The sequence below is a fragment of the Meles meles genome, chromosome 17, assembly GCF_922984935.1.
Source record: "Meles meles chromosome 17, mMelMel3.1 paternal haplotype, whole genome shotgun sequence".
In the NCBI taxonomy this organism is placed as follows: Eukaryota; Metazoa; Chordata; class Mammalia; order Carnivora; family Mustelidae; genus Meles; species Meles meles.
Genome location: NC_060082.1, coordinates 22,008,521 through 22,080,609, shown reverse-complemented (window position 1 = coordinate 22,080,609; position 72,089 = coordinate 22,008,521).

Here is a 72,089-nt window from a genome sequence, read left to right as displayed (position 1 = left end):
ATTATACATGTTAAATTGTGATGGTAGGGTCTGCCCCTTCTTAACTATATTTGGAAATGTGGCCACAGGGTAATGAATTATATAGTTTCTCCAATAACTTAAGCCTTACAGAATATTCTTTAATAAAGCCTTTTACAACTTCTTAAGTGAACCAATTTAAACAAATGAAGAATTTTCAATAGGTTAATTTACTTGGCTATGTTAAATCTTGAAGAGAGGTCTAGGCTAGGACCTTGCTTTCAGTTTATTACCAAGCTTATAAATGTAATTTCCGTAAAAACAAATTGCTACATGTTTTAGCTTGTGTGAGTGATCCAATTTTCCAAAATGTTTTTGTTGTGGCAGTTGGGAACTGTACAGCCTACTTCATTTCAATTATTAGAATCATTTTGATTATTATTCTACACACAAGGAGCATGGCAAATGCTTTCTGTGTATACACAAAGTTTGATTTCAGCTAGCAGCTGTTCATTATAAAGGAAATGCTTTCAATGCCCTTTATTCCATAACACTTAAAACTATTTGGCAACGAAGAAGGCTGCTTTCCCTAGTCTTCAGCAAATTTTTTTTTCATTTTGAGTGGTTTCTCAGCTATTTTATATATCTATTTAATTGCCTCAATATGTTCCTTTAGTAGAAAATAGCAAAATTCAGTCACCTATAATAAAATTGCTTTCCTTGACCCAACCTCTGGGTAATAATAAAATAGACAGAAGCTCCTAAAATAGATTCAATTATCCCAAGCAGACCTCTTCTTATGAACACTTCACCCACCAGTGATCCTGCTCCTTTCTAAAGGAAGGTTTGGACTACTGCTCCTGGAACAAACATTTTTTATTTGAAATCTTTAACTCATACCCTTTGGGATATATTAACATTTTTATAATCATAGTTTTTGACAGGAACATTTCTAAAAATACCCATTAGGTCTAAAAATATGAGTATCAGTGGGAAATCCTTTGTTTTCAACTTCTCCTCCACTTACCCATGGATGCTCAGTCTCTGATCTCATTAATTCTTGTGCTAACAGGAGTTTTTTCCCTGCCTAAAATTATGAGAATAGAAGAGAGATGGGCTACCAAACCTATTCTTGAGGTAAAAGACATGTCCCCAAATATTGCAACTAGAATATGCAAAAATATTTCCTACCTAAACAGTTATCTAAAAGATCACTGGGTTTTATGGTTCTATGACTGTGTTTGCCCAGCTACATTATCAGCTCTTGTGGACTGACCAGAAATCTTACTTAGGAGTTGTAATATTTTTCCCCTGGGAAGGTTTGTTCCAAGTTTCTAATAACTCCCACAAAAGTATGTTTGGAATTTCAGGGCTTGTTAGTTGAAAACATGTTGTCTTTAGGTCTATAAAATTACTTATTTGGTGAAATATAAATAAATACTTTAAATAAAGACATCTAAAAAATCCTTTATACATACTTTACACTAGAGTAGAAAACTAAGAAACAGTATTACTCTGTACGTATACAGGATCTCACAAAAATTGAAGGGGAACAGGCCTTAAAAGAATCCCTGCTTAATCACTTACAGTCTTTATGTTCTAATGAAGGATCTTTCAGTCTCAATTTTCTGTTCATTAAGAAAAATATTATATAATTGTTGTGAAAATTAAATGATATAGTATATGAAAAATACTTTGCATAATTTTAGTTGCAAAGTGACTCTCATTAGATACTGAATTTCCTCCTTTCATTGTTCTTACAACAGGTACTACAGAGGGCAGAAATACAGAGCATCATCAAATATCCCTAATCTAAGTTAACAGCCATTTTATTTTAAGCAACAGTAGGTACAACTATAGTCCAAGGGAAAAAAGTATGAATGATTTTTTGTGGAAAACTGTCTGGTTTTTAAAATAATTTTTGACTCATGCAAATCAAAATACAATTTTTGCTTTATATTTATTATGAAGTGCTTAAGATGTACTTTGGGTCTTGGAATCAAATTCCTGATATGACTCCCCCAGTGGCCCTTATGATAGTCTCCCTGCTTTCTGGTATATATACATACATACTATATAGTATATACATGTGGTATATACATATATATACATACCATCTCTTCTTTGTCTATTTACCCATGACTCTTGGACTTCTTCCACATCTTGACTATTGTAGATAATGCTACTATAAACACAGGTGTGCATATGTCCCTTCAAATTAGTGTTTTTTAATTATTTGGTAAATACCCAGTAATGCAATTGCTGGATCATAGGGTAGTTCTATTTTTAACGTTTTTGATGAACCTCTAAATTGTTTTCCATAGTGGCTACAACCAGTTTGCATTCCCACCAACTGTGCACAAGTGTTCCTTTTTCTCTACATTTTTTTTGTATGCCTGTTGTTTCTTGTGTTGTTAATTTCAGCCATTTTGACAGGTGTGAGGTAGCGTCTCATTGTAATTTTGATTTGCATTTCCCTGATGGCAATTGATGATGAACATGTTTTCATTTAACTGTCAGCCATCTGGATGTCTTCTATTCATGTCTTCTGCCCGTTTTTTAGTTGCTTTTTTTATTTGTTTTTTTGGGTGTTGAGTTGTGTCAGTTCTTTATATATTTTGGATACTAATCCTTTATTAGATATGTCATTTGCAAATACCTTCTTCCATTCTGAAAGTTGTCTTTTAGTTCTGTTTATTGCTTCTTTCACTGTACGGAAGCTTTCTTTTTTTTTTTTTTAAGATTTTATTCATTTATTTGACAGAGAGAGAGATCACAAGTAGGCAGAGAGGCAGGCAGAGAGAGAGGAGGAAGCAGGCTCCCTGCGGAGCAGAGAGCCCGATGCAGGGCTCGAACCCAGGACCCTGAGATCATGACCTGAGCCGAAGGCAGCGGCTTAATCCACTGAGCCACCCAGGTGCCCCGGAAGCTTTCTATTTTGATGTAATCCCAATAGTTTATTCTTATTTTTGTTTCCTTTGCCTCAGAAGACATATCTAGAAAAAAGTTCCTACACTCAAAGAGGTTACTGTCTATGTTCTCTTCTAGGATATTTATGGTTGCAGGTCTTTAATCCATTTTGAATTTATTTTTGTGTATGGTATAAGAAGGTGGTCCAGTTTCTTTCTTTTACATGTTGATAGCCAGTTTTCAACCAAGACTGCTTGTTGAAGTCACTCTTCTTCTCATTAGATATTTTTCCCTCCTTTGTCAAAGATTAATTGACCATAGAGTTATGGATTTATTTCTGAGTTTTCTATTCTGTTCCATTGATCTATGTTTCTATTGTTTTCCTTTTCATTTGTTTCCATGTATTTATTATTTCCTCCTTATTTCCCAGTTGACTCATTCATTGTTCCATAGCATGTTATTAAAATTCCATATATTTGTGGTCTTCTCAGATATTCATTAGTGGTTTTGATATATGGTTACCACTATTTTTGTATATAATCTCTTCTGTATTTGTATTTCTATATAACCTCTTGTGCATATAGCAGTCTAAATTAAGTTGATGATCATTTAAGTTTGAAACCATACTTTTCGTCTCTCCTCCCCATGTTTTGGATATATGCTATTATATTTTCTATCCTTCTTAAGTGAGTTCCTTGACCAATTTTATAGCAATATTCACTTTTAGTGCTTTTGTCTTTTCTACCTTCATATTGTCACTTTTGGTCTCTCCAGTCCACTCAGAGCCCCCTCTAATATTTTTTGCAGGCTGATTTTATGGTCATAAAGAACTCCTTCAGTTTCTATTTCTTTTGGAAAACTCTTTATCTCTCCTTCTTCTGAATGATTTGTCTTGCTGGGTAGAATATTCTGGGCTGTAGACGTTTCTAAGTCAGAAAATTTGGATATATCATGCCATTCTCTTCTGGCTTGCAAGGTTTCTGCCTTATAGGTGTTTCCCTGTAAGTTACTGACTTCTTTTGCCTTGCTTTTTTTTTTTTATCACTATATTTTGCCAATTTAATTATAATATATCTTGGTGCGGGTCTCCTTTAGTTTACTTGGATGGAGGTTCTCTCTGCCTCCTAGATCTGGATATCAGTTTCCCTCTCCAGATTACAAAGTTTTCAGCTATTACTTCTTCAAATAAATTTTTTGCCCCTTTTTCTCTTCTTCTTAGACTCCTATAATACAAATGTTACTGTGTTTGATGGAGTCATTGAGTTCCTTAATTCTAGTCTCATGTTGCATAATTCTTTTTTTTTTATCTCTTTTGTTCCACTTGATTACTTTCCATTACTTTTCCAGGTCACTAATTCATTCCTCTGCTTCTTTCATCTTGCTGTTCATTCCATCAAGTATGGTTCTCATGCTTTTATTGGGCCCTTTATCTCTGCTATGTTATTCCTTACCTCTGTGTTAAGGGTCTCTTTCATGCTTTCCACTCTTTTCTCAAGTCTGGTGAGTATCCTTATGATCACTGCTTTAAATTCTCTATCAGAAATATCACTTATATCTGTTTTGCTTAGATCTCTGGCTATGGCCTTGTCCTATTCTTTCATATGGGATGCATTTCTCAGTCTTCTCATTTTGTCTGCCTGCGTATTAAGAGAGTCAGCTATATCTTTTGCTCTTGAAAGTAGTGACTTTATAAAAAAAAGAGGTCCTGGGTGCCCTGCAGTCCAGTGTCCCCTGTTCACCAGAACCTGGCACTTCAGAAGAATGTGTTGCTTACACCCACGCTGTTGTATCTTAGTCCTTCTCCTTTCAGTACAGTTGTCTGCACTGACTCTGCTTGCTGGGGGCAGTGTTTGCTCTCTGTGGTGTTAGTGGGACCCATACAGGCCAGCTCTAAGAGGGGGTGTGCCCTCAGGGAAACTTGGGAATGGGGCAGCAATGTTAGCAAAATTTGCATTGGGCCATTAGTCCTATGCTGGATCTCCTGAAATGCCACAGGAGCTGGGGACATGTGGCTGGGCAAAGAGTATGGCAGGAGCTGTGCTCCTTAGCAGCTGGGCAAGGCTTGCAGCAGTGGTGGCTCAACATGGCATGGCTGCTGGGTGCTGGGTGGCCTCAGCACTTATACCTATAGGCTGGGGGAAGCTAGCAGGCTTGGACTGTGTGAGTCTTCAGGATTACTTGTGGATGTAGTGCACTGTTGGCAGGTTAGGTAGCAAGTATCTATACAATGCCACCTTCTGTAGGGGGCTCTGGGTATGCAGGGAGGCAGGGGAGGAAAATGGCACCTGCCAGCTCCCTCATTTTTGAAGAAGCCTCCCAGTATTCTCCAAAACCTATATGAACAGATCTGTCTTCTGTTTGCCCTGGTGTTGTGTAAACTGCTATTTTTATGTTGCTTCTCTGTGCAGGCTGCTGTCTCTCTAAGAGTGATGGCCCAGCTATTGCTTGCCCTCCCAGCTTTCCTAGAGCTGAGTGACCTGTCTTAAAACTCCAGGATCCACATCCCAGTAGTTTTAAAAACTGGGAATTTAGGCCCTCTGGTTTCCAGAGCCAAATATTATGGGGATTAGTCTTACCCATGTGAGGGCCCCTATCTCTTCCCTCTCCATGCACCGCTCCTTCCCTTCTGCAGGCAGCCTCCCTCTGCCTTTATGAACTTCCTAGCCTTTCAGATGCAGCTTCTTCTCTATATTTACTTGTGGAGTTCATTGTGTCAGTCTTTGGATCGCTCTCCAGTTTATCGACTTGGATGTGGATGATACCTAGTTGTAAATGTGGGACAGGGTGAGCTTAGGGTCCACCTATTCTGACTCTTTCCAAGCTCTCCAGAATCAAAATTCTGAAACAACTGTTCTTTATTACTGAGTATTTTTTGGTCATTTCCAAGATGTTACTTACTCAACTGCTGTTTTGAATAAATTAGTATATATTTCTTCATAGACCTACAAGCATGGCTTTAATACAAATTCCTGTTAGATTTAAAATATAATTACTCAGTCCAAGAATATATGTATTTCTAAGTTTGTTTATTTGCTTTTAGAAAGTGTCAAACTGCCCTGCATGGAGATCTGCTAATTTTACATCCCACCAACACTCTCTGAAGGTTCCTCTCTCCTCACAACCCACCAACAGAGGTATCATCTAATACCCTTTGGTTGCATGTTAACCTGATAGGTGAGATATGACTGTTGGTTATTTTTTTGTGTTGCTAATCCTGCTAATAAATAGAAGAAAGACTTCCATGATTTCCACTAGAAACAGTGACTTTATATTCTAAATCACGGGCTCTCCTATATATAATCGAGAGGAATATTTTTAATAGCGTTGAGGAGAAAAAGACAGAAATCAACCTTTTTGACTACTCTCTATCAGGCAACAGGCTAATTGCCTTACAGATATCACCAAATTTGATACTTATAACAACCCTATATAGAAGATTTCAGACCACACAGATCATGAATGGTGCAGCTGGATTTGAACTTGAACTGATCCAACTGCAAAGTGTATTTTTTACATTAGAATGTAATTGTAAGAAGTGATAGAAGGGCAATTATTATATACTATATATTTTATTACCAACATTTGGAAATGCATATTTTATTTGATAGTGTTTATAAATTATGTGTTTCCCTCCCAGAATAACTTCTAGTGCAGAAATGCTTCCATATGCTAGAAGTTTGTGGGGTTCTTTGATGAAGGAGAGCGTGTCATTCTGTAGCTGGCTTGCTTATAATCACTCAGCAACAGCATGTATACATTTAGAAATGGTATTCCCACAGAATTAACTCAGTACGACTTTCTATTCCTGCAGCCCTCACATGACTGATAAAATAATGTTTGCAATGCAGTACTGTCCCAAAATAACAAATTTTTAGAACTTCTTCATTATTTATATAGGTAATAGAAATTTGGAAATTAAATAAGTAATATTTACATTTCTAAATTCAAATACACTTAAATTTTAAACTTTTAATAAATAAGTTATTTGCCTTTTTGGTGACTGTAACTCTTTCACCTGATACCTCTGTGACCTTGGAAAGTTTTAACTAAAATTTCTTATAATGAACATTTTTCATCTATATAATGGCATATCAGTATATAAATGAAAGGTTGTTTTGAAAATCCAACATCATAATCTATGTAAACTACCGAACAGAATATGGTTTCAACAAGTGTAATTCTGATTAGCCGTGGAAGTAAAATCTCTATTCCTTGGACTTCATTTAACACAAAGTGCTTTGAATTGGTAGCCGAAGAACTGAAGTTTACATCAATCATAACAGCCTGTCCCATATCAATATTAAACTTTGATAAGCCACTTTAATCAGAATTCAAATTTCCCATGTGTAAAATGAAACATAATAGTTTGCCAAGATCTCAAAGGTCATAAGGCCAGTTAAAGGCAGTTTATAGATTCCTTCTAACTCTTAAGAATTTAGACAAGTTTTATATTCTTTTCTACCTTGAGTCTTTTGTATAAGGAACAGCAATATGTTCCATGTCTCTCATTTCTTTAGTGTTAAATGGTTTCTATTTCTGATATCCATCCACTCCCAAATTATCTGGAGGTCAGATATACAGCGCAAAATTTCTAGAGCAAAAGACAAGATGAAACCACCCTGATTCCTTTATCTTTTCTTCTGGATGTATAAATGCCTGCTAGACAAATAAATCTATCCTCTTCTTACAAGATTTCTTTTATTTTTCAGATCCTAAGTACTTAATACAGTGGACAGTTTTACATACAATTTTGCCCTGGTTGTTTATAAATGATTTAGAAAAAAATTATATTTACGAACATTTTAAGTATTTGGTGCAAAATTCAAAAAACCATAATCTATTCATATTTTCAAGTCACATTTTTAAATAAAATCATTTGATAAAACAGCCCCCCAAATCATTTCTACCCTTTCTACCCTTTTCATGATTCTGTTTCTGCAAAACTTTGCAGAACCATTTAGAGTCACAGAAAATTAACTTACCAACATATTTTCTAGCAAGTTGTCACTGCTGATGATAATGGCAATAATGTGACTCTTAAATTTTGCAAGATAAACAAACAATATTCTCCATTTTCACATATTGAATGCTTATTATGTATGAGGCGATAAGCTAGTTTCTGAGGGCATTGTTTATAGTTCTGAATACTTTACACTCTAGTGATGGTACATATACATTTATAAATAACTACAAGACATATGTGACAACTGCCAAGATAGACATAAAAGTCAGAATCAACAGGCATATAATATATAAGAAATAAATGTCTTATGATTATCAGATAGGACTTTTTGGTAAGGACAGATTGATCCTGGAAGTACATATTAATCTGATCAAGGAGAAGTTTTTATATCATATGATAACTATTTCCTCACATTTAGTTCAAGCTTTGTATTTTCTATGTCATCTGTATTCCTCTATAAATGTATTACTACATAATTTCATTTCTGTATTGTTTAAAGCATTTCCATTAAAGTCATGAACAAAATAAAGATGTTAAGTGCCACTACTGTTGGAAATACTGCTTTATGCAATAATGGAATTCTAAGAAATACAAGATATCTGTAATTATTTGTCTTTTTTTAAAAAAAGATTTTATTTATTTGACAGACAGAGATCACAATTAGGCAGAGAGACAGGCAGAGAGAGAGGAGAAAGCAGGCTCCCTGCTGAGCAGAGAGCACAACTTGTGACTTGATCCCAGGACCCTGGAATCATGACCTGAGCCAAAGGCAGAGGCTTTAACCCATTGAGCCACCCACATGCCCCTAATCATTTGCCTTTATTGGCTTTTCTCACCTCAAAATCGAGAGAAATAGGGAAAAAATCAGTTAACAGATGAAAATTCCCTGAATTATAAATCTGAATATATCAAAAAATTTTCAAACGTTAATTGAAAAAATGTGATGGAAAATCCCATCCATAAATTTTTTTTAAAGATTTTATTTATTTATTTATTTGATAGACAGAGATCACAAGTAGGCAGAGAGGCAAGCAGAGAGAGAAGGGGGAAGCAGGGTCCCTGCTGAGCAGAGAGCCCAATGTGGGGCTCGATCCCAGGACACTGGGATCATGACCTGAGCCGAAGGCAGAGGCTTAACCCACTGAGCCACCGAGGCGCCCCCCCATCCATAAAATTTAAAACTTTAATTATATATTTTTAATTTTCATAAGAAACACACACACAGCTACACATGACTCTACCACATTACACCTGTGTTTTTGCAGCCATGCTGAAGATACTAAGTGTAACTGACACAAGTGGCTCAATTGATTTGAGGGGGAGAGTGGGAAATCACAGGGGAACTAGATGTCACCAGAGGCTATGCCATCCTTGTGAAAAGATCACAATAACACTGTGGGAATTGAAGGACAAATTGCTTCCATGGCCTAAATCCACTTCTCCCTTAACCCCAAGTTGTTTACTATCTTGAAATGAAAATAAATAACAATCCTAAATGGCCAGAGTTTAAAATGTTCAGACTGCTTTTGTGAATTATAGCATTAGCAGCTTTCCAGGCAGTTCTGGAACAAGGAAACAGAAGATAAATCTGGATTTAAAGGAGATGAGGCCTAAAGTTACAGGGTGGAAATAGTAACCAGAAATAGTAACATGTGCCACGGTAGTATGCGTTCAACAACAGCCAGACTCGCAGTTGGAAACTTTCTAGATAAATGGTATTTCTAGATAAATAAATGTAACTGGCTGCCAAAATTGCAGGTGTGCCAGGAGGGTATGACTGAAGCTGAGAACTTAGGTAAGTCAACTTACCTAGCTCCTCCCAGAAAGAAAAAGTAAATGTGTTTGTGTGTGTGTAGAAATTAGAGAAAGGAAGTAAATCTTATAGAAAATTATTATAGGAAAGAAAAATTTAATCAGATTTTGATTTAGTTCCAGTGTTTTTTTAATGTGTGCCAGTGCCTACCACTATTATTCATTTGTTTGTTTCTTAATGGACCTTATTTCTGTTATGAGGAGTAGCAGATGTTGTCTAATAGAAACCTGAGTAAGTGGTTTAAGAAAAGTAGGGGTTTATTTTAATTTTTATGTCTAGGAAGTTGAGAGATAAGCAATTCAGAGTTGCCATACCAGCTACAGGGTCTTTTCTGTTCCATCATCTCTGACATTGGATTCCACACTTAACTCATGGTCAGAGATGGCTATGAACTTCTATGCAATGCATCAATATTCCAAGCAAAAAAGATAATATAAGGGAATAAAAGAAAAAGAATATAATACTGAGGTGAACAAACTCATTTAAGGATGCTCTAAGGAAAACATCCACTTTGCTACTGATCATTCCTCACTGCAAAGGAGGCTGTGAAATTCTGGTTTTTACTAAGGATCATTAACTACCTAGAGTGAAGTCTATTTTAAAGAAAATGAAAAATGACACTGGGTAGCCATGTAGCAGTCTATACAAAACCTCTCTATGAAAAGGAACCGAGACTTGAACTCCTACAATTTGTGCAAATAAATCTGATTTTTAAAAACTGCATTCAGGGATTTGGTATTAGAAGTAAGTTTTCTTCTTGAATCAGACTCTCCCCAAATGAAATTTTGAAAATATGTTTAATCAATGAAACTTCCATATTTAAAAATCTACACAAAGTAATTATTTTGAAAAAAAAATTGCAAAATAAATGAATATTAAAATGCTAATGCATTCATTTACAATGTTGCTTGTGGTTTTAAAGGTGATCCACAATTAGGTTAGTTTTAATATTTTCAGGCAATGTAAATAATAGTTAAGATAACCATTACTGATTTTACTTATGTGAAGAATGACTTTCTGAATTATTGAAATAGAGAAATGATCTACTATCTGAAAGTTTCACAGAAATCATTCATACCAAAAAAAAAAAAAAAAGGGGAGGGAAGAAAACCATATGTGACTCCTACCTATAGAAGACAAGCTGAGGGCTGCTGGAGGGGAGAAATGTGTGGGATGAGTTAAACAGGTGATGGCCATTAAGAAGGATGCTCTTTGTGATGAGCACTGGGTGTGATATGTAAGTGATGAATTACTAGATTCTACTCCTGAAACCAATATGACATTATATGTTAACTAACTAGAATTTAAATAAAAGTTTGAAAAAAAATGAAACTAAATAAAGGAAAAAAAGAGAGAGAAAGTGAGAGAGACAAACCAAAAAAACAGACTCTTAACTATAAAAAACAAACACATGGTTACCAGAGGGGAGATGGGCAGAGAGAGAGGTAAAATAGGTGAACAGAATTAAGAGTACACGTAAGAGCACAGAGTGATATATGGAACTGCTGAGTCACTATACTGTATTCCTGAAAATACTACTGTATATTGACTCTACTGTAATTATAATTTAAAAAAAATAGTCAGGTATAATTTACATACAACAAAGTATAAAAAAGAAGTGTACAAAAATATCATCTATGGAACTAGAGAATGGGCACCTGTTTTAGGGATAGCGCAAGGCTTTTCTTTTTCTCCTCAAAAATATGTTTATGGGGCGCCTGGGTGGTTCAGTGGGTTAAGCCGCTGCCTTCGCCTCAGGTCATGATCTCAGAGTCCTGGGATCAAGCCCCGCATTGGGCTCTCTGCTCAGCAGGGAGCCTGCTTCCCTCTCTCTCTCTGCCTGCCTCTCTATCTGCTTGTGATCTCTCTCTGTCAAATAAATAAAATAAAATCTAAATATATATATATGTTTATTAGTAAACTACATAGCTATAGTTCTATTGTTAGCAAAGATCTTTAAACAATTGTAGTTCCTCCAAGAAAATAAGGAATTAAAAGCAATATGTCCACAGTATCTCAAAATCTTATTTTTCCTCCTTCCACTGCCATTATCCATTAATTGTATGGGAACACATCTATAACAGTGGAAACTTTATCTGTGAGTTTTACTGGTGTTCCCATGGAGGCAGAATGTATTTTTTTTTTTTACATTTGCTTTTTGATAGTCACTAGGAAGTTCATTTGGATCTAAATATTATGGAATTAGAGTTAATTGGAGGATTCTTCAGAGTACTCCTTAAAAGAAGAAGTAAATTAAATTAATTTTTGGCTATAATCAAAACTAAACACACTGGTTTGTATGACTGAAGATGATATGTTGCCGAACTAGACAGGGAAAATTAAAATAATACATTAAAGCAAGAAATTAATAATACAATTTAATTAATGTATTAAAATAATACATTAAAGCAATGAGCTCAGAAAAGATTAGAAGATCCACCTGAACTCAAAGCATAAATATTTTCCCAGTTTGTGGTTAGTGCTTTGACTTTTCTCATTATGTTTTGCCATATGGAAGCTTTCATTTACTGTTAAAGAATTATCAATTAGTCACTCTAATGGATAAACTTTCAAAGACTGACAAAACCAAGTATTGGCAAAGATATGCAACAACTAGTCATCTGAGAATTCCTGGGGTGGGGGGAATATAAAGTGATACAACCATTTTTTGAGATCATTTGGCAGTTTATTCTAAAGTTAAAAATATATATGTACCTATACTCAGCAATTACTCCTATGTATTTTCCCCAAAGAAATTAAAATATATACCCATAAAAGACTTTTATTAGCATGCTCAGAACAGCTTTATCCCTAATAGTCCAAAACTGGTAAGAACTTATCTTCTGATAGCAGGAGAATGAACAAACTTTGGTATATTCATAATTTATATATGATATATATTATATATATTTATATATACCCCATAAATGGGATGCTACTTATCAGAATGAATTTCAAATACTACATTGAGCAAATTAAGTCAGATGCAAAAGAGCACACACCATAAGCTATCCTTTAACACCATAAGCTATCCTTTAGATGACTTTCTAGAAAAACCACAACTAATGTATTATGGTAGAAAACAGGGAAAGGGTCGTTAATTAAAAAGATCATGATAAAACTTTACACTGGTGAACATGTTCTATTCCTGATTGGGCTGTGGACTGTATATATATTATGTATGTATATAATACCCTTCTGTATGTTTGACAAATATAAAACCATACATTTGGGGGACAACTGGGTGGCTCAGTCGGTTAAGGATCTGCCTACCTTCATCTCAGGTCATGATCCCAAAGACCCAGAATGCCTCCCACCCACATCAGTCTCCCTGATCAGCAGGGAGTCTGCTTTCCCCTCTACTCCTCACCCGACTCACGCTCTCTCTCTCTCAAATAAATGAAACCTTAAAAAATATACATTTTTTAAAAATTTTTTTAATATTTTATTTATTTGACAGAGAGAAATCACAACTAGGCAGAGAGGCAGGCAGAGAGAGAGGAGGGAAGCAGGCTCCCTGTGGAGCAGAGAGCTCAATGTGGGGCTCGATCCCAGGACCCTGGGATCATGACCTGAGCCAAAGGCAGAGGCTTTAACCCACTGAGCCACCCAGGTGTCCCCCCCAAAAAAAATACTTTTAAATGTAAATTATAACAAAAATATGGGTGATACAGCAAAAATAACACCAAATGAAATCAAAATGTACAAAATAATTATGTGGATAAATTAGATGATATATGGTATTTTGTCTAGAGAAGATGTATTTAGAGTTCAAAGTGTTTTAAATATATGGTCTCCTATCACCTATTATAATACAATTTAGTTCTCTCTGGAATTGGATCCTCCACACCAGAGTTCAAGTTCTTATTTTTTTTTTAATATGATTTCTGTGTTACATGAACTGTTCAAACAGATAAGATTGAATTCTTCACCATATTTGGGTAATAGTAGGGTCTACTCAGTAAAGATAAATGACTAAGATCACAAGCTTAAATTTGAATACTTCAAAGAACACAGAGAATATTAAAAGTTTGTTCACTGTACAATGTGACCATGTCCTTCTCTACCCTTCTCTTTATGCTACCATCATATACCTATTTCATGGTAGAAAAATATCTATACTAGACATGAAATGGAATTAGAATGTACTCAAAGTTGACTAGTCAAAGTGACTACTTATTAACAGAAAGCAAAATTATCTGACAAGAACAGATTTGAGCTATTACAAATCTCTAACCCTACTGGAGATACATACTCTGATCTCACATTTTCTTTCTTAACTATTTCTTTCCACTTCCCCAACACCTGCTTCATTTATAGTTCCCTTCACTTTCCACAAACACTCCCAGCTTTATTCCATCTTAATAAATTTGATCACATGCTACCTTTTTTTTTTTTTCTAGTCAACAATGTTTTATTTTTTTTATAAACATATAATGTATTTTTATCCCCAGGGGTACAAGTCTGTGAATCACCAGGTTTACACACTTCACAGCACTCATGATAGCACATACCCTCCCCAATGTCCATAACCCCCTCCCCCTCTCCCAACCCCACCTCCCCCCAGCAATCCTCAGTTTGTTTTATGAGATTAAGAGTCACTTATGGTTTGTCTCCCTCCCAATCCCATCTTGTTTCATTTATTCTTCTCCTATCCCCCTAACCCCCCATGTTGCATCTCCACGTCCTCATATCAGGGAGACATATGATAGTTGTCTTTCTCCGATTGACTTATTTCACTAAGCATGATACCCTCTAGTTCCATCCACGTCGTTGCAAATGGCAAGATTTCATTTCTTTTGATGGCTGCATAGTATTCCATTGTGTATATATACCACCTCTTCTTTATCCATTCATCTGTTGATGGACATCTAGGTTCTTTCCATAGTTTGGCTATTGTAGACACTGATGCTATAAACATTCGGGTGCACCTGCCCCTTTGGATCACTACGTTTGTATCTTTAGGGTAAATACCCAGTAGTGCGATTGCTGGGTCATAGGGTAGTTCTATTTTCAACATTTTGAGGAACTTCCATGCTGTTTTCTGAACCTCTTTTTATCCCCTTTCTCCCCCCCGTCACGATTTGGGGTCTCTTCTGATTTGGTTAACAGCACACTTTTCTGGGGTCTTTGCCACCCTTTTAGTATTTTATTTGATCCTTCATATCCTCTTATCTGGTCAAAATGACAAGGCGGAAAAAAATCACCACAAACAAAAGAACAAGAGGCAGTACCGAAGGCTAAGGACCTAATCAACACAGACATTGGTAATATGTCAGATCTAGAGTTCAGAATGACAATTCTGAAGGTTCTAGCCGGGCTCGAAAAAGGCATGGAAGATATTAGAGAAACCCTCTCTGGAGATATAAAAGCCCTTTCTGGAGAAATTAAAGAACTAAAATCTAACCAAGTTGAAATCAAAAAAGCTATTAATGAGGTGCAATCAAAAATGGAGGCTCTCACTGCTAGGATCAATGAGGCAGAAGAAAGAATTAGTGATATAGAAGACCAAATGACAGAGAATAAAGAAGCTGAGCAAAAGAGGGACAAACAAATACTGGACCACGAGGGGAGAATTCGAGAGATAAGTGACACCATAAGACAAAACAACATTAGAATAATTGGGAGACATGCTACCTTCTTTAAAACACCTGTACTTTCTCTAAACTCCCATAGCATTTTAAAGTTTATATCATATTAACTTTTAACTATGTAATATTCACTTACGGTGAATCTTATCTTGTATCTTAGTCTCGTATCTTATCTTGCTAATTTTAAGCTTTTTCAGATCTTTGTTAGATGCATTTATACACCTCGGTAAATTTTACTAAGTATTGAATAACACAAATAACTATATAACAAATAGTTATAAAAATAACAAATAACACAAATAACAAATAATACGCTTTTATTTTTACTTGTCAGAGGTCAAACCATGGTAGAGTTTATAGTATAGTGGATACAACACTGAGACAGGAACAGATGCACATATTATAGACCTCTCTCTGTCAAGACAACAAGTGTGGGCTTAGTAAAATTATTTAAAACTATTTTCTGTTTTACCAAGATGGCAGCAATGATATGAAATATGCTCAGCTCACAAAAAAACTGCTTGTAAGAATCACATAAAATATGTCTTTGGAGAATTCAAATGTTATGAAGAAAAGTGATCTTAAATAATAATTGATTGGGAGAGAAGAAACATTAGAAAAGAGAATGTGGAGAGAGAAAAAAGAGAAGACAGAAAAGGAGGAGCGAGAAAGTAGAGAGGAAAGAAAAGACCAATGAGAAGAAAAAGTAAAATTATTTTCTCATGAAGTTACTATGTAACATTACAAAAAATATGTTGCAATTTCAATGAATGGAATTCAATAGACTTACAGGTTTATTCAAGATGCCAAGGCATCTCAGGATAAGTATGTCCACATTTGTTTGTTTTTTTTTTTTAATTTAGCCAACTATGGGATACATTTACTCATGATACTAATAATTTTAAAAGCTAACAAACCTGGAAAACGTATACTTTAGTTTTGAAAGACAAATTCAGTGTGATAGGTAGAACCATCCCCCCAAATTCTCACCCTCGATCATTCAATTAAACACTAGTTTGTTTAGAATTTTTGTAGATGACATTAACGTGATGGCCTTCATGACTGGGAGAGTATCGTGGTTTATTCAGGTGAGCCCAATCTAACCAGAAGGAGTCTTTAAAGCAGAGAACTTTCTCCGAGGGCGTCTGAGAGATGTGGTGGAAGACACAGAGAAGATATAGGACTCCAGGAGTAAGGGGACACTCGGAGTGTGAGAGGGCCTAGACACACAGTTGCTGGCTCTCGGATGTAGGGGTCAATGTGCACAACTGGAAGCCTCTTGGAGATCACAGAAAGCACGGGGTGAAATGCAAACAGCCTCAAAAAAGCAAAGACTGGTCCTTATCTGACATCCAGCAAGGACACTGAGACCTCTGTCTCAGAAGAGCAAAGAAGTAAATCCTGCCGATAACCTAAATGAGTTTGACAGCAAATTCCTTCCAAGAGCCTCTTACAGGAAGGCAGTCTTATGAACATCTTGAGTTTAGCCCCAGGAGACCATATACAGAATGATGAGATGATAAATGGGTGCTGTTTTAACCCACTAGACTTGTGATAATTTGATAACACAGCAACAGAAAACTAATATGCTGATGAAATCAGCTTTCTGGACTACAAGTAGAAGAAAAATAACTCTTAGACTCTCTAATATAAGTTTTTCTAGAATTCCTAAAAAACATGTTCTAAATTATATAACAGAGTTCATCCATCAGTTCAAAAAAAGAAAACTTGATTTTATTCCAAAATAATATCCACATGATTTCTGTTCTACTCATTTATATGGGTATACACATCATTTTCTTCATTTTCTAGAAAGGTAAGCAATTGTTTGATACTCCAGTAACTACACTGGATCAAACATAAGTATTTTACAAGATATCATATCTTATAAAATGTAAATAGATAATGTGAGGGAGCTCACTACATTTGCATCTTAGAAAGCTACATGAGCCAAAGACCAGACACTTTAAAAAAGTCTGCCTGTTGGGTCAAAAAAGCATGAGGTTATTCTTGCATATCATAGAAAGGTCATTATATAGATGGAGATAGATTCTTCAGTGTGAAGAACATGCCACTTCCCATGTAGCTTGAATTCATGATCCAATTGTAAAATCTATTGTGTGTGACCATGTGGATGTTTCTTTCCAGGTACTTATGTAAGACTGAAATATTTCTCTTCAGCATTCCATTTCCCTTCTGGTCTGTAAAGGCTTTTTTTTTTTTTTTTTTTAAAGATTTTATTTATTTATTTGACAGACAGAGATCACAAGCAGGCAGAGAGGCAGGCAGAGAGAGAGGAGGAAGCAGGCTCCCCACTGAGCAGAGAGCCCGATGTGGGGCTTGATCCCAGGACCCTGAGATCATGACCTGAGCCGAAGGCAGAGGCTTAAACCACTGAGCCACCCAGGCGCCCTGTAAAGGTATTTTTATTCACACAATTATTCTTGCCTTTGCATCCTTGAAAACAAAACAAAAAATTAAGATAATGTCTGGTGTCCATAGCCTTTGGATCAGCCTCCTAAATACAAAAGCATGACAAAATAGATTTACACCCATTCAGGTTTCAGGAGAGTTGAAGAGATGTAGGTCATACACATTTTGACAAAATGATTTGATAAAACAATATTTACAGAATAGTCATATAGAGTAATTTTTATATGTTATAGAATAAATAAAACATTATTTTCTAACAAGGACAGTCAATTAAAAATTGAAACATTTTATACATCTATTGATTCCTAAATACATCCACTGCAGGCAGCCTGTGTTATTTCAAGTCCCCCCTACCAAGACTTGCCAAATACTAGCTTCAGAAGAAAAATCACTTATTGTAAAATTAATTCACCATGTGATTCCTATGGAAAAAAACTTCTCTTTGTTATATGAAAAACATTTAATTTTCATTTACTTGTGATTATAACAAATATTGAGTTCCTTTATCTGGAACATTTTTCTTTGTGTAGGGGTTGCAGCAAAGGACAAATCAGGCAACCTACATGGAAAGTGATTATAAAAATAAAATAAAAGTGAGTGAGCTAGGTGTTGGTGATAGGTGTTGCTATTTTAGTTAGAGTGTTCAGAGAAGGGTGTAGGCATAAGAATAAACGGAGAGAATGAGTCATGAAGATTTCTGTGGGTAAGAGTTTTAGCCAGCAGAGACCCTGATATGGAAGTACAATTGGCTTGTTGGAAATATGACAAAGTAAACAATGTAAGCTAGTGAAGAAGTTGGGCGTCATGATAGAGGACATAGCCAGAATAAGATTACATAAGAACTTCTAACATCACAAGGATTTAGAACTCTATTATATTTTTTATTATAAAAAACCATGGCAAGTGATCAACCACTTGCATTTAAAAAGCATTACTTTCACCACCCAATGGTAAATAAATTGGTGTGAGAATGGGAACAGTGAGTCTAGTAGAGTGAACTTTGTAATAGTCCAAACAATTAATGATGATGGCATGGAAAAGCATGAGAGCTATGGAAGTGATGAAAAACAAAAAGACTGGGAGAATATTTTAAAGAAAGAACAGAAGTTGCTGGTGGATTAGATTTAAGGAATGAGATAAAGAAGAGATTCAAGATGGTCACTGAGGTGTTTTCCCAAGGGACCAGGTGAAGGCGGTACACTTGATTAAGATGGGGAGTAGTGAGAGACAATGTTTCAACAAACTAGCCTTGGACCTGTTGTGGTTGAGATGCTTACTGGACAACAAGAGAAAATATCAAGTTCAAAATTGAATATATCAGTGTGGACCTTAGGAAAAAAGCTCTGTCTTGAGATGTAAATTTAGGAGTCATTAACCTTCAAATTATACTCAAAGTATGAGGCTAGATGACTTAAAGAATAGATTTGGACAGAAATGACATGAAGTCCAAGATCTAAGTCATAAGACATGATAAAATTTAAAGCGAAAGAAGAGGGGTGCCTGGGTGGCTCAGTGGGTTAAATCCTCTGCCTTCGGCTCAGGTCATGATCTTGGGGTCCTGGGATCGAGCCCCGCTTCAGGCTTTCTGCTCAGCGGGGATCCTGCTTCCTCCTGTCTCTCTCTGCCTGCCTCTCTGCCTACTTGTAATCTTTCTCTCTGTTAAATAAATATATTAAGATTTAAAAAAATAAAACAATAAGTAAAGCATAAGAAGAGATGATGACATCATTAAAAGTCCAGAAAGAAACCACTGGTGAGGTAGAAGAGGGGTGTGTGATCTCTCAGAACAAAGTGAAGAAAGGTTTCAAGAATGACAGAGTGATCAACTGGATATTTTTGAGGTGGAGTAGGTTGTGGACTGTAAGACAGAATTTTGGATTTGACCATACCTAAAGTCCCAATTTAAACAGATGTAAGAAAAGTGGAGAAGGGATACAAATACAGAGTGGAAGGAGTAAGGATAACTTTAGCAAAGTAGTAGTTGAAGACAGACTGTGGTGTTGTGCATGTCAAAGGAGCAGGAGCTTGCTTAGGAAGGGGGTGGTAACAATGGCCCTAGGCTGGCAATGAGCCACAAGGGGAGTCTCTACAAACCTTAGTCTAAGTAATTTAATGGGAAGGGAAGTTATTACTCAGAGAAGAACTTAAGAATACAAGGAAATCTGAGTTTCTAGAGAGCACATTAGAAGTTTGAGAGGCTAGGAAAAGGTGTGAAATCAGGTCAGTTTATGGCATGAATATGAGCATAAAAGTCCAGGATAGAAGTCCTTTGACTTTTTGTGATGATTAAGGGAAACAAGGCATTATTTTGAGGCATTATCATCCTAGAAATGATTATTGTTTTAATGGATAATGAATTCCAATTCCAATTCCACTTGGGACTGGTTTCTTGGGCAATTTGTAGTGTTATGGTTGGAATTAGTAAGTGAGGAAAGATGGGGCATAAGTTTTCTCCAGGATTATGGCTAGCTCTGATGAAAGTAATAGTGAAGCCAGCTGAGCATCTTTGACACAACTTTGTAGACGGAGAATAATTACATAAAGTGTGTGTAGGTGAGTGTGTACATATGCACTTCTCTCTTTATTCAACAAATATATTTTGTACACTTTCCATAAGCTAGACTCTGTGTTAGATGCTGGAGATGTAACAATGAACAAAGCTGACATACTTCCTTTAATCTTAGAGCTATTGGCCTTCATTATGGCCTAGATAGATTTCAAGATCAATCTACAGGTTAAAATCCCTAAAAAATAAGTTGTCTCTTAGAAATGCTACATTATTCACTTTACTCTCGTTTAAATTAATCTGAAAAAATAATAATGTCCTAAATAACATCTGACAAATTTTTATCTATGGACACCAGTCTCCTACTTTAAAAGTGACTGGGGCATCAGGGTGCCTCATTTGGTTAAGTGTCTGCGTTCGGCTCAGGTCATTATCTTGGGGCCCTGGGATCCAGTCCCAGGTTAGGTTCCCTGTTCAGTGGGGAGTCTGTTTTTCCTTATTCCTCTGCTGCTCCCCCTGTTTGTGCTCTCTTGTATCCTTTCTAAAATAAATAAATAAAATCTTTAAAACTAAATTAAAATAAATAAATAAATAAATAAAAGCTACTCGGTGGGGCACCTCGGTGGCCCAGTTAGTTGAGCTTCTGACTCTTGGTTTCAGCTCAGGTCATGATCTCAGCATCATGAGATTGAACCCTGGGTCAGTTCTGTGCTTCTGTGCTCAGCATGGAGTTAGCGTGAGATTCTCTCCCTCTTCATCTGTCCCTCCCCCGACTTGCATGTGCACTCTCTCTAAATTAAATATAAAAATGACTTGATAGTTCAGCTTTCCACTAAATTTATGCACTTAACATAAATAGAGTCAATATCATAAAGTCTGATGTTAAGTTTCATGCTTATGATTCTCTTAGTACTACGTTTCTTAATTGTCTATAAAATCTTTCTATATCAGAAACTCCGCTGGATGGTAAAAAAGAATGAAATTCTATTTAGAGATTTTGATTTATAAATAAAAAGACTCTTACTCATTTGACTTTTCCTATAGCTCCTGGGAGAAAGCTTAATTCCACAGTTTAAAATATTCCCTCCAGGCATCTAATCCTTAACAAATTTACTTAAGAGATTTCCTATTTGACATAATAACCTTGCAAAGAGACATGATTGCTTAATTTAGGCCGGTTTAATTGCCTTTATGACCACAGTTTCAAAAAAAAAAAAAAGGCATTCCAAAAATATTAAATATCTTACACCCTGGCTCTTTAGAAAAATAACAAAATGGTTCTATTAATTCTGAGATTACACCAGGCTTGCAAGGGTAGTTCAGAATAGAATGAAGACTACTATTCACAATCTTTAATTATAAGAATTGATTCACATCCACCACAATATCAAAGGGAATATTTGTTTTTAAATAACTAAAATTTAGTTTTCTCTACAGACCTTCAAACATTTTCTATTATGAATCTATGAAATTATTATTAAGAAAAAGTAAAACATGTAAAAATAAACAGAATAAAGCAAACCATTCATAATTTTGAATCTGTCATGAAATTTTTATAAATCAAAAAGAAAAATTAAAGGCATTTCAACACTTAAGATCTTTTTCCTAAAATGGCAAGGAACTGGCATCTTCAACATGTCAGACTTACATGAAAAGGATGCAGGAGACATTTGTAGTAAATTGGATGTGATCCGGACCACAATGACCTTAATTGAAATTGAAAAATTCACAGGAGACTGATTACAGAAGTGGAAAGTTAAAGATATGGAAATTACACTTGATAGACATGACACAATTTTAGCTAAGAAGGAGAGCACTAAAGGCTATAAAAATGGAAAGTGATGGCCTAGAAAATAAGCAAGGAGCATGCAGCATCCAGGGTTGTTTTTTTTGGTTTGTTTGTTTTTTCTAGAAATAGGATTTTTTTATTATTGTATGGAAAAATAATTACTATTGCCCTGATTTAACTCACTGAAAACCAATGTTGTATATTAACACAAACTGTAGAACTTTCAAAACACTTATAAAAGTGTATTATCAATTAAAATTCATGTGAATAAGTTTTAAGAACTTTCTCTACTTTGAAAAGTTATATTGTTGAATACTAATGAAGGAGGAAAAGGAAAAAATTTAGTTCAAGAGTTAGCACTATTTGCATATCTTAGATGTTATACATTCTCAAAATATTTATGATTTGGAGGTGAGCTCCATTTCAGATTGTTAACTCCTTGAAGGTGATTGCAAAACCATATACAACTCTTCAACACCCACTCCCTGAACATCATTGGCAATTCTTTCAAGTCTTATACCTTCTCCACTCGGCCTTTAAATGTATAACTGCTGACAGCTCAGAATTTCACGCAGAGCTCTTTTAAATTGATTCTCTTTTCCAAGATTGTATCATCTTTTCTTCATGGACTTTAATGCTCTAACATCTCTGCTAAGTTCAGGACTCTCTATACAACAGCCCAAAACAGCCTGCACTACCTCCACATGGAAGTCAGATAGATACCTCACAGTTGGTACTTTCAAAAGAGAATTATATTTTTCCTCATCCTCCAAACATGCTAGCCCCCCAAAATCCCCTTTTCAGTATAAGGTATCATCATCCAAATACCTGGAATAAAAGACTATAATTCTATGATACTTCGATAAACTGATACTTTTTTCTCTCATATTCCATGTTCTGCTCATTAGCATGCCATACCAGCTCTACCTCCAAAACATTCTATAAAGTTCAAATTCTCCCCATCTCATTTTGGTTCAATTGTCCTTGCAGTACAATGTGGATCACTGATATGTGAATGGAAACACAATCAATTTATCACTAGGAAAATCAAAGTTTCTAACTAAAGACCTACAAACTGAACCTGTGATCAGTTTATTTCAAGCAGCATTTATTCAGGAATTAAGGACCAGGGATTGTAGAAATAAAATAAATATGATGGGATTTAATATTTTTAATCAAAATTTATTGGCTACATGAGAGCACTTTTGAAAACACAGTGTTCATAAAACTCTTAAATCTTTGTAGTAACCTTTAAGGAATATGTTGTCACTACTCAGATTATGTCACAGATGGGGGAACTGAGTCTCAAAGGGATTGAGAAAATTGCCCAAGGACACCCAGCTGATAAATAGCAGAGCCAAGACTTGAACCTGAGCATTATGACTTCACCACACTGGCAGTTCACCCCCATACTGTGCTCTTCTTCTCCCCATAATGAACACATAAACCAATGGGGAAACTATAAGAACAATAATTTCAGTATAATGTGTTAAAATAAAGTAGTGGCTGCAGTGAAGTTTTTTAAAGACTGGGTAATATCTTCTAATTTAAGACATGTTAAAAGACATTCATTGAAAAAGAAATGCCATAGAAAAGGAGCTGAGAGATGGGAAATAATAGCGGTTTTACTAGCATCAAATTCAACCTGGCGGAGGGCATGAGACTCATTTACTCATGGTGGCTCAGTGGGTTAAAGCCTCCGCCTTCGGCTCGGGTCATGATCCCAGGGTTCTGGGATCGAGCCCCACATTGGGCTCTCTGCTCCACGGGGAGCCTGCTTCCTCCTCTCTCTCTCTGCCTACTTGTGATCTCTGTCTGTCAAATAAATAAATAAAATCTTAAAAAAAAAAAAAAAAAACAACATTTCTTCAGTGCTTACGCAGGGCAAGCTCTGTTCCAAGCAGGACAAATACAAGACACACTATCAGGGAGTTAGATTCTAGATGAAGGAAAAAAAAATAACCAACTGGAAAATACATTCAGATGCTAAAGAATGCTGAGAAGAAATCAAGATGGGATGGAGAGAGATAAACCCGTGGGAAGGACACGATGGTAAGGAGAGAACTGCAGTCTATGGCCATACCACTCTGAACGCGCCCAATCTCGTCTGATCTCGGAAGCTAAGCAGGGTCGGGCCTGGTTAGTACTTGGATGGGAGGAGAGAACTGCAAAGGCCACAAGGCAGGGATGAGACTGGCTGGCTCTGGGATGGTGATGAATGTCACTGTGCTTGAACACAGAAATGTGGAAGAGAAAAGGCAGGGTCCATATAATACGGTCTTAAAGGCCATGGTGAGAACTTTCCAGTTGCTTCTGGATGTAGTAAACTGCAGGATTCAAAGAGAATTACTTATTTTGCAAAACCTATTTCAGTTCCATGTCCGCTATGGGTTCACTGTGGTCCTGGACTACACATCTTTTCTCTGAGATCCAGACTGAAGGAACAAGCTCTGTCCAAGGCATCATCTTTCTGGCTGCCAAGGAAAAACAGCAATGGTACCCCTACATGGCGTCTGTCAAAGCTTCCTCTCAGAGGTGACACACACCGCCCTTATTCACATCTGAAGAGCCAAAGCAAGCGCATGGCAACGTGTAAAGAGGGAGGTAAGGAAGTACCTATAAGCCTTTAGAGGTAGGCACTATGACTGATTAACAATTTACTACATTCACAGCTGCTGTGAAAAAAATTGGGGGCTAAAAATAAAGATTTTTGAGTGGAAAGCAGTGGGAGCCCAGATACAAGCAGGACTGGCACAAGATGACTGTGACCTGACTGGGAGTGATGGTGGAGGGCATGGACATAAGTGGACAGATTTGGGGTATGCTGTGATGGTCAAGTGGATAGGATTTAATGGTGGACTGAATGAGGATGGGATGCTGAGGGAGAGAGATAAATGAAGGTTGATTCCTGTGCTCTAAACAGAAGAAGCTGCAGAGGTTCTTGGCTTTTGATACTTAGCACCATTCAAGCATGTTGAAAACTTTTCATCCAAATATGGCTACTTCTGATATTTTGTCAACAATGCCATAACTTAATGCCTTCCCCATTTCCAGCAATACCAAGTTGCACAATATCAAAGTAAGTCAGGCCTTTCATAATAATTAGGAAAAATAAATATTTTAAGAGAAAAGAGCAAGCAGAGCTTCCCATGATTTATTTCTGCTTAATTAATAAGGAAATAAAGGACTATAACAGTACCAAAAGCACATTAAAATGCTACTTTTACAGTGTAAGTGTATAATATAAGCTTATGTTGAAAGGTAATGGGACACAAGAAAGCAAGTACAGCAGAGACAGAAGAAAAAAACACAGTATTAAACAGAAGAAGAGAAGGAGTTCATGGAAAACAATTACTTGTAACGTGAAACCAATTCATTTACTTTATTTCTCAACATAGAATATAGACATAGTATTTTCTTTACCAAAAATCATAACACCTCATGCAACCCTATACAACTGTTAAAACTGGTATCCTTTTTGCCACACAAGGAAATAATATTTAAATCATCATTGTCCAGAATAAACATCTTAGATAAAATCACTTTCTACTGCAATAAGATACTTATCTCTTCTCCAAAATGAATTAACTTTTCAAGTAAAAAGTAACAGACAAAAAGTGAACCAACTACCCAATCAGCCCACTGGAGAAACTGATTAACCTAAGAAAGAAGCAAAGACTCTTTCTGGTAATTCGCAAAGACTTAATATAGACATGCTTAAGCTACTGCCCTAACACACATCCCATACCCAACTCACATGAATCAGCTTAGAATATGTCACAGTTACCTCCTTTACCCACTTTGAACTTATTCCCCTCACTCATGACGCCATACTCCTGCAAGGAGTATTTTTTCTGGCGGGGTGGTAGGGGCAGGGCATGTAACTTTTACTAAGCTTATTACAAAGTAAAGTAAATATCTGTCCCACAAATTTGGCAACTTTGTAACTGTGAGAACTTTTAAGGGGTGTGGTATATTTCATGATTCATTTGTTTTGCCCTTAGGGAACTCACCAATTCTCTTATGAATTAATTCTGTGACAGAAATAGAGATAAGATTAAAATAGACTTAATTTAGGTCATAAAAGCTACTCCTAAATATGATGCATTTTGAATAAAAACTTAATACTAAAATTAGTAGGACTTTTCTTTTGATGTGTTCATAATCAAAATCTAGGAGTAACAGAGTAAGAATAGTCCATCAAATTAACACTAAATCTCACACAACTGACAGAATAATCCAATCAAGTGATGATTTTGGGACTAGTTGTAAATGTGATAAAATAAATAGAACATTATCCTTCGAGGTTCTAGTAAGAGTTCTAATTTTAGGATGCAAGCTAAAAGGTTTTAAATTAAAAATAAATCATGTTATGTGCAGAATAAAAAGAAAACAAGATAAATTAATATGTACCGCTACTGGAAGACACACCATGAGGGAAAAAAAAAATTCAATGTAAATCCTTTGCAAAATTAGACTTAAGTTAATGGACATGTAAAAAAGGGCCATCTAAGTAAAAAATCAATATGCTGAATTAAGCTGTTCCTTCCAGCCTGTTGTAACTATAGAAGTCAAGTATCTCCCCCAGTTGAAATGCCTCAATTTAACATCAGCTGAAGAGAAGTTTATATATGGAAAACAGAATCAACTGAGAAAAAAAATGCTCTAGAATGAAATAAATAGTAAATGTTAGTAGACACAGTTACAGATAAAAAGACATAAAAGCAGATGCAGAGATACAGAGATAGATATATGTTTAGTCAATAAATATTGAGTTTAAACAAACAGTTTAATAGTAACTTCTTTTTTAAAAACGGCGATGCAGACACCTGGGTGGTTCAGTCAGTTAAGTGTCTGCTTTCAGCCCAGGTCACGATTCTGGGGTCCGGGGACGCAGTCCCATGTTGGGCTCCTTGCTCAATAGGGGAGCCTGCTTCTTCCTCTCGCTCTGCTCCTCCTTGCCCTGCTCAGTTGTACTCTGTCTCTCAAATGAATAAATAAAATATTTAAAATTAAAATTAAAAAAAGGCAATGGAGTCATGACTAGCAGAGTCTACTCAGCTTGCTGGTTACCAAGTCATTTAATATTTTTTTCCTTCAATATTCTCTATTTTTTATTCTTTAAATTAGTATCTCCAAAAGGTAGACACTACTAAAACTTAAATCTGTCCATTTTACTGTTTATCAGCACTTCTGGTGTTGGACGAGTAGGAGGAGATATGTAAACTAATGATTACAGGGAGTTTCTCCATCACCTTCAGAGATTTTCTCTCTCCCTCTCTATATGCCTCTCTCCCCACTCCCAGGTGTGCAGTCTCTCTCTTAAAAAAAAAAAAAAAAAATCCATCTAAGTCTTGAAGATGCAATCTTTCCAATTCATAGGCTCTTCATTCCTTTCCTATAACTAAGTCATGCTTACTCTAACTTAAGAATATCCTCCTTTATCCGTATCTCCCTTTCCCTACTTCTGCACTAACTCCTTAAAATTGTAGATTCCATGTGATAAATATATTTCCTTGTTATCAGTGCAGTTCATTTTAATGTTGAACTTCATCTATGGAATTAATTTTTATCATGTTCTACAATAAAGTAGGACATATTTATTGTCTCACACATGAGAAACCTGAGGCTTGAGACATCTGTGGACTCTACAGCCACATGAACAAGGGAGTATGTGACAAATCCAAGCGGGGGTGGCTATAGCTCCTAATTTTTGTGTCAACTGTTCAATTATTTATCTGAAGTTTTCACATTTGTGGCTATTTCAAGAAGTTTACATACTATTTACTCTGAAATAGCAATCATAAAATATAAACACAAAAACTTGAGGAAAAAAACTGAAAGCTACTTTTTCAGTCATTTCTTTCACTGGCAAACTTTTAAACTGATAATGTACACCAGCTCACCCCATTCCTCCCAGCCCCTGTTCCTTCATCCTCTGTAACTGGACTCTCGGTGGTTGACTCTAACAGTGGTGACGAAGGCTCCAGTGAGTTCTTACTTTAACGCATTTAGCGTTTTTGAAAATTTCTCCTCATTTTGTTTCTCTGAGACTGGACGGCTGCACTATACTAACCTTCCTTCCATATCATCGCATACCTCCTCTCCCACTCCATTTGTCCCCTGTACGCCTTCAAAAGGAACATACTTTGAGGCTGTCTTCAGCACTCTATGTCTTTTTTTTTTTTTTTAAAGATTGTATTTATTTATTTGACAGACAGAGATCACAAGTAGGCAGAGAGAGAGAGGAGGAAGCAGGCTCCCTGAGAGCAGAGAGCCCGATGCGGGGCTCGATCCCAGGACCCTGGGATCATGACCAGAGCCGAGGGCAGAGGCTTTAACCCACTGAGCCACCCAGACGCCCAGCACTCTATGTCTTAAACTATATTTCTTTTTCAGAGATCATAAAAACTTTGCAGCGTCTCTTCTTCTCTATTCGTGAGACATATTAATGCCTACAAACATACCTACCCATAGATTGATGCCTCCTCTCACATGTGTGAATGTGCGTATATGTGTACATATATGTTCTCACATATGCATGTGGATATGCCATTCATGTCATTCATGTGTAGGCAGGATATGTGTGAAACCAGAATGTACACATCTCTCCTGAGCCCAATTATCTTAACAATCTTCTCTATATATTTACTGCAATGCTCTATCATGTCAATATTATGTATTAAAAATGAAATCCATTATAATTTTTCTCTCATGGAACTGCCTTATCTCTGTCATCTTTTGCTTGCATTTAGCTCATCGCTCATCTTTTTCTTCCACAATTCAACCAATGACTTTGTAACATCACTTCTTGGTTTTTTTTAATTATATCTTAATCTAGATTTTTATAAACTTATGACAGCTATATTTATAATTTCTAACAATACTTGTCTATAGTCTTCTGAATGGGCATTTATCCCTATTCCTCATAAAATAAAATATTTAGGGCACTCTGAAATAAGTATTAAAAATAAAACAAATGTTAAGTAAACAAATGGAATTTATAAGCGTTATTCATCTGGCTACTCAAAATTCAAATTTCTGTATATTCTTCACATTTTTCATAGCAGCTGAAGTAGCAGGACAATTTTTTTGCTTTTTTTTTTTCTCTTCTCCTACTGGGTTCTGTCACCTGCTTTCTAAGGCAGTGGTAATATCCCCTTCCCCATTGTCTGAGTTGTGGACATAAAATGAGGGCTTTCAAAATCTTATAAGCAATTCTGCAATACCTAAAATATAGATGTGACTATATCTTGGATACTTGGATATTTTGAAATTATCTGCTCAGATATTATAAACTTGATAGAGGAAAAAAGGGAACAATAAATAAGACATTATATTGGCATGGCAAATGCTTCTCTAAGGACTTGCCTTTTTCCCTCCTTTGCTTCTCTAACTTATAAAAAGCCACTCATCTTGACTGGAAGACGCTTTATATTAATTTCTGGTTTATGATTATATTATCCATGACTAACATATTCACCTTATTGATTTGGGAATGGCCCATCTACAAATATATCACAACATCCATTTTGACTGATATTCAGAATCATGTGAAAGTCAAAACAGACACATATTGCTCATCTCAAAGCTCTAATTTCTTATGTTAGACAAAATCAAGCTTAAAATGCTGTAGACTTTGCAGAAAAGCAAAATGATAATATGATAAGTAAAGAACTATGGTAAATAGGATCAATTACTGTTAAGTCTCACATTTCATTTAGACTGCCACACAAGTAAGACTGCTGTACTGACTAAAAATGAACATACTGAAAATAGAAGCAAAATACAGATATCTCCTTAAAGATGGTACTCATTATAACGGGATAGTAAAAGTAAAATCAGAATTGGATGGAAAAATTCAGTCAGTATGAACCGACCTGCCTCAGGGGAGGTAAATCTCTCGTCTTTTCTTTTCACTTTTTAAATTGTGTTTCCTCTGTATTAACCTGAATTTTAAAAGTTACCACAAGAAGTATCCAACTTTCATTATTATGATTATTGGATGCTCTTCCACCCCCTAAATCTCTCTTTTCCTCTCGTCTTGTGTTTTTTATTTTCCTTTCATCACATATATCATCAGAGTACAGAATGTACAATCTATAATAAAGCTGTCAGTGTCCAAGCAACACGGGGAAGATTCTGGAAGAAACTGTAAAATATTCAATTCCTTCTTTCATATAGGTTAAAAAAACTTGAGGTGAATTCATCTTTAAAGAGCCACCATGGGGCGCCTGGGTGGCTCAGTGGTTTAAGCCGCTGCCTTCGGCTCAGGTCATGATCTCAGGGTCCTGGGATCGAGTCCCGCATCGGGCTCTCTGCTCCGCAGGGAGCCTGCTTCCCTCTCACTCTCTCTGCCTGCCTCTCTGCCTACTTGTGATCTGTCTGTCAAATAAATAAATAAAATCTTAAAAAAAAAAAAAAAAAGATGCACCGTGTCTCCATGGGATCATCACTCAACCTCAACTCCATGGATAAAAAGAAGCTATTTCAGCAATTACTGAATGAAATATCAAAAATTATACATCAAAAATTATCCGTATAGTAGCAAAAATACTGATTGAGTGTGGCAAATGATATAAATGTTTATCTAAAACAGCTCCCTGTTCCATAGCTATATACCTCAAGTAATACTAATTTAAATGTTTTAAAGAAGACTACTGTTATCAACTTGAAACTTAGTTTAGATGAATATATGACTTATTTTACATGTACAATAAATATTTCACATTTTCTTGTACCTCTATATGATTTTGTAGAACTTGAAGCATTATTACAAAATGGGTAAACATTATTTGAGAAAAAATAATTATAATTGAATGTAGATTGCAAGAAATGAAGGCTAAAAGGTAATGATGTTCAGTATATAAACAGATACCAACAGGAGATGTTTACTTAATTTTATCTAGGCAATATTGCTCAAAATTAAAATTTTAATGAATGTAATTACTAGTACACAAGCAAAAGAATATTAAATACAGATACAATTTTTCATTAAAGGTTTTAAATCCATTCCTTTTTTACCCTGCCGCATAGTCAAGTAAAACATCAACTCATATATTATTGTTATTAAAATAATTATCTCTTTTTATGTAGTTAACAATTTAATCTATATGCATGAAATATTACAGAATAATTAAAGAAGCAAGTTATAAATGTTCCAATGTGCTAAATACCAGCTATATTGAAGAAATTTAATAACAATTCATTGCCTACTTACTATTCTATTATAAATGGAAAACGAAGTTGCTTATAAAACATTGAGATCCCATTTTCATCTACTACAAAGCCATGAATTTCCATATTTAAAATAAAATCTATTAATAAAATAGGATGTCAGCAGTTATTCAACATCAAAAGCAAAAGATATTTCAAATTATTCGTACTTGTCATTCTTGACCCATTTTAGAAATCATTCATAGGGTATAAAAACTTTTAAAAAGGATTGTCTACAAATAAAAGAATATAAACCTGAAATGTGTGAAAACAAATATTTTCATATGATATATGGAAACAACAGAACAAAAGAGAAATTAATTATTCACTGGTATTCAAAGGCATTTAATCATAGAATAGAACATAATTTCTTACAGAGTTGAAACAACTTATAGAATGGAAACTCTTATACTGGACACTTAGATATGGCTTCATGACTTATATCTATTGTATAGTTTCTAGCTGTATTTCAATGTCTACAGGCAACACTATTGCCTCAAGACTTTCTGAAATCTATCTGCAAACTCTTCTCATGTAGCTTTATTTATATATTTTAAGATTTTATTTATTTGACAGAGAGAGAAAGACAGCAAGAGCAGGAACACAAGCACCAGGAATGGGAAAGGGAGAAGCAGGCTTCCCACCTAGCAGGAAGCCTGATGTGGGGCTCGATGCCAGGACTCTGGGATCATGACCTGGGCTGAAGGCACATGCTTAACAACTGAGTCCCTCAGGCGCCCTCATATATCTTTATTTTTTAAAATATCTTATCTCCTAACTTACTGTTATTCAATCTTAGAAATTTTTAATAATGTAGATTCCCAGGCCTTAATGTAAAGTCAAAACACCCGGAAACAATGATATGGCAAAGGAATCCATTTCCCTTTTACAGGAATCTGAATGTCCTAAAACTCCATGCACTAGAGATCAGGAGGCAAACTGAAAACAAGGTAAGAAAGCAAGTAAAATTTAGTCAGTTGTTTAGGTATATCATCAACATGACCTGTATTACCTTGCTATAACATGCAATCAATTAATAGCAAACTTTTGTTTTGTAATATTGAAAACAGTTTTATAAATATTTTATGAAAGGAAAAATTTTTATTAATAGTAATAATAGTTACTAATTAATAATATTGGTACTAATATTAAGTCAGATACAACATTTGCTTTCCAAATTATGCTTAAACAACATCTTTTAAAATTATAATGAGGTATGAGGCAGTGCTTCATGATATTAAATCTTTATCCTTTATTAATGGTGGTAGCAAACATTCACCCAGTACTTATATATTCAACATTGTCCAGAAGTCCTACAAATAATAACTCTTTTAACCCTTTAAGACTTACTGTTATTATTTTACAAATAAGGAAGGCACATTAAAGAAAGTATTCTGTCCAATATCACATAACTAGTATATGACAAAGATTCTAACTCGAGTAGTCTGACTCCAGAACTATACTCTTAAGTTAATTATATTATCATGTTTTTATACATGGTATTATTTTCTTGGTGTTTTAGAGTGTTTAACTTCAGATCAAGTGGATTAGTGTATATAAAAATATCTGCTACCTAGCAGGCAGTAAGTCAAAAAAATGTGGTTTTTTTTTTCCCTTTCTGTCCTGGCTGCACATTCACCTTCTCGGTAGGATGCAAGTTTCTGTTTTCATCTTCAATGCTCTCTCTCATCACAATCCATGTATGGTAGCTTTTCCATAGGTAGCTTCAATCCAACCCTTATCCCTAAATAAGTATAACAGTAAAGCGCATTCACTTCCTGCTGGTAACTTGGCTCCAAATCAGTTTCCTTTCATACAAAGAAAAATCACACGCAAAGATTTATAACAAGCCATCTTCAACGCCAATTAATCAAATTGAGGCATAATTTTTCCCTCCACTTTATAATTAGCAGATGTAAATTTAAAGGAAAAGCAGATCCCTTTTTACCACTTTTCAAAAATTAAAAATAGTATGGGCAAGCCAGATAGTGGAAAACTTGATAAAAACCCCGGGATTAAAACTAGATGTCTCATTTTCAACAGAACAAGATAGCTGGCTCTTTGTGATATTTTAAAATTTATAAGACAGTGATGGAGAATGAATGACAAAATGGGTAGTAGGATACTGGGGATTATACACTAAAGTTACCAGGTCCTCAGGATGTAGAAGTGTACCAGGGATGGGTACTTTGGCTGGACAAAATATGGTATTTCATGGAACATTTTCCCTAGTACATGCTAAGTAAGTTACCAGTAACACTGAAAATTTTTCACGTTTGGATATTAAGGAAGGCAAGGATTGCATAGAACACTGGGTGTTCTATGCAAACAATGAATCATGGAACACACATAAAAAACTAATGACTAATGACTAGTGACTAACAACATAATAAAAAATTTATTTGCACAAAGGCAATTGTCTTTATTAAATATAAAATTTGAGATCTATTATGAAGATTTATGAAGCATCTTTTCCAGTATTTAAAACATCAAGGATTTGCTAATTTACTTGTCCTCCTTCTCTGCAATAGCCACTCTCTTGTCAGGCGGAATCAATTAGCATATCCATATTTCTTTTCAATAGACTCCGACTGTCCACGCTTGGAGATCCTTTCTGATAGCAAGTGATCTCTCTGGATCCTTCAGCATCTTGGTCCCTCGATAGCCACCGCTTTTTATTTTTAAACCTTCCGTTTCAGCAATTACACAGCACTAAAGTTAATGGCTTGCAAAACTCTTGAATACCATTAAAAGAAGGAGTCTGCACATTTATCTTTTAACTTTGTGTCTGTTCTACTTTCCATTCTTCTTTAAACATTTGTTCTTCTGTAAAGGCTCAGTAGGGAACTGTTCCCCACAGACTCAATCAAGTGTTCACTTTCACTGAGCTTTCTAGCAGCAGATTTAATACATTTATTTGGACAAAATTAGGTCTTTGGAACACAGGGAGAGCTCTCAATTTTATCTAATGACAAAACAAAACCCAACCAAAAAGATAAAATAGACTCTCCTATTAACAACCTTACAAATATAACATCTGTCAGATATTTCTTAATAAACTAGTTTTAAAGAATCAAATGTTACAACTCCATAAACAAGAAGGAAACTCCAATATATCCCCTTCATATAAAAGATAAAAATGAAAATGCCCTTACAGTTTTTGTATCTCTGCTCTTTTTATCATTTTTTTTATTTTTAAAGATTTTTTTTTTTTATTTATTTGTCAGAGAGAGAGAGAGGGAGAGAGGGAGCACAGGCAGACAGAGTGGCAGGCAGAGGGAGAAGCAGGCTCCCTGCCGAGCAAGGAGCCCAACGCGGGACTCGATCCCAGGACGGTGGGATCTTGACCTGAGCCGAAGGCAGCTGCCCAACCAACTGAGCCACCCAGGCGTCCCTTTTTATCATTTTTTTAAACTTAGATTAAAGGAAAACAAATGTTCTGGGGGTGCCATGATGGCTCAGTCAGTTAAGCATCTAACTCTTGATCTCAGCTCAGGTCTTGATCTCAGAGTTGTAAACTCAAGCCCTATGTTGGACTCCACACTTGGTGTGGAGCCAACTTTAGAAAACAAAATAAATAAAGACAGAGAGACAGAAAGGAAAAAAGAAAGAAAACAATTGTTCTGTACTAAAATATTTAAAGTAATGAGCTTACTTACATTTTTAATGATAGCATGTATCTAAAAGTCATTCAAAAACCTAACCAAAGAGGTAAAGGATCTGTACTCAAGGAACTACAGAACACTCATGAAAGAAACTGAAGAAGACACAAAAAGATGGAAGACTATTCCATGCTCATGGATCAGAAAAATAAACACTGTTAAAATGTTTATACTGCCTAGAGCAATCTATACTTTCATTGCCATTCCAATCAAAATTCTACCGGCAATTTTCAAAGAGCTACAACAAACAATCCTAAAATTTATATGGAATCAGAAGAGACCCCAAATTGCTTAGGATATGTTGAAAAAGAAAAACAAAACTGGGGGCATCATGTTGCCTGATTTCAAGCTTTACTACAAAGCTGTGATCACCAAGACAGCATGGTACTGGCATAAAAACAGACACATAGACCAGTGGAACAGAGTAGAGTGCCCAGATATGGACCTTCAACTCTATGGTCAAATAATCTTCGACAAAGCAGGAAAAAATGTACAGTGGAAAAAAGACAGTCTCTTCAATAAATGGTGCTGGGAAAATTGGACAGCTATGTGTAGAAGAATGAAATTCAACCATTCTCTTACACCATATACAAAGATAAACTTGAAATAAATAAAAGACCTCAACTGAGGCAAGAATCCATCAGAATCCTAGAGGAGAACATAGGCAGTAACCTCTTTGACATCGGCCACAGCAACTTCTTTCAAGATATATCTCCAAAGGATAAACTTGAAATAAATAAAAGACCTCAACTGAGGCAAGAATCCATCAGAATCCTAGAGGAGAACATAGGCAGTAACCTCTTTGACATCGGCCACAGCAACTTCTTTCAAGATATATCTCCAAAGGCAAAGGAAACAAAAGCTAAAATGAATTTTGGGGACTTCATCAAGATAAAAAGCTTCTGCACAAATGAAGACATACAAATGGCTAAGAGACACATGAAAAAATGTTCATCATCACTAGCCATCAGGGAGATTCAAATCAAAACCACATTGAGATACCACCTTATACCGGTTAGAACCGCCAAAATGAACAAGACAGTAAATAACGTGTGTTAGAGAGGATGTGGAGAAAGGGGAACCCTCTTACACTGTTGGTGGGAATGCAAGTTGGTATAGCCACTTTGGAAAACAGTGTGGAGATTCCTTAAGAAATTAAAGATAGAGCTTCCCTATGACCCTGCAATTGCACTACTGGGTATTTGCCCCAAAGATACAGATGTAATGAAAAAAAGGGCCATCTGTACCCCAATATTCATAGCAGCAATGGCCACAGTCACCAAACAGTGGAAAGAACCAAAATGCCCTTCAACAGACTAATGGATAAGGAAGATGTGGTACATATACACTATGGAGGTTATGCATCCATCAAAAAGGATGAATACCCAGATTTTGTTTCAACATGGATGGGACTGGAAGAGATTATGCTGAGTGAAATAAGTCAAGCAGAGAGAGTCGATTATCATATGGTTTTGCATATTTGTGGAGCATAAGAAATAACACGGAGGACATGGGGAGATGGAGAGGAGAAGGGAGTTGGGAGAAGTTGGAAGGGGAGACGAACCATGAGAGACTGTGGACTCTGAGGAACAAACTGAGGGTTTTGAAGGGGCGGGGGATGGGAGGTTGGGTGAGCCTGGTGGTGGGTATTATGGAGAGCACGCATTCCATGGAACACTGGGTTTGGTACTTAAATAATGACTTCTGGAACACTGAAAGGAATTTTAAAAAATAAATTTAAAAAAAAAAAGGAACAAATGTATATGTTAAGATCCAAATGCAAACTCTGACCCACCAGACTCAGTAGAATTTACTTAAATAATAAACAGGTATTTTATATTCTAAAATACTTTACTTGAGCTAAAAAGATAGCATATTGTATTTTTACCTTAGTGCATTATAGTTTTTCTTATTCATTTTACTGTTTGAAGTCTAAAGAGACTTTTGTCTGGATGTGATGAATAATTCTGCTAGTTTACAGATAGGCTAGTGTCTGTACATGTCCTATAACATTTGTTTATTCATTCATTTAATCAGTTATGTGTGAATTTTGTATGGTACAGTAAATTAGATATTATTTGTCGTCAGTTTTTATTCTATCTCACCCTTCAAGTAAACTGTAGATCATAATTTTGAAGTTTCAAAAAAAATAAGTCATTCAGAATCAAGAAAAGGGGGTATTTCTTATACCAGATAAATATCAAGGTCATATAAAAAAGGTTTTTTTCATAATGTATCAGCACTACTGCTAACCAACCAACAATGGATTAAGTATTACACAGAAATTTTTCAAAGTTTCAATTACTGATACTTGAAGGAGTGTGTGTACACCATACCATATCCAAACACATATATGATTGTATAGGTAATTCCTCGAATTGTAAGAAGAAATATATTGGAATCAGATATAAGAAACATCTGATACTGGATATCAGATATCAAACAAACATATTGGAATCAAATATAAGAAATAAGTAAATATTAGAATCAGATATAAGAAATAAGTACACCACCACAGAATCTTAATTAGCAGACTAGAAAAGATGGTACACTATAGTTTATGTAACTATAAATAGATCTGGTTAGTGTCAATGAAATTTATGGCAACATAGTATTAAAGGGCATTATCAGAGGTTTCAACTGGATCCAACGCTGAGTTAATAAGAATTTTTAAAACTAAACATCATGGGGCGCCTGTGTGGCTCAGTGGATTAAAGCCTCTGCCTTCAGCTCGGGTTGTGATCCCAGGGTCCTGGGATGGAGCGCCACATCTCTCTGCTCAGCGGGGAGCCTGCTTCCCCCTCTCTCTGCCTACTTGTGATCTCTCTCTCTTTCAAATAAATAAATAAAATCTAAAAAAAAAAAAACTAAACTAAACATCATGTTCTTTTCCTTAATATCGTCTCCTGAATATTGAATGCATAATTAATGAAAAAATTCAAAAGCAGTAATGTGCAGTACTAAGAATGAACTCTAGGAAACTATTCATTTTATCAGTCTTGATATAAAATCACTTGGGAGAGGAAAAGGCTAATTCAAAGTTCTGTTTGTACTATCAATGATCTGATCACTAAAAAAATGAGGAGAGGGTGGATAAGGATCAAGGGAAAAAGAGAACATATAATAAATCTCAAAAGTCATTCATCAAAGGATTTGATTCCAACATTATTGCTTTATTAAACTTTATCTTCTCCATACTTCTAAATAGAAAACAAATATGAGATAATATCTGACTAATCTCACTAAAAATGTCATCGAAGAGTTTGGAGCTTGATGTAATTTCACTTATTACTTCTCATTTGGATTCCTTGCTAAAAATTTATTTCAACAGTATGTTATTTTAGCAATATGTTTCACGATCTAATAACTAAAATATGCTAAAATATGCTAATGGTAGATATAATTGTTTAAATCAAAAAAATTAGCAATGAAATTAAAACTACTCCCAGTATTTATAAAGAAAGATAAGTTTTAAGTCAGTTATCATCACACTATGCATATGTCAATGGCACAGTTGTAAGTGATGAGATCTTCAACTGTCCTAGCAAGTTACTTGTATTTGTCATAACTAAAAATTCTCGATAGTAGAGATGGAGCTCAGGTCTGTAATAGTATTCAAAATCTCTGTTCATACTACCCAAATGCAGACAACTGGCATCATATGGGAAATACCATATACTTTTAAGTGTGTTAAATTCATTTCGTTGTACCACACTTTAATTTACACCAACATGTATGATCCCCAACATACAATCTATGTGAATCAAATAAAGCGTAGCAAGTCAGATCAGACATATCTTTTCAAAAGTATATTTAAGTGCTGCAATTAGTTGTAGGATAAGCCTCTGCTTTAAAACAAACCAAAATACATTATTTTCTTGACTTCTAGGGACAACAGATTCTTTTTCTAGAGTTCATGAAAGGCTACTAAAAGATACAAGGACAAGGCCAAGCAGAGGGTAACTTGGGTTCTCCCTTATCATCTATAGCACATTTTGAATAAGATTTTCTGTAGTATAGACAAAAGGCTTCTGTTACTTGGATGAAATTTGAAATTTTCTGTATTATATCTCAACTTGTATCATTGCCTTTGCAAAGAGCTGAGGGAAGACAGGAATGAAGTAAAGACTGGCCAACAAGAACAAGAATTTAACCTAAATACTGGGAATATACAAAAAGTTCAGGAATATACAATGACTCAATTTCCTGAATAAATAGGAGATTTCCTCATCATGTAATCTCACTCTTACTTCTACCATAATCTAAGTTGTCTCATTAGAATATGAGAACAGTTAATACTACATCTACCTACTAAGAGGGCATTGTTCCTACCAATGAGAAGACATTGGTACTCTACATCTATCAAATGCATCTTTAGCAGTACCTGTCAAATTTGGATCAAGTAAAGCCCATTCATGACATGATATCAATACTGGTATCTGTTAATATTTAATATGTATCATCGTGACAAGACCTTGATTAATTTTCCAACATTAAAATAACTTTTCTTTTCAATTTAACACATCTCTTCTCTTCCAAAATAAAATAACTGCATATCTTATTTCTATCATGAGCTACGTAGGAAGGAAGTGCCACTGTACTCTGTGTTCTACTAAATCACAGTATTGTACTCTAAGAACTGTCAACATTGTTTTAATCTTCCCCAGTAAAAAATACTTGAAAATGTTCATACTCTTATAAAACAGTTGGGCATATATTCTAAAATATGCTATTAGTTTGTGGTAAATATGAATCTTAAACCATAAAGTTAAATTTTTCACCTGAAGAATTGCTTTTGAAACTGAAAACTGATACCATATGCCATATGCATTTGATTTCTGTAGCAAATGCTTTGTGGGAATGAAAATTATTTTCACCTTGAATGATTCTGAACTTCATACAGAACAGAATAAGCAAGTTATAAAGAAAACAAACTAAACATCTAACCAACTAAGTTTACTACAGATCACAGAGGCTTCTCAGGATTATAGGCATTATTGCTATATCCTATATAGGATATATATATATTCCAACTTGGGCAATGGTGTTCAGCCCACCTAAACTCACCAGGTGGTCTAACTATGTGGTCTTCTTTTGCTGTCCTATTTTATTGTGATTTTATACACTACAAACAACTGCTGAATTTACTGAGAGGAAAGGTAATCAGTGTATCAAATATTATAGAATCATAGCAAAGAAAAGAAGAGGCTTTCAGCACACATTTAAAATAATCACAGTTATGTCTCAAAGAGAGTTTTAGATAAAATTATTTCAGATGTCAAAAATCATGAAAAGCATATGAAGTAATATATATTTTTTAATTTTCAACTTTAACACTATGTCTTCTCTCAAATATTGTATAGACTGTCAAGATTAAGGAGAAAATTAATTTAAAAAATCAGTAAAATATTAGAAGAAGCAAAGTTACAAATAAAAGTATAATTTAACACCAGTATATAAGAGACTTTTAAAATAATAAGTAATTCTGTTACTTATACTTATAAATGTATACTTATAAATGTTTTGCATTTATAAATGAATAAGTTATATTAACTTTAGTAATAGAAATTTAAATTAATCAACAAATCCAACACTGTAACTTAAAAAGTAAAAATGCACTAGCATATTGAATTTAATAATAAGGTCATTAAGGAATATTCTCTCTCTCCACAGTGTCTAACCTTTGTCCCCGATACACACAAACACACTAATACCCATCAAAAATGACCAGGACTAAATAGATTTAATATTATATTAAAGTCTTGAAAAAAAATATAGTACTTCCATCATTACATTTTCCAATATTTTAGAAAATGATTAGAAGTTACCATAAATTATTTAATGACAAAACTTCATAAAGTTGATGTATACATAAAAACAAAACTTCCAACTAAATCTTTATAAACACAAAATAATACCCTGTGTGTACCAATGCATTAAAAAAATGAAAAAAAAAACCATACATACATACCTGCGTTCATACATACACACATAAATTCATGAAAAAAAGAAAACCTGGCCAATCAAGGACTAGAGGGGAAACAAAATTATTTTTCTCTCAGATGTTTAGGACTCAACGTGTGTTTTCCCATATTTAAGGCAGTGGTGAAAAGTTTAAAGGAAACTCTATGGTACAGAGCAAGGAAGTTTTAATTTGTTGGATTTACTATGGAGTGACCCTCCTGAGCCACTCCAATGAAGGAACACTGAACAATAGTGTATTTATATTGTTTATCTGGGGCTAAATTTCCCAGAAGGAAAAACAAAATGTAGCAATTTCCTGCCTGGACATTACCATGACTATGGAAACCTAATGGTGAAGGAGGAATAACTGATCCACTGTGCAGTACATAGAAATGATTTAATTTTATTTTCACATATGGTATCCCTACTTGGTGTTCACCAGCTCAAATTCAACTTGCATCATCTTCTTCAGAAAATAAACCTCTAGTCTGTTGCTGGCACTTTGTGTGCATGCATTTGTGTGTGTGTGTGTGTGTGTGTGTGTGTGTGTGTGTCTGTGTTGGCGGGGGGGTGGGTAGCGGATAATACCAGTGATCTAGCAACTTACAAAACAAAGCTTCAATTGATATATTCCTGTTTACATACCCACATTCACCGCTTATTTTCAGAGGGATCTTGGGCTGTTACTCCTGATTATCTAATAGGTTTTAAGAGCAAGCTTGTTGGGGTTCTTGTATTGCTAGCTTTATTTCATATTCTCCAGTCATCCCTGTCAGTTACAATGTAAGCTTTGGAATTGCAATATCCAAGATTTTTTTGCTTTTTTTTTCTTCTTCAATGTCTTTCTTCTTTGTGGATTTGATTGTTTTTAAAAATCTCTTCAATGTTATTTCAGTGGTGTTTACAGAGAGAACAGAGCTTAACCTCTTTAGAAAACACCTCTTTGGGGCACCTGGGTGGCTCAGTGGGTTAAGCCTCTGCCTTCAGCTCAGGTCATGATCTCAGGGTCCTGGGATCGAGCCCCACATCGGGCTCTCTGCTTGGCAGGGAGCCTGCTTCCCCCTCTCTCTATGCCTGCTTCTCTGCCTCCTTGTGACCTCTCTCTCTCTGTCAAATAAATTTAAAAAACAAAGAAAGAAAGAAGGAAACCCCTCTTTACATTATGTTTTGTTCTTAATATGGCAATTACATGGAAGTATCTTGAGAATCTGACAGTATTGACCAAATTCAATGTATTCTAAAGCAATTTGAAACTGTTTGTCTATTAGTTAATTAAAAATAAATGAGTATGGGACACCTGAAGTATCTTACTCTTGGTTTTGGCTCAGGTCATGATCTCATAGTTGTGAGATACAGCTCCATGTTGGGCTCTGCTCTGAGCACAGAGTCCACCTGAGTTTCTCTCTCTCTCTCCCCATATCCCGCCCCTCAAATAAGAAATAAATAAATAAATAAATAAATAAATAAATAAATACATACCATTCGTGTAAATAATACTGTTAGTTAAAAATGGAGTGATGTCACTAAGAATGGAAGTGTAGGGAGCAATGGAGTTCCATTCCTCAACTAAAACAATGACTAATCTGGAAAAAAACTGTCTGAATCAACTTTTGTAGAACACTGGGAATCTAATAAGAATCTTAAAACAATCAGGAGAATGCTTAATGAAAAAACAGTCTGCTAGATTTTGGTAAGAGCGCGTTGCAACATTTGCATAACTGCATACCATCCTCCATTATCTAGCTTAGAGATGGCCATAGGGATGGCAGCTCCTTTTCTTTTTGAAGTTTTATGGTTATCTTTGAAAGTCAGAACAAGAAGAGAGACCGTGTTCTCAAATGATTATGAGTATGCATTGGACCCAGTCTTGTCATTCCCTAATGAATCTGCTCAGGGGTTTGCACTTATTTCACTTTCTTTGGAAACTCTCTCAGGGCTGGAGTGATCTCTCTGTGGGATTTGTTGGAAGCACTGAAAGGCATATGATACCTAATTGCCACCTGGTTCAAGGTACACAGACAGGGCAAGCAGCAGACCAGAAAGCATAGGAAAGAAGCAGGGGATACACTAGGAAATAAAGGTTTTAAAGAATTCTTACAGCAGGGATTCCAGAAGGTCAAACACACAGAAAAGATTAAAGAAAACCATTAAGTTTCCTCTGCTGGCTATATTTTAGTCTCTAGGTAAGCTGAGGCAGGATTATAAATGGTCTGGCTAAGCACTGAAGGAGAGCGAAAAATATTTGAAGAAAATAGCTTAAAACTGCCAAATTTGATGAAAGACATAAATCTTTACATACAAGAAGCTCATAGAATTCCAAGTGGTATAAAGTAAAAAATATTCACACCAAGACCTATAATCAAACAATTAAAAGACAATGAAAGAGTTTAAAAGCAGCAAGAAAAAAAATGACTCATTGAGTCCAAAGGATCCTCAATAAGATTAGTGACCAGTTTCTAATCAGAAACCATGGAGGTAAAAAAGCAGTGGAATACCGTATTTAAAGTACTGAGAAAAAAACCTGTCAATAAGAATTCTTTATCCAGCAAAAAAGGAGCTTCAAGAATGAAGCAGAAATAAAGACATTCACAGAAAAGCAAAAGAAGAGGATAGTGTTGGCAGTAAACCTGCCCTATAAGAAGCGCTAAAGGGATCCTTTAAGCAAATCAAAGAACACTAGAGAGTGAACCCAAGCCATATGAAGAAATAAAGCACACCAGGAAAAAAAAATGGTATAAGTCAATGTAAAGAGTCAGTATTAAAGTATATTTGGTTTATAATCACTTTGTTTCCTATATTAATTAAAAAATAAATGAATAAATAATGATTGTAATTGTATGTTAATGGCCATATAATGTATAGAGATGAAATTATGGCAATTACACACAGAAGAGTGGGAGAGATGGAGCTATATAAGAGCAGAGATACTATATACTGTCAAATTTAAGTAGGTACTAATTCAAACTAACTTCTTAGAAGTATAGGTAATTGACTGTACCCCAGGTTAACCATTAAGAAAAAGACTTCAAAAATATACAGAAAAAGAAATGAGAAGACAGTCAAAATGGTGCCCTATTAAAAATTAAACACAAAAGAAGGCAGTAATGGAGGGAAAAAAGAACAATAATTTGATAAGACATACGGGGGGAAAAAAGGAAAATGGTAGAAGTCCTTCCTTATCAGTAATTACTATATATATATATATATATAGAGAGAGAGAGAGAGAGAGAGAGAGAGAGTTGTTAATATATAAATGGTTTAAACCCCCCAATCAAAAGGCAGAGATTTGGCTGAATATAATTCAAAAAGAAAAAAAAAATGTTATCCAACTATACACTCTCTGTAAGATACTTGCTTTAGATCCAAAGACACAAATAAATTAAAAGGGAGAAAAATGTAAAACTAGATCCCATGCAAATTAGTAACCAAAGGAGAGCTTATATAGTTACTCTAATATCAGATGAAATAAACTTTAAAGTCAAAAATTGTACAAGAGTGGCATCTGGGTGGCTCAGCTGGTTAAGGGTCTGCTTAGGCTCAGGTCATGATCTCAGGGTCCTGCAATCAAGCCCCATGTAAGGCTTCCTGCTGATCAGGGAGTTTGCTTCTCTCTTTGCCTCTTCTCCCCTCATTCTCCCTTGCTCCTCTCACTGTCAAATAAATGAATAAAATCTTAACAACAACAAAAAAAAAGATACTTAACCCACTGAGTCACCCAGGAACCCCTCCCTTTTTTGCCTTCCTTATATATATCTACACAGAAAAAGAAATTATCTTTTAAAAATAAAATCAGTTTATGCCATTCCTCTACTAAAAAAATTCTAATTACTCCACATTTAATATAGAATCAAACCCATTTTCCTATAAAAATACACAAGGACTTTTATTACATGGTCCTATCAAATTCTTAAATAAACATAAGCAGGAAAGAAGACACATGATACAGGATATATTGTGGTTATAGTAGAAATGGAAGTAAGGGATGATAGTGAAAGCATAGTAAATACTTAAAATAGTAAATCTTCCATAGAAGATGCCAGAATATTTAACCTCATTAAATAAACAATAAGTAATAATATTATATTATTTAAGAATACAAAGGGATTTACTAAGAGAAACAAAAATATTTGAAAGTTTCAGCAAAAGACTACTTTTTATTATAATTTATTTAATAAGTGCAAGGAGATTAATAATATTTAATTTTCAAGTGGTAAGTAATTCCTTGGGTATGAAAAGTATATCACAATATAAGTCAGATTACCTCCCACTTCATTTTGCAATACTGGCTTTCACTCATTTTCACAAACTGGTAAAGAAAATAAAATCTTAATTTTATTTATAAGAGGATGATAAATTAAAAATGTATGATTAGTAACAATAACAACAACACACCAGCATTTAAAAGAATAATGCAGAGACAAATTAGAACTTATTCCACAAATGAAAAGATGATTCAATCATTAAAATATCTATCAACAAAATTCCTTTTATTGAAATATTTAAGAATTAACTTTATGAAGAATCATTAGAAAGAATTTGATGTAGCAGCCATACTTAAGCAATCTTTAAGCATGATTGAGTAGAAAGTTTTCAAACCCAGTTAGTATTGAAGAAGAAACCAAAGTTGAAGTGTACTTTTCTTTTATATTAGTCACCATATAGTACATCATTAATTTTTGATGTAGTAGTAGTAGTGTTCCAAGACTCATTTCGAAGTGTATTTAAAAAAAAAAAAAGATTTTATTATTTATTTGAAGAGAGTGAGAGAGAGAAAGAGACAGCACGAAAAGGGGGGGTAGCCAGAGGGAGAAGCAGGTTCCCCGCTGAGCAGGTAACCTAATGCAGGACTTGATCCTGGGACTCCAGGATCATGACCTGATCAGAAAGCAGACACTTAACTGACTGAGCCACCGGACACCCTATCAAAATGTTTACAATACACTTTTAATATTTTAATATACAATTTTAACATATAATTATTAAGGGCAGTTTCATTAAAATCAGGAAGCAGGCAGTAGTGTCACTATTTCTTCTGACACTCAACAGTGATGTGGAGTTTCTAACTAAATACAATGAGAGAAGGCAATGAAATTAAATTACAATATCCAGGACAAAAGAAGAGGACAACATCTTTTTCTTTTTCTTTCTTTTTTTTTTTTTTTGAGAAAAGATGAGATTATATCTTTAGAAACCTAAAAGACTCAACTCAAGATATTAGAATAATTAGAATCCAACACGAAATAATTTTCTTTTTGATATCATTAACCAAAGAGATGGAAGTTGCAAAATATAATCAGCAAAATTATAAATGTCACAGAATTAAAAACAAAACAAAACTCTGTGGGAGTTGGCAAAACAGGACTAAAAAAAAGAGAAATGGGTCATCTTCTATTATATGAAGACCTAATATTATTAAAATAACAGTTCTTACCAAATTAATATATGAATTAAATTGAAATTAGTGCTTTAGTGCTTTTGTATTCTTGGAAGTGGGTGATAGGATTTTGACAAATTGATTTCTCTAATTATGAGTCTCAGTCATAGGACTCCATTTCCTTAGATGCGGATCAGTTAAAAAATGAGCTTATGAACCATTACTGGTCAATTAGACATGAGTAAAAGCCTGTTTGGGCAAGACTTCTGAGGAAATATCCATCATTCCTAAGACATGGGGGAGAAGAGCCTCAGGCCCATCTTCCTAAGGAAGTTGCAATGTCCAGAAATGAAATCTGGAATTAGAATGGGTATTACCATCTTGAAAACCTTCTGAGGATGAAGTTAACAAACAGGATGAGGACACAAAAAAGACACGGAAACTACATCTGATGAAAAAATAATAAATTTCCTTAGAGTAGGAGGATGGGGTAACTGGGTGATGGGCATTAAGGCAGGGCACTTGATGGAATGAGCACTGAGTAGTATATGCAACTGATGAATCACTAAGTTCTACCCTCAGAACTAATGCTACACTATATATGAATTATCTTGACTTTAAATAAAATGCTGAAAAAAAGAATAGATTTCCTTGTCATTTAAGCCAGTTTGGGTCAAGATTATTTGCAACTGACACCATCTCAAAAGATGTAATTAAATTGCAGATTTGAAAAGCAGTATGAGTAAACTAAACTGAATCTAAAATGTGCTAAGAAGCTATCATCAAGACGCTCTGTACTAGATAAAATAGATTGTTACAGAGGTCAAAAATGCTGAGATATAAACTTTTTGGAAGTAGCTACCAATAACACAGTATAATTGAGGTCAATTGATATTTGCACAGCATAAAAGCATATTTTTGTTTAAGCTTAATATTAAAAAAAATTTATTTTTTTTAATATTATACATTTCCTATTACATAAAGTCACTCATGTGCACATTTGTGTGCCATGAGATACCAAAAGCCTATGGAAAAAGTTTGCTAGACTAAAATAGAGAAAATAAGTAGAGTATTTCTAAATTGGGCTGGTTCTTCCTTCTTATCGCTTGCTTAAAAAAAAAAAAAAACAAACCCTGAGAATGCTTTAATGGGATATGTCTTAGGGATGGGTAAGGTGATGAACTGGCATAGGATTTACAGTGTAAATCTGGGAATGCGTGAGTATGTGGAAATCATATACACCTTTATAAAAGTTCGTACATCGGATCTGAACTAAGAATTTGCATAGTCCGTCCTCAATGTGTTCATCACTATAGCATGGAAAGATATTTTCTGCAGAAACCATGAGTTAAGGTAATTTTTGTTTTCACAAGATTAACATAAAATCACTGGGATGCTGTATCTGCCATGGGATGGTGAAAGGATATTCCTTAAAGCAGTTATAGAAATCACTTGGTAGAAAAATTTTATTTCCAAGACAATTAAGACATTGTTGCCATTAATCACTTACACTGATGAATCTTTGTGAACGCCTAGCTCTGTTTCAGTGGAAATGCATCTTAGTAGTAAATTCTCTACCTGAGGATGATAGATTCTAGAGAATTATTTGTTTATTCTATTTTTAAATGAAAATTGATTAGCTACGCTTGGGAAATGATACTATATATTTAGCTAAAATTAATTGGACTTATAATAAAAATGTCCCTCTAAGCTTAAACAGCATTATGTATTGTTAAGTATTCAAAGATATTAAGAATAAAAGGCACATACAAAATGAAAGTAAGGTGTATGAATAGCAAAATAACAGTGATCAAAGAACTGGAAGGGGGCTTCTGTATCATCTTTTATCTGTTTTTTATAACAAATGATAAACAATCATTTAAAATTTTAATTCCAAAGAAATATCATACCTTGAAATGTCACAATGAACATTTTATATCCGTATATTTGCCAAGTTTTACACTGACTTGGAAGTTTTACTGCTTTGTTTGTAAAACAACTGGAATAAAATTAAATTTCAACTATGAGCTTAATTTCATTGTCTTTACTGAAGTATGGATTCTCATGACTATATTTAATTAGGTTCAGTATGTTAAGTGAGTATTAAAAGAATAACTTTAAAACAAACTAAAAATGTGGAACTCTCAAGCAGAAGCTAATGTAACCTGGGGACAGGAAAACCTACAGCATAAATGCAGAAAATCCTTTCATTGTTCTGCTCCAGTGAAGCCTAAAATGCCGAGAAACAAGACCTGAGTTATCTAAATGTAAAGTTCCATTGATATTCTGAAATGCTATAGTTTGTTAATTAAATCATAATTTTAAGAAGTATGCTAATAAAATTTGGTAAAACTCTTATTAGTATTCCACTCTACTGATGCCCATAGAATTAATAGCAGTCTATGCTGGAAAAGGTTTTAAATTAATGAACACTTCTTTGTAGAATTTTCATTATTAAGCTAGTTTGGGTAGGTTATCTCCCTTCAAGGTCCTGTGAAATGCAGAGTGTTTGGCTTGGGGGTCAAATGCCCTATTCAGTCACAAAAGTCCCCGATTCTGTAAGCTTTAACAAGTTAAACATTTGGTATCTCATACACCTATCCATGCACCCATTTTGCAGTGCCCTCAGAATTATAAAGTTTCTAGTGAACTCGAAGACGGTGTTAACATGAAGAATAAACTATTATTATTTCATTTTTTAAAGATTTATTTATTTATTTGAGAGAGAGAATGAGTGAGAGGCAAAGGCAGAGGGAGAAGCCAACTCCTTGCTGAGAAAAGAGCCCAGTGTGGGGCTTGATCTCAGGACCCCTCGATCATGACCTGAGGTGAAGGCAGATGCTTAACTGACTGAGCCACTCAGGCACCACATTAACTATTATTTTAAATGAAACTTTAAACAGATATTTTATTTACTTCAGATTATGAAGAATAAAACATCAAAGTCAAATACAATATTTAGGGTAGTTACCCTAAATACTAGCTATTATTTGTACTCTGGGGCATCTTACAAAGAAAACCTGTAGTAAAACAGCCCTTGTCATTTCACTAATTCAATCTCTTTAACTGTTGCTTTGGTGCTACCAAACACTACCCATCAGGTCACACTACTTTACTACTTTAACTAGTGAGGCTTGGAAGTGCCAGTGCTGGTTAAATTATTTCAAAAAGTCAAACCAAACAATATGGTCATTTTTACTTTATCTGTATCTGAGCAACATCTAGCAGTAAGCAGTAAAAGCAATTGTGACACATGAAAGAGATTCAGTGAGTGAAGTGAACTAAAAAAACACACGTGCAACGGGGTGTTTTCAGATCATGTCAGGGTAATCTACCCAAGAAGTGATGCAACTTAATAAGAAAATCACTACAAATAAGTTGTTGATCTTACTAAGGCTTGACATCATCACAATTCTAGCCCCCTCATTAAGAAGAAAAAAAAAAAAAAGCTTCAAAGTCCTTGCCTTAATATGAAAAAGGTCACTAGCAGCATTCTTCTAACAATAACATTTTTAGCTGAAATTACGTCTTATCTGTCAGCCTTGAACTAAGCACTCTACATGTATTGCCTCATTTAATGCTATAGCAGTTTTCTGAACTTGTCCTGTTACCATCCTCATTTTACATATGAAGAAAATGAGATTGAGAGAAATTAAATAATTGCTCAAGGTCATGCAGCTATAAGAATACAGAATAGAAATGTAAAATCGAAATGGAATGTCATTAAAAAATAATATGTCAAAAATATGATGCTATTAAATTTCAATAAAGCCTAAAGAGATCTATTACATCAAATCAAGCCTTGCAACTTTAAATAGTAACCAGGAAACACTGAGAAACCTTTCACATTGGAAGGAAATTAATAACATTAGAGTTCGCCTGTTTAAAGAGCAGTTATTAAGAAAATAGAAGAGTCATCATATACACCTTTTGTCAAGGTAGGATCTTCCTGAAATCATATGGTTCCTTTATCTTCTGCCCCCATATAAAATCTATACCCAGTACACAATCATATACCAACCTAGATCTTTAATCGCATCCTCCATCTGAGATAATAAAACTGATCCTACTAGCTGAGTTAGTAATGTTTCAACCTGGAAAGAAAAAGACTTAAATATAAAGATGAAAAACGATATCAAGTCCATAATGCAGATATTTCCATGTAAGAATAATATATGTGTATTTATGCACAGTGTGGCAAAATTAAAACAAGTCTGGAGTATTAGGGCATCTGAGAGATTAGACTTGTGATTCTTACTTGAAGCATGCAAATGACTTTATATTCTTATTTGATGTTGGAAGAGGTAATACAATGTGTCTAATTTTGTAAATAGTATTAGAATACTTAGAATTTAATGTCCTAAGTTTAATTTATCCAATTTAAAAGACTTGCCTAGATGTTTAGGTAAAATTTCCATGTAAGGACCTGTTTGGCATTTGAAGTACTTAAAAAGAATACTGAAATCATTAAATGTGTAATGCAACTTTAGGTGTTAGAGGTAATTTAACTATTCAAGGTTATGAATAAGACTACTTAATAACTCAGTTCAATTTTAATCAAACATTAATCAAGGATCTAGAAAAAGTGATTTTTCTACAGTTTATGTAGAGATTACTCAGTTTATAAACAATATTAAAACTAACGCTCAGGCAAACCCTAAAAAAAAAAAAAAAGCAAAACACAAAGAGTAAAGCAGTATAGCTTCAAGCCATAGATAAGTAAAATAAAACTCTATAAATATTCAAATAAACAAAAATAAGAAGGGAAAGGAGGGATAAGGAAACACAAGCAAAGAGTACAAATAGAGAAAGTAGTGAAATTATAGATTACAATCCAAATATATCAATAATTAAATTATCAATGTCATAAGTACTCTCCCATCCAAGTACTAACCAGATCGGACCCTGCTTAGCTTCCGAGATCAGATGAGATTGGGCGCATTCAGGGTGGTATGGCCGTAGACAATGGCATAAGTACTCTAATTGTAAGGCAAAGATTATAGAAATAGATACAGAACCCAATTATAGGCTATTTAGAGGAAACTCAAATATAAAGAAACAGGATAAAAATAAATAATGGGGAAAAATATATAGCATGCAAACAGTAAGAATAAGAAGTCTGGAGTGCCTACACAAACCACATATTAAATGTAAGACATAAATATGCTAAAAGTGAAATGATAGAAAAAGATACTCTGCTAACAATACTAAAATAAATGCTATAGTTGCTATATTAATAGTAGGCATTGTAGATTTCAGAACCAAAGTAATTAAATTTGTTAAAAGGGAACATTTCATAATGATAAATTGTGTCATCAAAAGAACATAAAATCCTAATTTTCCCCCTAACAACAGAACTCAAAACACATGAAACAAAAAGTGATAGAATCATAAGAAGAATAACAAAAATTCACTATTATAGATAGAAATTTCAATAACTATTATAAGTAGAATATAAGCAAAGATATCCAAATGGATCTAAATAACGTATAGAGAACACAACACCAACAGCAAAATACATATTATTTTCAAGTGTCAGAGAACATTTGCAAAGGTAGTCCATATTTGGAGGTGCTAAAAAAGTCTTGAACATTTATACAGATTCAAGTCATAAAAAGTCTGTTTTCTCACCAAAATGGAATTAAGTTAGAAGTAAGTAATAGTATGCTATCTAGAAGATCTCCAGATATTTAGAAACTAAATAACACACTACTAAATAATGCTGCATCAAAGAAATAAATTGCAAGGAAAATTGTAAAGTATTTCAACTGAATGAAAGTGAAAACACAGCATAGCAAAGTATGTTAGTTGCATAAAAAATAGCACTTACAGAAAATTTTATAAACTCAAATGCTCATATTAGAAAAAAACACAGAACTCAAATCAAGAATCTTAGCTTTCACCTTAAGAAGCTTGAAAAAAAAAAGAGAAAGAGAGAAAACTTATGTCCAAAGTAAGCAAAAGAAATGAAATGAGATTAAAGGAGAAATCAAGGAGAAAAAACACACAACAGAAAAACAAAGAGGAAAAATCAATAAACCAAAATCTGGTTCTTTGACAAGATTAATAAAATTGATAATTATCTTATCCACACTGGGAAAAAAAGAAAGAAACAATTACTAATGTCAAGAATAACAGAGCTGACATCAGTATAGGCTGCAATGCCACAGGTATTGTAAGGACTCTAAGGAAAGATGTGAACATGTTTTGCCAAAACATTCAACAACTTAGATAAAATGGACAAACTCCTTGAAAAGCACAAACTACCAAAGATAACCTAAGAAAAAATAGATAACATGAATATCTCTATTCGTATACACGTGTGTGTGTGTGTGTGTGTGTGTGTGTATAGTTACATTCTCACAAATGAAACTCAAGACCCATTTAGATTTACTGGTGAATTCAATGAAACTTTTAAAGAAGAAATAACACCAATTTTATAAAGACTTTTGCAGAAAACTGAAAGAGAGGTAAATATTTCCCAACTCGTTCTTTGAGGACATCATAACACTGATACCAAACCCAGATGATGGCATTATAAGAAAACAATAGTGCAAAGCTATAGCCCAATGTATAACAGGATATAACAAATAAAATCCAACAATATAAGAAAATAATAATATGATGACCAAGAAGTATTTACATCAAGAATGTAGGTTTGGTTTAACATTAAAAAAATCAATTGACATAATACATCAGTTTCAGAAAAAGTATCTAATACTCAAACATCCATTCTCAATAAAACTCTCAGCAAACCAGGAAGAGAAAGGAATGCCTTCAATGCACGTAAATGATGTCTGCCATAAACCTACAACTTACATTACATTACACTTAATGGTGAGAGATGAACTTTTGCCCCTGTGATTGGGAACTACACTTCACTCATCATTTCTGTTCACCATCATACTGGAGGTGTTAGCTAGTACAAAAAGACAAATAAAAGAAAGAAGAACCCACACAGGAAAGAATGAAAGCTGTCTTAATTTGCATATGACTTGATCATACAGGCAGAAGTTCAATGAAACCTACAAAGAAGTCAGTAAAACTGTTTACCAAGGTTACAGGATACAATTAATTAGTAAAATTAATTTTATGTCTACATACCAAAAGGAAACAACTGAAACTGATATTTTAAAAGTATCATTTGCTATATCATAGGGTAGTTGTAATATTTAACTTTTTGAGTAACCTACATACTGTTTTTCCAGAGTGGCTATACCAGTTTCCATTCTTACCAGTAGTACAAGAGGATTGCCCCCCTCACATCCTCGCCAACACCTGTTGGTTCTTGTGTTGTTCATTTTAGCCATTCTGATAGCTGTGAGGTGAGGTGCCATTATAGTTTTCATTTGTATTTCTCTGATTATCAGTGATGTTGAGCATCTTTCCATGTGTCTGTCAGCCATTTGTATATCTTCTTTAAAAAAATGTCTATTCATGTCTTCTGCCCATTTTTTTTATTAGGATTATTCATTTTGGGGCACTGAGTTATATAATTTCTCACATATTTATGTATATTATATTTTGAGTACTAATCCTTTATTATATACATCATTTGCAATTATCTTCTTCCATTCCATAGCCTTTTAGTTTTATTGATTGTTTTCTTCACTATGCAGAAGCAATTGCACAGCTAGGTATTTATCCAAAGAACACAAAAACACTAATTCAAAGGGATACATGCACCCAATGTCTATAGCAGCATTATCTACAATAGCCAAATTATGGAAACAGCCCAAATGTACATCAATTGATGAATGGATAAAGAAAATGCAGTATACACACACAATGGAATACTATTCAGGCATAAAAAGAATGAGGTCTTGCCATTTGCAATGACATGGATGGAGCTACAGAATATTATACTAAGTGAAATAAGTTAGTCAGAGAAAGAAAAATACCATATGATTTCACTCATATGTGAAATTTAAGACACAAAACAAATGAGCAAAGGGAAAAAAGAGAGGGAGGCAAACCAAGAAACAGACTCTTAACTATAGAGAACAAACGGATCGTTACAAGAAGGGAGATGGAGATGGGTGGAGGGATGAGTTAAATAGGTGAAGGGGATTAAAGAGTATGCCTGTTTTTTTTGTTGTTGTTGTTTTAAGATTTTATCTATTTATTTGGAGGAGTGGAGGAGCGGAGGGAGAAGGACAAGCAGACACCCTGCTGAGTGTGGAGTCTGACATGGGGTTTGATTCCATGACCCTGAGATCATGACCTGAGCTAAAACCAAGAGTTGGATGCTTAACCAAATGAGCCACCCAGGAGCCCCTCCCCCCCTTTTTATAAGATTTATTTATTTGTTTGAGAGAGAGAGAACACATGCAAACACATGCCGGGGGAGAAGCAGAGAGCGAGAATCTTCAAGCAGACTCCCCGCTGAGTATGGAGCTCCACATGGAACTCAGTCTGATGACCCAAGAGATCATGACCTGAGCTAAAACCAAGAGTCAGACACTTAACCGACTGTATTAGGTGCTCCAAGGAGTACAGTTGTAATGAGCATCACATGATGTATAAAGTGCTATATCACTATATTATATGCCTGAAACTAATATTATACTGGAAGTTAACTAACTGGAATTTAAATAAAAACTTTAAAAAATGAAAACATAGGCATGCATATAAAAAATAGTATCATTTGCATAGCATCAAAAATGTGGAATCCATGGGAGCAAATGTGAAAAAAGATGTATGAAACCCACACATTGACAAACAAAAAACATTATTGAGAGAAATTTAAAAAGGCCTAATTAAAGAGCGAGATACACCTTTGTCATAGGTCAGAAGACTCAATATTGATATACAGTCTCAATTTCTTCCTTATTGATTTCTTGACTCAAATTCCACAGCAGATGTATTTTTTGTAGAAACTGGAAAACTGGAACCAAAATTGATACAAAAATCCAAAAGACCTAGAATAGCTGAAGAAAAGCCAAGAATAATTTAAATTTTTTAAAAACAAACACAATTTTATGGTTGCATACAGATAGACAAATAGATCAACAAACTTACAAACAAATGAACTGATTCTTGAAAAAGTTTAAAAATGAATCAGAGAATAATTTTTTTCAAAAAAAGGTACTAGAACTGGATTTCCATAGTCAAAAGGAAAAAAAAGGAATTTTAATTCATACTTCATACCAAATACAAAAATTAGTTAAAAATGGATTTCATATGTAAATATAGAATTAAAACTCTAAAACTTCTAGAAGAAAACATGGTAGATATATATTAGGTATGTTTACTTCAACTAGGCAAAATTTCTTAGGTATGACACCAAAACATAATCCATAAAAGAACAAATTTTTTAAATTAGACTTCATCAAAATTAAAAACTTCTGTTCTTCAAAAGACACTAAAAATATGAAAGGCAAATGAAGGCAATGATAAAATATTTGTAAGGGACATATTTAATAAAGTATTAGAATATATAAGGACTCATAAGAATATATAAAAACTCAGAAATAAGAAACCAAACCAAATGGGGGAGGGGAGGAATAAACAAAAGATGTGGACAGACACTTCATGAAAGAAGATAAACAGAAGAGAAATGCCAACATAGAAAATAGCCTCAATATCAGTAGACATGAGAGAAATGCAAATTAAAACCAGAAGGAAGTACCACCATACATCTACTAGGATGCTTAAAAGTAAAAACACTGACTATTGGAAATATTGGTTAAGTTATTAAGGAACCGAATCTCACACACACTGCTGGAAGAAATCTAAAATTGTATAAATGTTTTGAAAAAGAGTCTGGCAATTTCCTTAAAGTTAAACCATATACCTACCTATCCATTCTATCCATTCCACTCTAAGGTAGTTACCCAAAGGAACTGTTAATATCCTAAACTGGTAAAAACCCAAGTGTCCATCAATCAGTAAATGGAAAAACAAATTTCAGTATATCCGTACAATGAAATACTATTTAACAATAGAAAGGAATAAACTGTGCATATATGCATCAACACAGATGCATTTTGAAATAAGTATGCTGAATGAAAGGAGCCACACACACACACAAATACAGAGCATATAATTTCATTTACTTAAAATTCTAGAGAAAGCAAATTAAACCATGGTAACAGAAAGTATACTGTGGTTACCTAGGTTGGGTATGTAGGGAGAGCGTGGAACAAGAGGGAGGGATTACAAAATAGGGTAAGGAAGGTTTTTAGGGTGATAGATATATTCATTATCTTGAATGTGGTAATGGTTTCAATGAGTTTATACCATGTTAAAGCTCAGCAAATTGTACATTTAAATATGTAAGGTCTATTTTTTTTTTTTTTTATATTGCAGTAAAAGGAGAATCAATACACAGATAAGATTACCTACTATGGAAAAAGGAATCTGATCCAATTTTCTTCTAATTTATTTATTTAAAAAAAAATAAGAGTGAAACCAGAATTTGAATGTAGAGTTCATAGGAAATAATTTAAATTGGATAAGCAATAAATAAATATTATCAAATATTTTTATTTAATACAGGGAAAATACATGTATTTTCCCTAATTTATTTTCCCTTTATAAAAGCCATTTTAACATCATCAATATTAATTCATTTTCTGTAAATACATGTTGCATCCATTTTCCATGTTATCTTTTCTTTCAACTTTATAATTTCATTTTTTAAAATTTTATTATACTATTCACAAAGGAGAAATAAACCTTTTAATACCTACAAAAATACAGAAAAAATGAAATAATAGAGCATAATTTGAAATAAAGAAAGTCTTTTACATCTACACAAACATCCCACCATTTTAAAAGAAAAATTTAAATAATTAAAAAACTCAGAAGTAGACCTCTTAGAGATTTATTTTTACACAGCATGAAATAAGAATCCAAAATCTTTTTCTACAATTCTAATTGTCACTTAATGAATTCGCATACATGCTTGGCTCTATTTCCATACTTTCCATTCTGTACTACTAGATTTATTTATATCTGCAACTATATCAAATGTTTTATTAATATGTTTATATAAAATTTCATAGTAATTAAATTAGTTCCCAGTCATTGTTCTTTTTTCAAAAGAATCACTTGTCAATTTACTCACCCAGATAAATACTGTATAATTTTCAAGATTGAAAAAAGCACTACTTTGAATTTTTATTAACTTTAATTAATTAATTAAAAAGGATTGACATATTTAACATGTTTTGTTTTCATAATCTGGAGCATCAGTTATTGGTGTTGTCTCTCATGCATTCAATAAAGTAAAGCCAGTTTCTTCATGTTGTTGTCATGTCACATATGACTATAACTAGTATTATTAAATGTGCTTTCATATCATATTTAATAAAATTGGAGAAAAATTTTGGAAATTGACCAAAATTAAACCTACCACCAAGATCAACAAAAAAAGGATAAGTTATCTTTAGAGAACAGTTATATGCTTCCTATAATATATATATTATAAATTTTATATATATAAACTAATATTTATTTATATATAAGTAAAATATATAATTTATATATAAACAAAAATTAGTTTATATATATATAATTAATGCTATTACTAGAGTTATCTGTACTGAATTCTCCATACAAATTACTTTGTAAATGAAATTTCTTTTATGTAACCATACATATACTGGCATGTTTATAAAGAAAACCAAAATTAGTCTCTCTACTGTTACACTTTATAAATCTTTGTATTTCCTAAGGTCCCTGCAATAGTAATATGATCTAAAAAAAAAAAAAACAGAAATTTTTGCGATTTTTTTTTTCAAAATATGTAGCCTTCTGCCATGTAGACTGAGAAGGTTAGCACAATCTTCTCTCTGTAAACTGCCTCCTAAGAAAGTAAATGAACTACTAACTACACCTCTAATAGTTGCAAAACCAAATGGTAACTGAAAGGCCCCATTGCAGTAAATATCCTCTAAACACAGAAAAATAATTGTTGAGTGACTGATCAGGTATGTTATAAGAAATTACTTCACTTCCTGAATGCTAAGTTACAAAGATTGATCTTGTTTTTCCTTACTTTCCCTAGTGACTCCTATAATGTGGTTTCATCTCTAACAGAAAGGAGGCTGACTTTTTCCCATCTAACCTACAATATCTTTTGCTATTGTGTACAGTGTCATTTTGCTGTCATTCAATACACAGAAGCAGATGTCTCTTTGCTCCCATATCCCACTTTCCATTGTCCCTGCTGCAAATCTTTCAGTGATTCTTTTCATGGGCTGAAGACAATTTCATTCTATCGGCCTTTCTTTTTCATGAGCATTCAGGGAATACAATGAGACAGGGCATGGTGCAAGGAGACAGAAAGTAAGGCACTGTATTCTGAGATGTGAAGTCAACAATAAGTTGAGTAAGAGACAGGTAGAGCTTAGGAAAACATTTAGTCTAGTCCTTCCAAGAAAAGTAGATTGACAGTTGATACATATTTAGGAAAACTTTCTTATCGAATAAAAAGAAAAGCAAAAATTGTGAACAGAATCACTAGAGTTGGCACCATTTTCCATCGAATTCTATTTCTCCACAGCAATAGGTCCTTAAGTGATCGGATATTTATCTAGCTAATGTAGCTTCTCTTTCAGCTACAGGTGGGGATTTAATAAAGCTCTAAACAATGGTATGTGGATGGAGATGATACTTGTAACTTGAGTAACCTGCTTAAAAGAAAATGACCTGGGACGCCTGGGTGGCTCAGTCAGTACATCAGACTCTTAATTTCAGCTCAGGTCATGATCTCACCATAGCGAGATCTCTGTGCTCAGCATGGCATCTGCTTGGATTCTCTCTTTCCCCCTCCCTTTGCCCCTCCCCCAATCAATGACTGATCTTACTCTCTCTCCCTCAAATAAATAAATAAAAGGAAGAGAAAGAAGGGAAAAGGGAAGGGAAGGGAAAAGGAAGGAAGGAAGGAGAAGGAAGGAACAGAGAGAGAAAGAGAAGAAAGAAAGAAACAAAGAAAGAAAGAAAGAAAGAAAGAAAGAAAGAAAGAAAGAAAGAAAGAAGGAGAAAAGAAAAGAAAGAAACTAACTCACCTAAATTTCCCTTCCTCACTTACCCTTTCTCTCAGACTGAGACATGGTGTGGTAGAAGTCTAGTTCTGACATGACAGATAAGGAAAACATTCTTTGAGATGAACAGATGGAAGGAACCTGGATTCCTGAATGTCTTATCAAGTTGAGTCCCCATCAGTCTAACTTCCAGACTGTTTTGGAAGAACTAAATTTCGATCTTATTTAAGCAACTCTATTTGGGATATTTGTTTTATCAACATAGGTTTAATGAAACAGGGGCTTACATATAAACCTGACACCAACCTTAAAATGGAAAAAATATTGTGTTAACATTCAAATCAACTGTGAGGATACAGTTAAGGGTGACCGAACAGAAAACCAAATGGGAAGTATGAAAAAAAAAAAAATTGGCAATCCTATATATATGAGAAAATAATAATTTTTAAAAGATTTAACACCAAAAACTAAAGAAAAAATCCAAATAATTTGTACATGCTATCAGAAAAATAAAAAATAAAAAACTGAACTGTAAGACACAGAAAATAAAATATGAAATGCAAAGTTCCAGACTGGTACATAAAGTGAGATGCAAGGAGAGCTGACTAAAATAAGTTGGGATCACAAAGAAACTAAAATTTTAAATTGGGTTTTGATCTGCCTATTGGAAATTTTAAAGAATTAGAATCTCATCACAGAAAACACAATCAGTTATGCAGAGTAAAATGGATAAAGACATTAAAATGGTGGAACAAAATAAGCATTTTCAAATTAGAAGTCAACAAAACATGATGATAAATCTTTTTTGAGTGTATGTTTAAAGAATAAATTTCTAAAGGGGTCAAAAAAAAAGAGAAAACAGGTGGCCTATTTACAAAGGAATGAAAATTAGACCTTAAGCATCTCATACTACATCCAAATGAAAAAAAAAAGTCAAATCATGCTTAACAGGGGCAGGGACAGAAAAGAGTATGAAGAAAGTTTTAAAAATACATACTCAATGAAGCTATTGTTATGCCCCAATAATGGGTTGGTGATTAAAGGGGCGAGACTGATACAAAGCAAAGGTCAAGCAAAGCTTTATTTCGAGCCCATCAAGAATCAGACCAACCGTCAAACACTAAACACATCTGTCCAGCCGCCCCTTACAGAGAGGACAACCCCTCCCTGCTTTCCAGACTAACTTTTATAAAGCAAAGGTCATGTAGTTGGGCCTGGCTACACACAGGTGGCTAATTGAATTACAATTCACCCCACAGTAGCCATGGAAACTAGCCCATCAGCTTGGTAGCTAGGAGACAGTATGCATCCCCACTGAACGGATGTCTCCACCTGGCCTGTCCCACCCTTGTATTTGAGCTTTGTTACCTGAGGCTGGTTTGCCAAACTTGTTATTAAGTAAGTCCCCTGGGGGAAGGGGAGCAGGGACAGTTTAAGGGTTAAACAACAAAGTTATTGTTTAACCTCAATGGAAGCCTCTGGCTAAAATATAAAAATATAAAATAGGTCCTTACAGCTATCATTTTTCTGTGAAGGCACTGGAATTAAACTGATACGTAAAGGCTCAGAAAACATGCTATGCACCGACTCTATGAAAATTGCTTACCGACATACTCCTGCCAATCTTGAAATGAATCAAATAATAGATTTTAAAAGACTGGAGTAATCTTCTATACCATATAAGTGTTTTTTAGCTAGGGTAAAAAAGAAAAAGAATTAAAAGTAGTGAGATGAAGATGTGTACTTTTAGAACAAAACATTAGTGACAATAAGATAGGAGAAACCAATACAGCTTGAGAAAATGTCTGAACTCCAAAGTCCTAAAGGAGGCAGAAGGCTCAAACTGAATACAGGGGACATCCAAAGACATGTTGCTAACCATGCCATTCCCTCACAAAAGAAATCTAGAAATCTGTAATAACGGCTCAGGCTTACAGAAGGAACCACATGTGTCTGCTACGTTGAACACGTTTTGTGTATGTGGATTGCACCTGGGTGCACACTGTTTCCAGAGTGCTCTACATAGACTTAGGGAGTACTTAGGTAGCCCACCCGCCTTGCCATAGATAAGTGATGAATAACAACTTAAAATCTTGCAAAATGTATTGTTTTCTGTATTTTTGCAAGAATTGACAAGACCTGACAAACCAAAGAGGGTACTGTCAGCTCTTACGCTAAAATACAAAGTATATCTAAACAGACACTGTGACTCTTTTTTTTTAATGCAATAGATAAAAAAGATTTTTTTAAAAAGAACTAAAACAATTTTTTAAATGTCCCTAATAATCTATCATTAACAAGTTTTATAAAATGAAAGTTCAGGGATAATTAGGTTTCCAGTTCTGCATAAAGGACAGCCAAAAGTTACTGACTTATTCTTGGATATAATGTAATTAAAGTCCCCTACTAGGCAAAGAATGTTACATTGATCTGAAAGTCTTACACCTTCTGTTATTATATTTAAAAATCTAGACTACCCCCTTCCTAAAGCACTCTTTCCCCTGGTATTCTGCTATACCACACCCTCTTGGCTTTCGTTTCTTCTTTACCAGCCCTTTCCTATGTTCTTGACCAACGGCTTGTAACTGTGTAAACCTGGCCTGGCTGTGTTAAAAAAAAAATTCATTTTAAAAAACGAACAGCCCTGTTTATGTACTAACATGTTGTCTATGGCTGCATTCACATTGCAATGGTAGAACTGAGTAGTTACAACAGAGACCATATGGCCTACAAAACTTTAAAACATTTACTGTCTAGCTCTATGCAGAAAAATGTACCAGTCCTACTCTTCATGAGTATCATTCCTCAGTTTTGTCCTGAGCCTTCCTCTCCTCTTCTTCTGTATGCTCTCCTTCATCATCTAATCATTTCATTACTTCCAACTCACAAGCCTGTACCTATAGACCAGACCTCTCCCGCTACCTTCAGACTCCCATGTCCAACACTCTTTGGGGCATATCCGTCTGGATGTTTTCCGCTTTTCTTGTTCTCAGTGCATCCAAAAATAAACTCATCATCCTCTTTCCACCAATCCTGACATTCCTGTTTCCCAGCAAATGTAATCACTGCTCACCTGGTTTTTAAATAATAGGAGAACTTTGCTGACTCCTCCTCCTCCCCAGAGCATACCTTCATTCTGGTATGCTGCCATATCTCCTCAAACCCTTCGAATTCTCCTCCACATACCACTCTAGCCCAAAATGCCATCAGGTCTTCTCTGGATTACTGAAACTTTCTTTAATTGATACCTGTACAGTCTTCCTTCTCTCTAATCCTATCTTTACACTAGATCAACATTACTCTTTAGATACAAAGACCAAATCAATACTTGTATTCTGCTCAAGTACCTGATATCTAATAAGTGATCAGTATTTTTGCATGAATAAATAATGGTAACTACAATATGTTAAAAGGAATAGAACAATAAATAGGTCTGAGTCCACATGCTCACTATCAGGGGGCAGGGCAAGGTGGTATAAATTAAAAGCTATCATTTCATAGTAGAAAATACTATATAAAATAACATAGCAGAGATTTCAAGAAGATCAACAAATCTGCTTATTCTTCTTTTTGGGCACACAGCTAGGTTATTTTCCATTTTTGTTGTTGTTCTTGATTTTTCAGTTATATTTGGATATACAAAATATTTCTAATGAATCGAATGTGAGAGGGGGTGAAAACTGTCACTTACAGGCCTCATCTCTTAACACTTCCCATTTGTGAGCTTTCATGCTCTCTCCCCTTCCTATCTGATGCAAGAAAAGAAGGGCAAGTTTGGGATATTCATGCTTAACATAGCAGAGGCAGAAAGAGAAAAAGAGAGACCCCCTGAGTTTCTGAATCACCACTTAAAGGGAAAATACCTCAACAAGAACACTGTGGTAGGCTGAATAATGATCCCCCCAAATACGTCAGGCACTAATCCCGTGAATCTGTGAATTTTAGCTTATATTGAAAAATGGACTTTCCAGATAAGATTAAGGATCTTGAAATTCAGCATTAGCTTAGGTTATCTGGGTAGGCCCAAGATAATCACAATAATCCTAAGGGGGACACAAGAGGACACAGGATCAGAATAGAAGGCATTGTGATGATGGAATGAGAGGAAGAAAAAGGAAAGTGAGGTGGGACCATGGTCAGAGAGTGAAACGGAAGAAAACTAGGAGTGGGTTCTATCCTAGAGCCCTTAGAAGGAGCCAGAACTGCTGACACTTTGATTTTAGTCCTGTAAGTTTCATTTTGGATTTCTGATCTTTAAAACTGTTAGAGAATGAATTTCTGTCATTCCAGCCTCTAAGTTTATGATGATTTCTTGATTCTGGCAACATGGGGCCCTTGACGACTACCCATGAAAAATCAGAAATGGATTCTGAAATGAAGCTAGATGGAGACGGATGCAAAGGAATGCGAGGAGGTGGAGACAGCAAGTTCAAATAACATTTTCATAAAAAGTGAGGACTGAATGAAAAAATGGATTTATATTGGTGGATACTGGAGCATATATGGACTCTGGGGATGACCGTTCATTTGGGAGGGAGGAACAGATGATTCATGGCAGAGTGGAAATGACTAGAAGAGAAAAGTCCTTGAAAAGGAGACAGTGGATCTGGTTAGAACTGAGTGAGAATACACTGGCCTTGATAAGAAAAGGGGCACTTGCTCTTCTTCAAGACTGTAGGAGAAGATGCACTCAGGTGCTTACAGATAAATAAATTGGTGATAGCAAGGTATTAGAGCCTTTACAAAAGGAGAGGTTCTATCTTCCCTATGAAGGAAAAAGCATCAGCTGAAATTACATATAGTGTAAGAAGTCTGATAAGCTATGAAAGAATAGGATTTTCATGAGCTTACAGAGAAAGCCTTGTTTCAAAATTGACAATTATGCATTTATAATGCCATCACCATGGTTGTGTGTGTGTGTGTGTGTGTGTGTGTGTGTGTGTATTGCTTTGTTTTCTCCAATAATATTTAACAACACAGGTTCAAGCCGAGAGAAGCCGCTCGTTTACCTCATGAAGGCCTGCTGACTGAAGAGAAGGAAAAGGAAAGACATTTCAGAATATTTGTAAAGCAGTAATAAGTGGTACTATTAAGTAGTAATAATCATCACAAATCATGGACTCCAAATTTTAAAAGGAGAGCAAATAGGAGGGGGTGGTGGATAGAATAAAAATGGTAACAATAAATTCAAGATGTCCATAGGATTGCCCAAACAAATGATCTTCATTGTCAGGTGTCTCTGAAGAGGGCCTGAGTTATAGCTGAAGATGCAGAAAAACAAACAAATAAAAAGGCAAAACATGGTAGATGAGAGGATGTGTTTAAGGCTTACATATTCCCGGTAGGAGCTTCTCTCAGCAATGTGAGGTGGAGGACTTTGAAAGGGAATTTTGCACACCCAGTGCTAGACCCTACAAAGGGCAAGTAAGAGCCAGAGGCACAGAGATACAGTATATTACCACTGTTTGACCTCATTGTAACTTTCTCTAAAAATTAGAAATACAAGTGCATGATCCCATATACCTGTGTTGGCATGATTATGATGTAATAAATGACCTATCTGGCCTCTCACTCTAACACTCTAGATCTTGATAAACGTGCCCTGTTACAATATCTGTTCTTATACTTTTATATGAGAAGACCTACTTGTTAATATACCCAGAGAAGACCCATTAACCAAGTTATACAAGTAAATATAAAATCAGAATGAAAATATAAAATGAAAACTGTTAGATTACTAACGATCAAAGCATTCCCTTCCTAAAGGAACACTGACATTGGATAAGGGGAGAAAAAACATTTTATAATCATATAATTATGACAAGTGCAAACATATAAAAGAACTATTTAGGAGTACCTTATGGTTTTTATTTTGCGATGCAAAAGTATTAAACAACACTCATTTCATCCATCTCATGATGGGGATGTTCTTGCTAAAAGAATCTTAAAATTAAAAGATTCACTGGCTTCAATTTCCTGATCCTACATAAGTACCTGATCTTTAGGTAACTACACGCTTCTCCCTGAGTTATTTTTTGTGCATCAATTTAGCAACCAAATAATAACAATAATATCTGTCCATTTTATTTGTAGGAAAGCAAAGGTCCATCATGCAGCACTATAATAACTAAGTTGTTCCTATGACTCTGCTAAAGAAGCAGTAACCAATATGTATTTGCAAACAGGGATGAATGAGTACTAGGGGAAAAGCTAGATGAGTAGCTCATATTTAAAATACAATGAATCAACTATCATATTCTACTTCAGAAACCTAAGTAATATGGATGAACTGGGGAGAAACCCTATAAGTCCTGGGTCATTCAAAAAATAGAAATATGTTTACTTATGAAGTTTCCATGAAGTAGTTTTATTTGTTGTTATTCTCTTTCATTAATTCTGTTTTATTTTTTACTTAATTTTACCATCAGAAATAATCAAATCAAAAGCATTTACTAAGTCAAATACCATTTATCTAATACTTGAAGTCATAAATTAAGGAAAGCCAGGGAGGAAATATGCAAGGAAACTCACAGGAAATGGTTATCAGGAAGGATAAAGTAAGTCACCTGAGCGCCTCTTACATCATCATAAAAGCAAAGGGAATATAGACTGCTGACATTCCATATATGTCTATGCTAGATAATTCTTCCATCCCCTCCATTTGCATGGAAAAGTTACATCCATGCATTACTTAAGTCTCCATTTAAATCATAACATTTAGTGGAGTAGTGAAGTTGCTTATATCCATAAATAAATGGATCATGTGTCACCATGCATCCCTGTAGTGAGACACGTGGTCAAGGTGATGATCCCAGGATCTTTGAGATGCCATCCTCACTGAGTTTTATTCCCATTTTTTTCCTAACTATCCTTGGCCCTATTGGTTATATAACTTATCCTATCCCTCCTGCTCACCAAGAAACTGGTAATAGCTCTAGATACTCATGCTACCTAACAAATCAGTTTCCCAGGTCTGCCATCACCCTAGCGGCCCTGGCTTAGGTACCTCCCTGAACCATATATATATATATATATATATATATATATATATATATATATATATATATTTTTTTTTTTTTAGATTTTATTTATTTGACAGAGAGAGAGAGATCACAAGTAGGCAGAGAGGCAGGCAGAGAGAGGGGGAAGCAGGCTCCCTGCTAAGCAGAGAGCCCCATGCGGGGCTCGATCCCAGGACCCTGAGATCATGACCTAAGCTGAGGCAGAGGCTTAACCCACTGAGCCACTCAGGTGCCCCTATATATATATTTTTAAAGATTTTATTTATTATTTGACAGACAGAGATCACAAGTAGGCAGAGAGGCAGGCAGAGAGAGAGGAGGAAGCAGGCTCCCTGCTGAGCAGAGAGCCCAATGTGGGGCTTGATCCCAGGACCCTGAGATTGTGACCTGAGTCGAAGGCAGAGGCTTTAACTCACTGAGCCACCTAGGCGCCCCTCCTGAACCATATTTTTAAAAGCCACCTAAATTTAGCTAAACACAGAGACTTCTGAAAAACCACCTTTAGGTGAAAGATCAATAGCATGGATTATTTAATAGGATTCTTAAAGAATTTTAAAAATGGATCAGCACTGAAGACTGTGTTTCAATTTTAACCATGTACACAAATCAAGAGAAAAAGGATATGAATCTTGAAAAATGGTATGCAGATAAATATACAAACCAAGAAATCATCCATCAAAATGGATTATTTCAAGAAAAATATGATTGTGTATAAAGTTAGGCTCTAGGAAAAACAAATACAAAAATTAAGTGAGATAATACAATTGTACCCTCGCTTTATTCAACATTACTTATCAAAGTTTGGAATCAATAATAGAAATGTGCTAAATGAAAGTCTCTTACAAAGAGAAGTTCTATACGAGCATCTGAAAAAGAGCCTAATATTGTATTTAAAGCAATGATCAGAAACAAAAGTTTTAGTAGATCAAAGTAACATTTTCTGTGTCATGTCTCTTTGCAGAACAATTAAGGATTTTGTTAATAACCATCTGCTAGGTTGAGGCTTTTTTTTTTTTAGTTAAGTTTAAAAAATCTTTTTCATTAAAAAAAAAAAAAGGACATACCATCTCATGACTGCATTTGAGTCAGCATATGCAGAATTTGTTTACATCAGAATGACAATTTTTTGCCATAGAGTCTTTTTGAAAGCAGTTTTCAAAAGAGTTGATAAATTATATGATGTCCTCAGATGAGGTAACGGAGTCAACAGGAAATCTCTAATTAGATTAGATTCTAACAGTTGTGAATTTATGGGAGTTGTGAATAAGATGAGCGTCAATTAAAATGTCCAAAAAACTAAAACTAAGAGCTTATCTTTTACAGCAGTACATTATATGAGTTTTCCCTCTCTTTGATTTTCAACCAAATTGGAAAAAAATTAAGGGTTAAGTATTTAAGCTTTGAAACCTAGACTTATTCTGTCGTAATTGGAAAATGCACTAGTTAGGAGAAGACTGTTCATAAGATTTTGGAAAGCAACCTATTTTTTTTTTTTTTCAGTGACAACCTTTATGGAATTTTCTGTAAAAATTGCTTTTCGCTTTAATCAAAATATTTTTAACTAATAATACACTATATGCCCCGGGGGATAAAACAAAAAAGAAACTAATGGGAAAAGAAATCCATCATTTGCATTTTATTAATAGAGTGTTCAGAGAAACGTTTAAATATCCAGAAAAGAAAAGGAAAAAATCCTTTAAACAAAACATCTAACCACATCTGGTCAAGTTACCAAAGTATTTTTTTAATCTTCTATTCTCTTGACCTCTGCACTTTGAATCAGGGGCATCTGTTTGTTACGATGCACTCTATCCTACAGACCTTCATGACAGGTCTTCAGAACTCTGAATGTGGACAATTTATAAAGAGACAAGGCACCTATAAAATTATTTCTTTGAAGATGTCTATTTCAATTCTGAAAGTAAATGCCTGGAATAAAAGTCAAACTTTAAATTGTAGTTTAATTGGTAGATGGCAATTGAGGAAGAATACAGAATTTTTTCATTTTTCTATGCATGATGTCCTTGTAGGCTCACTATTTAGAAAACTTGGAATTATAAAAATTTAAGGTCCAGAAGATATCTTGAGAGAATTTCCAGCCCGCATCTCCATTACAAAGATTAAATGTAACAGAGCATCAAAGAGCCTGACCCGGATTCCTACCCCCAAAACCAGATTCTGAGTGCCCTAAAAAACTAAGAGACCCACAAATGTCATTGGTCTTTTTACCAGGCAATTAAGATTCACCAGAGAAGATGCACTTACTGTCGTAGGAAAAGGAAAAGTACTTATAGCTGGCCACCTTTACTCTGGAAAGCAAAAACAGGGAAGGCTGAGGATCCCATAGTCCTGCTTATGGATTTCAACTTATTTCTATTTTCTTTAAAATATACATATTTTTCATATATGTATGTGTGTGTGTGTGTGTGTGTGTGTGTGTATATTTTTTTTTGAGAGAGAGAGGGAGGGACAGCACAAGAAAACACAAAAACATGAGTGGGCAGAGGGGCTGAGGGAGAGGGACAAGCAGACTTTCCGCTAAGCAGGGAGCCCAACAGGGGGCTCGAATCTGGGACCCCAAGATCCCAACCTGAGCTGAAGTCAGATGCTTAACTGACTGAGCCACCAGGGAGCTCCAACTTAATTATGTATTCATTGTTGGTTTCACTCCTGCCTTCTACTATAAGAGCACTCCAGCCAATTTCAAGTGTTAACTTGCTTATACATTCCTTGCTTGCCGACCTAAGTCCTTTGATCTGCAGCAGAATTTTCTTTGAGAATTATAGACCCCGGCCCTGTGGAGTGAAGAACCAAACTCTCCAGGAAGACAGGGCTTGACTACATGTGAAAACAGCTGCTGCAGATGCCAGCGCATCTATACAGGACAACGCCACAGCCACGTCACTGTCTGGGCACCTGTTTCTCCTGCATGTAGCACCCCCTCCCTTTTCCCCAGGTCTTGCTTTTTAAACTCTCCAGGTTTGCTTGGATAGAGAAGATGGTCTTTGAAACAACAGTCCACCCTCTTCTCTGGTTGTCAGCTTCCTGAATAAAGCCTGCTTTCCTTTCCCGCCATCCCTTGTCTCTCAAATACTGAGTTTTCAAGTGGTGAATAGCTGAACCTGAGTTTGGAACCGGTTCTCTGTCTGGTATTATGTCCAGTGCCTGTAAGCTGAGACTATCTCTGCTCCAACTTCTCCAAAGAATAAACCTCCTCTTACCTCCTGGGGCATGGTGTGGGGCGGTTGCTGGGCTACATGGAAAAGGGAGAGTGCTGGAAATCCAAGGTTTCTGTTGACAGACTTCCGAGTAGTCACCTGTCTTCACTGCTCTTCCTCCCTTGTGCTTTCTGCCCTACTTGTTACTTCTAAGCACAGAATCCTTCAGGAACTTGGCAGGGACATTTCCCCCCACCTGGAGGGTCCATGTGTCCAACCTCTGACACAGACAACACATGTTTTTTGCTTCATTCAAATACCACTCCTCTATCCTTTTTGAAAATACTGAAATTAAAACTGTTGGGGAACCTGGGTGACTCAGTGACTCAGTTGGTTAAGCATCTGACTTTGGCTAAGACAATGATCTCTGGGTCCTGGAATGGAGCCTTGCTTTGAGCTCCCTGCTCAGTGGGGAGTCTGCTTCTCCCTCTGCCCTGCCCCTACACTCAAGCTCTCTTTTGCTATTAAATAAAATCTTTAAAAAAAATAAACTCCTTTTCTGTCGTTCCTGTTATTTTTAACTATTGCTTAATACCATTCTTATTTCCTTATCATTTTCACTGTAGTGAGGTTTTTATAAGCCACAAATCATATTCATATGAATTACCAAATTTCACATTTTTCTCTTAAGTAAATGCATATTTTTTAAAGCACAGGCATATAATTATATGTGGGTTATGATAAAAATTCTATGAAAATTTTATCTGTTCTGGCCTCTACGGCTTCCTCAACATCTAGAAAAGGGCTTAATCAATAATTACTTTTGCATGAATGCATAAATACATGTATTTACAAAACATAATTTCTTTGTGAAGTATTTTCACATAGCAATTCTAGATCACTTTTTTACTGATGTTTAAGTTGCCATTAAAACATACCTTCACAGTATTCCATTGCACGGGATTTCTGTAAATACAGACTCACCTTATTGTTAAAAGCAAACCTACATTCCATAGAAAGAATCGGAAGTAGAAATAACTGAGAAAGTGTGTAAGTGTATGCATGTATATGCATACAGACAGATACATAGAGATACATGGTTATAGCCTCTCATTTACAACAGGTTCTTCTGTTTATCCTTAGCACTTTAGCACAAACAGCTCTGAGCCATATATAATAGAATCAGTCCAAGACAGAAAACTTGAGCAATGTTTGTGGCTTGACATAAAAAGTGGACCTTATCCTGAGTCCCACAGTACATCATTACTCTGTGGCAAATAACCACCACATGTAATTTAGAAAGGTCCTTCATACACTTTGACTGCATCCACTCTGGTCTATTACATAAAATACACCCAAGGTCAAGTTCAACAGGGAAATATTAGGAAGTATGCCTCTTTCCCTCCTTTGAGTAACTCAGCATCTTTCATCGTTGTTTAAAAAAGTTTAAAAATCCTTAAAACATTGCATTTATTTTCATTTTCGAACTTTTAAGTTACTGAGATATGCAGTCTAGTCCAAACTAAAGAGGAGGTCTCCCTTTTAGGTATTCTTTTCATCTAATTCATGATTTTCCTTCTTGTTTCTTTTATTCTTGTTCTGCCTTCTGGATTCCTCTCTACCCTGGTTTTTAAAATTCTTCTTCCTTTTTCTTTCCTTTCTGTCCTTTTTCTATGTCCTCTTCCATTATTTTGCAGTGGCATAAGTTTTTTGAGAAAAAAAAAAAAAGATTAAATAAGCAAGCTTCATATTCATGCTCCAAAAATCATATCCCTTTTGTGTTTTGTACATGCCTGATTTACTGAAGGTTTATTACTTTGAGTTGAAAAGTGGCACTATTCAAACCAAGACTGGGTAATCTGAGAGAATGGGAGTGGAAGTAGGCAGGCATTCTAGGGAGGTAGAATTGTGTTGGGAGTGCAGAGAAATCTGTAACAGAATATCTGGGATTGATTTTTTTTTTTTTTTTTTTTTTTTTTTTTTTATTTTTTTTTTCCCTTTTTATTTATTTATTTTTTTTTCAGCGTAACAGTATTCATTCTTTTTGCACAACACCCAGTGCTCCATGCAAAACGTGCCCTCCCCATCACCCACCACCTGTTCCCCCAACCTCCCACCCCTGACCCTTCAAAACCCTCAGGTTGTTTTTCAGAGTCCATAGTCTCTTATGGTTCGCCTCCCCTCCCCAATGTCCATAGCCCGCACCCCCTCTCCCAATCCCACCTCCCCCCAGCAACCCCCAGTTTGTTTTGTGAGATTAAGAGTCATTTATGGTTTGTCTCCCTCCCAATCCCATCTTGTTTCATTTATTCTTCTCCTATCCCCCTACCCCCCCATGTTGCTTCTCCATGTCCTCATATCAGGGAGATCATATGATAGTTGTCTTTCTCCGATTGACTTATTTCACTAAGCATGATACGCTCTAGTTCCATCCACGTCGTCGCAAATGGCAAGATTTCATTTCTTTTGATGGCTGCATAGTATTCCATTGTGTATATATACCACATCTTCTTGATCCATTCATCTGTTGATGGACATCTAGGTTCTTTCCATAGTCTGGCTATTGTAGACATTGCTGCTATAAACATTCGGGTACACGTGCCCCTTCGGATCACTATGTTTGTATCTTTAGGGTAAATACCCAGTAGTGCAATTGCTGGGTCATAGGGTAGTTCTATTTTCAACATTTTGAGGAACCTCCATGCTGTTTTCCACAGTGGTTGCACCAGCTTGCATTC